Source organism: Pecten maximus, chromosome 9 (assembly GCF_902652985.1).
Source record: "Pecten maximus chromosome 9, xPecMax1.1, whole genome shotgun sequence".
In the NCBI taxonomy this organism is placed as follows: Eukaryota; Metazoa; Mollusca; class Bivalvia; order Pectinida; family Pectinidae; genus Pecten; species Pecten maximus.
The window spans coordinates 16,999,269-17,071,357 of NC_047023.1; the positions used below are offsets into that span (position 1 = coordinate 16,999,269).

Here is a 72,089-nt window from a genome sequence, read left to right on the forward strand (position 1 = left end):
TCCGAGACGACTACTAATACAGACTACAGGAGTATCCGAGACGACCACTAATACAGACTACAGGAGTATCCGAGACGACTACTAATACAGACTACAGGAGTATCCGAGACGACTACTAATACAGACCACAGGAGTATCCGAGACGACTACTAATACAGACTACAGGAGTACCCGAGACGACTACTAATACAGACTACATGAGTATCCGAGACGACCACTAATACAGATTACATGAGTATCCGAGACGACTACTAATACAGACTACAGGAGTATCCGAGACGACCACTAATACAGAATACAGGAGTACCCGAGACGACCACTAATACAGACTACAGGAGTACCCGAGACGACTACTAATACAGACTACATGAGTATCCGAGACGACCACTAATACAGATTACATGAGTATCCGAGACGACTACTAATACAGACTACAGGAGTATCCGAGACGACCAATAATACAGACTACAGGAGTATCCGAGACGACTACTAATACAGACTACAGGAGTATCCGAGACGACCACTAATACAGACTACAGGAGTATCCGAGACGACCACTAATACAGACTACAGGAGTATCCGAGACGATCACTAATACAGACTACAGGAGTATCCGAGACGACTACTAATACAGACTACAGGAGTACCCGAGACGACTACTAATACAGACTACATGAGTATCCGAGACGACCACTAATACAGATTACATGAGTATCCGAGACGACTACTAATACAGACTACAGGAGTATCCGAGACGACCACTAATACAGACTACATGAGTATCCGAGACGACTACTAATACAGAATACAGGAGTATCCGAGACGACCACTAATACAGACTACATGAGTATCCGAGACGACTACTAGTACAGATTACATGAGTATCCGAGACGACTACTAATACAGACTACAGGAGTATCCGAGACGTCTACTAATACAGACTACAGGAGTATCCGAGACGACTACTAATACAGACTACAGGAGTATCCGAGACGACTACTAGTACAGACTACAGGAGTATCCGAGACGACCACTAATACAGACTACAGGAGTATCCGAGACGACTACTAATACAGACTACAGGAGTATCCGAGACGACCACTAATACAGACTACAGGAGTATCCGAGACGACCACTAATACAGACTACAGGAGTATCCGAGACGACTACTAATACAGACTACAGGAGTATCCGAGACGACCACTAATACAGACTACAGGAGTATCCGAGACGACTACTAATACAGACTACAGGAGTATCCGAGACGACCACTAATACAGACTACAGGAGTATCCGAGACGACTACTAGTACAGACTACAGGAGTATCCGAGACGACCACTAATACAGACTACAGGAGTATCCGAGACGACTACTAGTACAGACTACAGGAGTATCCGAGACGACCACTAATACAGACTACAGGAGTATCCGAGACGACTACTAGTACAGACTACAGGAGTATCCGAGACGACTACTAGTACAGACTACAGGAGTATCCGAGACGACTACTAGTACAGACTACAGGAGTATCCGAGACGACTAATGGTACAGACTACAGGATTATCCGAGACGACCACTAATTACAGACTACAGGAGTATCCGAGACGACTACTAATACAGACTACAGGAGTATCCGAGACGACCACTAATACAGACTACAGGAGTATCCGAGACGACTACTAGTACAGACTACAGGAGTATCCGAGACGACTACTAGTACAGACTACAGGAGTATCCGAGACGACTACTAATACAGACTACATGAGTATCAGAGACGACTACTAATACAGACTACAGGAGTATCCAAGACGACTACTAATACAGACTACAGGAGTATCCGAGACGACTACTAATACAGACTACAGGAGTATCCGAGACGACTACTAATACAGACTACAGGAGTATCCGAGACGACTACTAATACAGACTACAGGAGTATCCAAGACGACTACTAATACAGACTACAGGAGTATCCGAGACGACTACTATTACAGACTACAGGAGTATCCGAGACGACCACTAATACAGACTACAGGAGTATCCGAGACGACTACTATTACAGACTACAGGAGTATCCGAGACGACTACTAATACAGACTACAGGAGTATCCAAGACGACTACTAATACAGACTACAGGAGTATCCGAGACGACTACTAATACAGACTACAGGAGTATCCGAGACGACCACTAATACAGACTACAGGAGTATCCGAGACGACCACTAATACAGACTACAGGAGTATCCGAGACGACTACTAATACAGACTACAGGAGTATCCGAGACGACCACTAATACAGACTACAGGAGTATCCGAGACGACTACTAGTACAGACTACAGGAGTATCCGAGACGACTACTAGTACAGACTACAGGAGTATCCGAGACGACTACTAATACAGACTACAGGAGTATCCGAGACGACTACTAATACAGACTACAGGAGTATCCGAGACGACTACTAGTACAGACTACAGGAGTATCCGAGACGACTACTAATACAGACTACAGGAGTATCCGAGACGACTACTAATACAGACTACAGGAGTATCCGAGACGACCACTAATACAGACTACAGGAGTATCCGAGACGACTACTAGTACAGACTACAGGAGTATCCGAGACGACTACTAATACAGACTACAGGAGTATCCGAGACGACTACTAATACAGACTACAGGAGTATCCGAGACGACTACTAATACAGACTACAGGAGTATCCGAGACGTCTACTAATACAGACTACAGGAGTATCCGAGACGACTACTAATACAGACTACAGGAGTATCCGAGACGACTACTAGTACAGACTACAGGAGTATCCGAGACGACCACTAATACAGACTACAGAAGAGTACTTTAGTATGAGAATCATTTTGTTAAGTCAATGTCCATTCCTGTATGCTGTTGTATTATATTCATTACGTCTCTCTCGCGGCAGATGGCTGGTGATATACTTTATTTTGAGGAAGCCATACAATGCTATCCCAGTACTAGTCTTACCGATACAAAAGAATAGACAGTTGTTGACGCCTTTGTAGTTGTTCACCGCGGGGAATATACCTGGTCGACAGGAACCGAAAACCTCCTATCATCAATTGTATTTAAATTAGACACGGTTTATAAATGATGTTACAAACGAATATTCACTCCAAGCTGTTGTCTGTCTCGATCGTTCGAAAGCAATCAAAATGGGAGTTAAAAGCTAATCAGCACTTAATTGGCTCCGATGATGTGTATTAGGAGTACACTGGACCTATCGTCACAGTTTTGATAAGTTGTTATGGCCAAGCTCATCTTTCACGATATAGTTCGGTAGCTTGTCTTTAATCTTCTATATGGTGTATTGTATCCGTTGATTCAGGACAATTAGAGTAATATCATTGTTTCTATCAGGGTATGTTGAGTGGTCGTTTTACTTGTTTTTGCCGATTTTGAGTCAGAAAAAGATGTTTAAGTGACCTATTATAACACGAGTTAGCATTTATTTGGTATCTCCTGAAAGTGGAGTTTATCAGTTAAGGTATCCTTCAGATAAATGTTGGTCCTAATCATCACCACTAAGATAAATGTTGGTCCCAAATATCACCATTAAGATAAATGTTGGTCCCAATCATCACCATTAAGATAAATGTTGACCCTAATGAACACCATTAAGATAAATGTTGGTCCCAAACATCACTATTAAAATAAATGTTGGTCCCAATCATCACCATTAAGATAAATGTTGGCCTTAATCATCAATATTAAGATAAATGTTGGTCCAAAACATCACCATTAAGATAAATGTTGTTCCCAAACATCACCATTAAGATAAATGTTGGTCCTAATCATCAACATTAAGATAAATGTTGGTCCAAAACATCACCATTAAGATAAATGTTGTTCCCAAACATCACCATTAAGATAAATGTTGGCCCTGACACCATTAAGATAAATGTTGGTCCCAATCATCACCATTAAGATAAATGTTGTCCCTGACACCATTAAGATAAATGTTGGTCCCAAACATCACCATTAAACTGCTGTGTAATTACTATATTACGTTATATAAATAATGGGGATCCTTTAACAAAATTACATTGTTCCTCACAAATGATGCATTTCAAGATATGAGCGAAATTAATATCTTACTTGCCACTTTTAACTTGTGAATTTGCCATGCATGTTGCCAGGACTTCATATTTCAAAAGCCAGTGACTTAATATCAAAATAATGGTTCACACTACATTTTAACCCATACTAATGGTAAAAGCCTCAGACATTTTGGTACCGAGCAATTCACATGGCCAGGGACGAGTTATTTAATCAATCCATCCGTTGTCTAATGAATAGGAATTCGAAGAATTCTAAGTATATCAAAATTTAATCATATCGCCCTATGATACTTCCATAGTTCATTTTTACAAAATTATTTGAATAATTACAAAGTCACGATAACATAATTCTAAAATTGTAATTAGCATATGTCTATCTTTAAGTTGATTGAAAGTTTATCAAACACTTGAACCAAGCGCGTCAAGGCGCATGCGTGGGTGAACATTTAACAGCGTGACATTGCTCCCGATCATCCTAATGTTGCCTTCCCTATCATTTTAATGACTCTGTGCACTCTGTTGATCAATTTATTGACACTGAGCGTTGAACCACGAGGTTATATAATCTTCTACGTGGGCACGCGGTTTTTATTTCATATCACTTAGAATTGCTAGGGCATATGGACAACAGCGATGAAATGTGTTTACCTTTATGTAGGGTATAGCATATGGAGTAAACAGTGGTGGTTTATAATAAAGGGACGTCTTAATTGATTTGTTAAAATGCACAAATTACACTGAAGTACAAATACATATTCCCAGTTTTGTTAATCTAATCAAGAAAATATGAGAGCGCGGTACTTTAAAACATAGTTGCTGTTTTATATTTTTAATATATACACAATAAAATAATCCAAAATCTACAGGATTCCAATTATTAAGCATTTCATCTCTTAAAAGATCTCCTATGTGGTCAGTACGTGTCATATACCAAAGCATTGTACTCAATAAAAATACACACACATTATGCATATACAATGTATATAATCTTTCAGGTGGCATCACCATACTACAAATAATCTCTTTTTTTCAAATTGCTTAGCGATGAGATGAGCTCAGATACGATTTTTACGATCAATTTACAAAGAAATGAACACACACAATGGAACACAAGTTGCTTTTGACTGAGACCATTGTCATTGGAGATGCTGCATATTATTTTTTTAATCTAATAACACTAATTCATTAATGTAATAACTAGCTTCACAAGCGACACAAAAACGCGACGCCATTGTGTTTTATGGACATAGTGTCACCAGAGAGTTGAAAAAATCATCCATTCACCTTGAGAAGAAGCATTTAATAACACTAGTTTGGGAACAATGATTTCATTGCCGATAATGCAGAAGGAAAAGCAAAAGCTGATTTTCTGTCAACAGTAATAAACTTAGCTATTAAAAACCAGTCAAAATTTCATTTATAATTCCTTGATTATTGTTTAATGATTTCCTTTTTAATTTTGTGATAAAACGTTTCTTCGTTGCGAACAAAATCTATTCTGCAATAACAAGTTTCAAAATTATCAGCTTCCAATCAGAACTGTTTCATAATTTCATTATGCCTTTTTGTCAATTCCCATAGAAAGTAATGAAATACAAGGTTCATGTTGACTATTGTGTGAAGAATAATAAGTCAATTTAAACAATTTTCTTCATTTCGTGAAATTGGGTTTCAAAATCTTGAGTTATATATCTACAATTTATAGAATGGCTAGTTTTATAACGAAAACAGACGTCAGGACACCGAAGAAAACACTCAAAGCGCATACCTTAAAGCGAGTGTAACTCTAGATTTCAAACTCCATGGTGATTTCTTCTCATAAATAACCAAATGGCTTTTCAATATAGCGATGTACAAGCATATTAAAGTATTCTGTAGATATTTATTCATGAGCTTTTAAAACAACTCTATTAATATTTGTAAAGAATGATACACAACGCAGGGGCGGATCAAGGAACTAATGTGCCGAGGGGCACAGATTGAAGAAAATCTGAAGCCCACTTGCTTCTACTCTGGGCATGGGATCTGATGGCGAAAATACTCGTAACATTCTCCTGACATGTATCAGGGACATACCGTACATACAAAAAAAAAAATGTACTCTATACATGTATATCACTTTTAAGTCCCATTAGTAAATATAAGAATTTAGATGCTTCATCGCAGACAGACGACTTACTATGTTCGATTATATACAATACCAAATGTTACATACCGTACACGATTACCTCAAAGTTTAAACTTTCCAATATACTAAGTCTTGAAAATACAATATTTCAAATTATTAGAGTACTAACAGGTCAGCAAAGGTCTCGTCGTTGTGGCGAGATATCGTAATCATCGTGAACCTATGTGCCTTTATTGCTGAGATTGCCATTTGACGTTTGGACTTTAGAAACAACGGCAAGGAAAGAAAACTTACATTATACATATACTATCATAATGCTCTTGTTCTTACGGACCTTGAGTTTTTATATCAGTATGTATTTTTGTAAACTAAACATCTTAACCAAATTCCATGTAAATCAGTCAATGATTGCTCGTGCAAAACGTGGCTGCGGGCACTTTTATTTTTCGTCATTAATTGTATTATATAATTAAAAACAAATATTACGTCTGATAGTAATTATCAATAATGATTTTACAGTTACGGTCCCTTTAAGCAGCTTGTATCCATGTCGAGAAACAATAAATAACAAACAAATACAATCTGTAATCGACATTGATTCCACACGGTGTTGACTTCAAACCTTACACGAAATCATTCTCACATAAACAACGCACCCGAAGCTGCTCCACCAGGAAATACGCTTGTATTGTACATATCTAGTCGTTTTTGGTGATTATGAAAGATTCAATTTGATGACTGCATTCAAGGTTAAGTTCTAATACATATGTTTAAGGATTCAATGACTTGTTATCTCATTATAGCTTAAGTTCTAATGCTCAGCTCCAGCTCTAACGAATATGTTTGAGTCGATGCATCACCTATTATTTAATTGAAGGAGACTGTACCCAGCCAAAGTTGTTAGAAATTCATCTCTGATATGCTATATTTCATGATAAAATGACGTATATACGAGATCAATAACAAAAACAAACGTTTAGGCAATAAACATGACGTCATATGTTATGCTCATCTTTTTATGTCTCAAGGTCTCACGATGACCTTTTGTATTTGACTGATTTCCCTATAGCAAAAAAAGGTTTAAGCTCATAACATTGCGATTTTTCATTATAACTGATACATTTATGAGCAAGTGAGGCAGTTTCCTGTTATTTTGAGACATCCTTGCCGTGTTATATAAGAATTTCCGTTGATTATCAAACAGGAAAACTTTAAAAACCCATACGGACTAACGCAGAAGCTACCCATACAGACATGGAAAGTGTTGGTTAGGACTAACTCAGAGACAACCCACACAGACATGGAAAGTGTTGGTTAGGACTAACTCAGAGACAACTCACACAGACATGGAAAGTGTTGGTTAGGACTAACTCAGAGACAACCCACACAGACATGGAAAGTGTTGGTTAGGACTAACGTAGAGACAACCCACACAGACATGGAAAGTGTTGGTTAGGACTAACTCAGAGACAACCCACACAGACGTGGGAAGTGTTGGTTAGGACTAACTCAGAGACAACTCACACAGACATGGAAAGTGTTGGTTAGGACTAACTCAGAGACAACTCACACAGGCATGGAAAGTGTTGGTTAGAACTAACACAGAGACACTCCACACAGACATGGAAAGTGTTAGTTAGGACTAACTCAGAGACACTCCACACAGACGTGGGAAGTGTTGGTTAGGACGAACTCAGAGACAACCCACACAGACATGGAAAGTGTTAGTTAGGACTAACTCAGAGACAACCCTCACAGACATGGAAAGTGTTGGTTAGGACTAACACAGAGACAACCCATACAGACATGGAAAGTGTTGGTTAGGACGAACTCAGAGACAACCCACACAGACGTGGGAAGTGTTGGTTAGGACACCACAGAGACAACCCACACAGACATAGAAAGTGTTTGTTATGACTAACGCAAAGACAACCCACACAAATATGGATGGTTACGGTGTTACTCAAACTGCCGGGTGCAGACGTAAACGTATTAGCTATTCATAAGCATCGAAAAAATATTAGCTTTCTGGGGTTCGATATACACGTTATCGTTATGATTGGCGGTAACGGCTATCCAAAAGATGACACAATATGCAATTAATTCGACGATAGCCAATAAAGTGGGAGTGCTTTATCATATAATATCGTGATACATGGCCCTAGACGGTTAGGGTTTACCGGAGAGACAGTCATTAATAGATTACCGGTATATGCTTTTGATATTGTTGCTTTCCGGAAAATCAAAATGTACGTCAGATTTGCATGTTTTAGTAACCTTTTCTTCCTAATGTTCCCCTTGAAATGCCTGTTTGGGTCGCCACTGTACTAGTCTCACTAGGGACCTTTGAATAAAGGTTTCAAAAAACAAAAAAATAAACAAAACAAACATAAAACCTAGGAGTTCTGCCTCTTGTCATGACAAATTAAACTCCTGACAAATGGTACTTGATGATCCCAACTTGATGCTCAGCACTGTAAGGGAGGCACAATGTAGCATAACTGGCCAATCACTGGTGTCGGATTAAGGAACCAGAAGTGATATCTTGCCAATGAGCTTGCGACATGACATCTAAGCGGTATGGCATTTTAATGTATCAAGTACGATGGTCCCACTGAAGTAGGCGTCGTCCTTAAATTTCCCAATGTGCTTGCAGCTAACTGATACTAAATGTTACTTAATCTTGTATGAGGCGACCGACATTAGCTATTTTAGGTGATAATGACTCTTAGGTCATAATATCATCCAGCAATTATACAAATGTGTGAAAATAGCAATTAAGGATCTGCGTGATTTACTTATTCAGTGTGGTTATACAAACCTCACAAAGTATTTCTGTGGGCGTAACTGATTCTAGAGGTAACAGTTGATGTATTTGTGTCATAAAATATCTTTAAAGCATTTTCTATAGAAAAGGAAACATATTTACTATTTCAAACAATCGGTTTTTCTAGAACCTCTGAGAAGGAAGACAAGTTTGAGCATTTATCAGGAACTTGATAATCGATCAGTATTGTTTAAACCTTGACTTGGTTCGTAAAAGCTACGATATAGCAGCTGTTCGTTATAACACATTCTTAACTTCATAAATCAGTCTGATAAACAGTTATTATGTAAACGAGAAACTGAGGTGATCGCAATACAAAATTGAGAAATTGTACAGTGATTTCGAAAACATAAATGCCAATAATAAAACGACTACAAACCTAATGCGTTTGCTAACTTTCAGGATATAAACACTTGCAGAGAAAATTGAATAAAGTTGAAGTATCTTCTTACCTTGTGTTGCAATTCCAGTTGAAATAATATTCTGACGGTAATTCCCAACGCGAGTATAACTTTAGCGTCAGCGGTTTCAGATTTCTATGCGCCAGTGCCAATATCTGACAGCTCTGGTGATCTTTCAGTGATCCCACAGATACAATGATAGATTCAGTATATACAACAGACAACAGTCACTACAGTACATAACCTTGGCACCCCGTAGACATCTCTGTACTAAATAACATGCCCCGGTATGTAAATTCAATCGATATCTATCATTGTTGCTTGATATACATTTGTTAACAATAGTGCATCCTTATGTAACGAAACAATTAACCTAATTGGTAGTTGTCAATGCTGTTTAATATAATAGTATTATAACAATAAAGACAACGGTCTGAATCTAATGGTATCAGGCTGGACAAACATAAGAACACATTAATGTCTCGCTGATATTGTCAGAACAATTTCAACTCAAACAATGGATGTCATGGGTGAAATAATAAATGTCCTCTGATGATGTCAAAATGATCTGTTCCTCTCTTACACATGTTTTCGAATAATTGGATTTGGAACGTTTGCCGTTCCACATCATTAAAATGATAAAGATGAATAGACATTGATTCCTTCTCTCTGACTCGAACGACGATTTCATTTCTTTTTCTCCTGACACCAATTTCCACAAACTAATACCAATACATGTAATATCATTCCCACACCTACAAGATTAAAGTATACTGTATTTTGACCTTAATCGTATTTATTTTTCTAAACCCATCAATACTATACTTACTTTTTTCATAATATTACGTACTCATAGTTCATACGAAATTAATATGTCATTACAAAATAAACTTAGATACATGGTCTGCGGAAATAGAGTACCGAATACAAAATTATTTTACATGCATGTACAATGCATGGAATTACATTCATTTGTAAGTTTTCTTTATGGTTTAAGCTTTAAACATATGTGTGCATAATACAGTAGTGTATGTGTCAATGTGTTGTAATAAAGAATGTACATGTAATATTATGTAAAGTATGTCAACTTGCTAAATAAACGTCCCTTTAATACACGGTCCTCTACAGACGGTTTACGGTTTATAAATGGTTTATGTTTCTCAGGAAGCTGAGAAACGGACCGGCCTGTACTGTCGTGGTTGTGTCCTTGGGCAAGACACTTTACTCTAATGGCTCTGGATAGCATTCGACAGGCCTCGTAAATGTTTTTCAGCGACGTAGTCAATACCTACTACAAAGAGACCCCGCCTCAAAATGACGCTGGCTGTTCATGGGTTGATAAACCCAGCAAATAAACAAATCTATATACTGTATACAGTTCTATGTTTGTGCTACGAATCGACTTTCGCTTAAACGAATGTTGGCCCCAGTTATATTACAGAATGTAAGGGAAATCCTACCTTCTTTGTAGTTAAGAAACCTTACTAAGATTCTGTAATGCTTTCCTATGGAAAAAAATAACTAAGGAAGTCCTTAAGTTCAGGAATATTGATAAAACTGGCCCTCTGTTTGCCTGATGCTCTAAAAGCGTATTAATGGTTAATGAAAGAGAGATTGATTTCATTATGGCATAGAATATGTGTAAAATGTAGTATGTCGGTAGGCCATTTCGGGACGAAAATGAATTATTTTATTTCATTGTCTTTTGCTTTTAACTTGAGAAAAAGAAAGAAAGAAATATAACTCTATATCCTTAAAAGGTCCTATGATAGATACTATTGACGTCCAGATGATACTCGATATATCGGAGTAATACAACCTTAACTCGAGTTCTAAATATATTACGGTTGTATCATTTTGGGCATTTCAACACATTTCTCTGGTAAGTACCATGTATAAAACTGGGCTAGGCAAACTGTCTTTGAGGAAGCCACGTAAACTACTATAAGGAGGGTCCGCCTCACCTTAGCTGTTTACGGGGCGTTACAAACATCGAATAAGCAAATTTTAGAAGTTTCAAACCTTACATTGTTTAATGTCTAACTTGAATGTCAAATCAAGTTATGATGAGATAAATTAGTTAACACTTACTTACCAAAATAACATCTTCTACTGTTTGTTTTGAATTAATATCGTAAAATAAATAAAGGAACATGTATTGAATTTTGTAAAATAAACTTTAGAAACACCAAAACAATGTAGAAGACATCTGGAATTCCCATCGGAATTCGGGATTAATGGGATATAAAACACCCATAAAATGCTATCTCCTGAAGAAAAAAACCCAATCGAATGTAAGACCTATGTTTGAGTACATCTCGTGAGGGTTATCCCTCTCTGAACGGTCATATTTGGCTGTGACACCAGGAAAACGACAGAATATAGGGGAGATAACTCCCCTTTGTGTGATCAAATGAAATCCCACGATAATATGTATTTTCTTCATGGAAAGATCATGTTTTTATTATTCCAAAATCAAATTTTTCATAATCAATCACTGCAAGAAAGGCTCTTTAATTTCACTCATTACAAAATAGCTTTCTGGAAAAGTGTATGTATATTTTCTCCAAAAAATCTAGATATCGTAAAATTAGCATCGAAAGTCATAGTCATTTTAGCAAATGGTGGTGAAAAGATCCCCCCCCCCCCCTCCCCCCAGTACATAGTAATAATTCATTTATAACTGGGTGTTCTGTGGCGTTTAAACTGATGTACCGTTTTTGACACTCTCATTATGTATAATCTAGAAGCAAATGAAGTTGTTAATGTGATTTGATATCAATAGCAATATTTTATCCTGGCAGACATTAAAACCCACGCATATAGAAACGCTTTGATGCAGAAAAGATAAATGTTTCATGGGAATTACGGAATGGAATAGATACAGATAAACTACAATTTATATATTTTCATCTTTCAATATATCGTTTTTTGGTGAGATTGATTCTAGTCTATGCTGTCTCGTTAGTAGCGAAGGCCAGCTACCTTGAAAATTGAAGACATGAAGTTTATTGACAGTAGAATATAGATAACGCTAGTTTCGCCTGATTTTAATAGTGTTGAATGTTCGAAATGCACCATTTAAGTGGAAAATTTACACGCAAACAAAAATCACTTTGCAGTAGTACTTCAGCTACCACCTTTATGTATAGGGTCCCAGTATGTATTCTATGAAAATATATAATAACTGATAATATAAATTGCATCAATTTTAGCTTATCCAAATATTACCTTGAAGTAACAATATTTTACTCAGTTATGTATGGCAAAATCACTTTTATTATTTTTGTTGTATATGTACAAGCCAGTACACATGGCCTCCAATGATAGATTATGTACCTCCTAATAGCCCGAATCGCGAATGCAGACAGCAAATAACCAGACTGATAGGACATAACAAGTTTATAAAAGGTTATATCAATATTTACTAGAATTGACCAGAACAGCCCTTACTTTGATCTGGCTGTACATTTGTATTTAAACAATATTTAGATTCATCGGCAGACAGATTGGCTTGTAAGCTAGTTAAACCACATCAATTCTGCTAGCAGAGTAACTGAAATGTTTTAGCTAAGAAGCACCACATGTAACTGGCCGCCACAGCAATTTAGAGAGTAGAAATGTTATGATGTGAAGTGTTGACAACTATCAGAGATTATATACAACTTCAAATATAATGTACATCCTTGACCATGAGTGGTTAATTAACATACATATTTAAACGTCAATTAAGATATGTACTAAAGTTTATTTTAAACATACTCCATGATGTATTTATATCCTTACATCAACAAGGAAATTAACACAGGTTTAGATCGTGGGTCAATCAAAATTCTATCATACATAAACATGTCATGGTAGGTGTTTGAACATATTTTGTTATTTAGTAATGGTGCAAAGTTTTGGTTTCTTGTGTATTGACTTCAGATCACTTTCCTATGGGGATCACGTGATTCCTAGGGACATACATGTTTTATTCCCTGTGTTTTATCGGCATGTAAGAAGCACAGATCTAGTATGTTTTATTTTCTTTTTTTCTTTTTTTAAGATAAACATGTATGTACACCTGCATTGTCTGAGTTAATACCTTTTCGTTTTACTTTTCGATTTTGTATCCGGTTTGTCTTGAACACGGAAACGACCCGTGTCATTGTATTTCCAGTGTGATATCCTGGTTCGTGCGTTCAACATTGACTCTTAATGAGAGATATAAAATTTTCAGACCTGTTACCAGCTAGTTTGCCCAAATATTCCCCGTGAAATGGTTTATATACGTTTTAATGACTTTGAGGCTGATTAAGGGGAACGATTTCTGAGGATTTTTTTGTTTTTGTCTCATGCACTCATTTAGAGAGACTGCATACCTCCCAATAATAACCAACATAAGTTATTGATAATGTTTTGTGGTCGTGTCGTTTGACTTCGTATTTTAGTAAAGCTTAACTTGTGTACTCTATCAAACCCTATAAATAAAGACGTCCCGTGCTGACAGATTATGGTTTAAGATATCAACAACAATGATTCAGTATCAATACAAATCTTGATCATAAAATAGTTCTTACAATGGCTTCAAACGCTTTGACGACCATGGTAGGTCAGATTATACGAATAGATATCCAGTTGTAGGATTTATATATAATGTGTCACGTGGGTACAGGCACCACATGGAACGCTAACGCTTATGATTCAGACAGATATGACAATATTTCTCATAAATCATATCTAAAAACCATGAAATAAGTAAATAAGGTTTAATCTTTCACACAGGTGTTGGACGAAAATAAAGGTCAGAGGTAATTGATAATTGATTTTTAGACAGTGCATTATCTTATAAACAATTAATTAGATCTTTGGTTAATTTAGTAAAAATGTCAACGCCAGCTAGGGATTATTTGTTATCCACCTGGGTAAAAGATTTAATCGCTATATTTTGAGTTGTCTAATTCATCGCCACGTCCTCGTAGCTGAGTCAGGCAGATATGTGGGATTGGTCTGTTGGCCATTTTTAATAAAGCTGACAAAAAGATTTCGTTCAAATATCATAACTTACGTATACCTCTGAATAAATAACACAGCAAAACTTAATAATGCATTCAACACTGATGACTAACGAATTAAAATGTACATATATGTATATTTGCTGATTTGATAAATTCTTTGGTGGCGATATGGGATATTTTGACAATTTCTAACCATTGTAAATAAATCTGGTTAAGATAAATCATACAAAAAATGTTTATATTAATTATTTGATTTTTAAATATTGTAGATTTAACGCTGTCAGGATTTCTTTGTCCGGAGTAATGCTCAAAGGATATGCATATCTGCCAGTAGATGTAAACACAAACATTTTTAGAAGTGTGCAAAATTATTTAAAATCCAGCGAAAGGTTTTAGTAATACGATATGATATACACCTGTTTTAATTATTTGTAATAATGGTATTCATTGTGATCACATTATGCTATTTCTCAATGTTATTATTGTGTATTGGGGAGAAGGCAATAGTAATAACTTGAGCCAACTCCTTTATGCTTTCGAAGCAAACAAGATATGTTTAAACCAACGGGAGTAGACTTGGTGAGGTTCTAGAGACTTTCTTATCAGTATAAATCGACTGAATTAAAAATATATGTTTGAAATCTTGTGCTAAGTTCGTTCGTGTTTTGCACTTTCCTTTATGTGTGTTTTTCTCTGTTTATGGCAATTTGATTTTCTGTCGCTTTCTTAATTTCAACATGTTTGTCCCTTGTAGCGTTATGGCGCTGTACAATGCAATGCTTTGCTATTTTCACCATTTGACTCTTCATAAGTCACTGAACGTGCGCCTTAATATCGAGTTTTGTTTTAGATACGATACACGATAATGTAAATATTTTTACTTACCTTTTCAATCGTTTGAATACTGACACCAGTCATCATATGTAGTCAGTTTACTTGTGTGGTATGTGTGAGTCCTTTATCCTCATATACATATCTCGTCAATAATACTCAGGTAATATTTTCAGGGTTTTATAGAGTCTGTTTTTACATAAGAAAATTCACATTCTAGACCTCTGTGAACAACTTAATAATGTCCCCGACTATTCTACTGCCGTATTGGTACATACAAACCGTCCCTGTTAAAATACAATAACTATTTTTACCGACTGGCCCACGATAGAATGGTTAGTTAGATAAAGTTCATTTAATGTGAAGTATCTATACAAAATCGGGATCATATTTCTACTTGAAATAAATAAAACAGTTACAAATGTATACTTATCGTAATTGAACAGGTGATTCGGAAATTTGAATTACCTGGTCGGCCTTTAAAAGTGCCACTGTTGTATATCAACTCCATCTTGACGTGATTGGTGTTTAAGTTAAACAATGCTGTAGGTAGAAATCTGTATTTGTAAACTCTGTAAATGTAATTTAAAAACTAAAACAAAACAAAATGTGTAATAGGTTTTTTTGCATCGTGACTTGCATACGAATGAGTATTGTTTGATAAGTGCACACCTTTTATAACATATGTCGATCGGCAGGCGTATATCAGAAATACAATCCTAGCCAAATACACTTATACAAAATCCAGATGAGTTGACCTTTGTCCGATCAGTTTAATCTTCATTATGGTCATTATCTAAATTTACGAAAAAGATACACTCTTCGACCTTTTAACAATAAATAAGATCCCATTTTTGTTACTGTACAGTATATGTCTTTTTAATTACTTCTTAAGCATGCCCTTTAAATAAAACGACGGAAGGTTGATTTGATTAATGGTGTACTTTAATTTTTTTGTCTGTTTTAGTCCGAGATAACATTTCGTACAAAAGAATTAAGAAACAGCAGATATTATTTTATTTGGCCTAAACTCCTTACTAAAATGTCCCGCAGTTAGGGCGCAAGAATTGTACCTGCTACCCCCACAGCATGGTCGTAAGAGGCGACTAAATTTGGGATATGTCTTTCCCTTGTTTTCTTCCGAGTACTGTCTTTCTTGACACAGCCTCATTTAGAGCCATTTGACTGAGCACTCGCTCCTTAAAGGCAGGATTTGAATTGTGTCATCTGGCCGAGACAAACCAGAGTCTCTATAATGGTATTTATTATTACCAGAAACGCTCTGCATATTGGTAGAGGGACGAATAATTCGTCCGTTGTCAGTATAATGTGACTTGTTGGGGTTTCCTGTTGGGGATCATCGGCAGTATACTTCAGTAAGGTAGCACTATAAAGTTGGCATCAACACACGCGCACTCGTCACATGCATACATCCTGCAGACAGGGGAGGCAATATAACCCGATATGCCTCGCTATAATGTGATGAAAATAAGAATGTCATGCGAATAAAAAGGGCAGAAATGTATGGATATATTCATTATGTTCATCACTGGTTAAGTGCGAGTTTAGGTACTTAGAAGATGTATAATAATTGTCAAATTTGTTTACGTAAACTACTCACGTCTTTACGTATTTATATAATTTTTATAAGATATCTGATATATTATATGAGATATCTCATAAAGGATATAATATATCGTATAAAGAAAAGTAAACGAGATATATTGTATAAGATATCTAATATAATATATTAGATATCTTATATATCTTATTACATATATTATAAAGAAAATTATATAAGATATCTTATAAAGAACGATATTTGAATTTGAGATAAGGAACCCTCCTCCACTCGATGAAGAAGCCGAGAAAACCTCATCGAAACCAATGATTTGGTACAGATTTGAAATAGTCATATTCATAATTCGTTATCATTTTATTCAGTTGATTGCAGCAGCCGCCGTCTCGGCCACTCTTTCAGCCATATTTCGCTCGCCAATCAACAAAAAAACGGAATTGACCTAACAGAGGGAGCAGTCATTTGCGGACTTTTATTTTTTTTTTTTCGGTCTCGTCAGAGTATCGTTCTTTATAAGATATCTCATAATTTTTCCTTTACAAGATATCTTATATATCATATTTATTTAATAAAATATCTTACTGTACAAAATGTATATAGTTTATAAGATATCTTATCAAATATATAAGATATCGTATATATTATATATGTTTTATTAATGCATATGATATGCTGTTTATTACATTTTCATAGCAAAATATACCGGATCATCTTTTAACTTTTTCCATTTTCCACTTTTATAGAATGATTAATTTTCGATATTTCACTGCTAAAAGCGTAATAACGAAACCCATCGGTGTCTATAGTTTCTTTTACTCGAGAAGTTTTTATTACGTAATAAAATTGATGGTCCCATTTCCCCAAAACGGGCCCCATCGGTGTCTTTAGTTTCTTTTACTCGAGCAGTTGAGGCAGATTGGATACATTGACAATGTATGTACAACTAAATCGTCACTGGAAAAATTATTAAAGACGTTATTTTTAAAATGAAAAGTAATTTAAAAGTTAAAATAGACAACTGACCATTTTGCAGGCCCAACATCAATATACATGTACATGACGATTGGATCATCCAGTAGCCAGACATTCTGGATACTAATTGGCAGGCTATGTGATGACAGCTTTATCTGGGAGTCATTTGTCAAACTCAGTAACCCTTATGACTGTATCTTATATTCTGATATCTTATAAAGAAAACTTCATGAAATTACAAGATATTTTCATCTTATATTAGATATCTTACATATTACATTAGATAGCTCATAATCTTTAAATGATATATTTTATAAGCATATGAGATATATTATATAAGATATATCTTATATAATTTGGTAAAATACCGGATCAACATTGCTCCACGGATAAATGACAACTTGGCTTGTCATACTTCCTGTTGTTTCATACTCGCTGTAAAGGAGACAACTCTCATTGAAGATATTGAATTACAGTCATACATATATATATATATGTAGTTGGGCTTAAATGTAGACAGTGACTAAGACATTATAGGGTTTAACAAAGAGATGCTTTGCCCGAATGTACTTAATCCTAGTACATGAGACGCTTGATTCAAGTGGATATAATTGCATCTATTGTTAACAAATAGTATTATTTTTGAAGCATGACAACGCTATGTGATGTTTGTAGGTTCAATCGACGAAAGTTTCGTTGACTAATGTATTCGTCAAGTTACAAATAAGTAAGAGTTATTTCCCATGCTCCATCAGATGGATGAATCGAACATGTACTTAGTTTTAAATGAGAGGCTGAGAGGAAAGAAAACTCGGTATATAGCTTTGGTAATCTGTCGATAAGTATTGAACGTCTGAATTGAATTGAAAATAAAATATGAAATTTATGACTGCTTTTGGTATTTAAGTGTGATTTGAAAACCCTTTTATTGAATCAGGCCTCTCGTTAAGAGGCGGATTGCATGGATTATGTAGTCAATATATTGGAGGGTCAAGTGAGATTATGCCGTGGTATGTCGTCCGTCATTCGTCTGAGGTAAACTTTGCAGTCAAACGACGAGAACCAAGACACCAAGAGGCCAAGAGACTTGTATTTGGTCTGCTGCGGTAAAGGGCTTCTAATCTTAAGGACCTTGACCTACATTCAAGGTTATGGTAGTCAAATATTCTAAAATTTGTCAACGACTGTTCAATAAAAGGCCAAGGAACATTATATTGGGCCAGTGGCATGTTGTGGTGAATGGCTGATAAGTTGTTCCAGTTAACCCTTCAAGTTCCAAGTAGTTTGGTATTTTAGGAGTAGGACATTTGAAATTGATCTTTAATTTCAATATTAAGCAAAGGAGGCGTACATTTTTATGTAATAACGAATAAATAATGTTTGTTATTGTTATTTTTCTTTCTCTACTTTAGCAAGAAATGTGTCTCCTTGAAAACAAAAGACTTCACAGCCAATCGTTGTATGTTCACAATTTGGGGACCTTATACTCTATAATTCTATTCTTTGATAGGCCTCATACGAATTTCAACATTGTTTATATACTGTAAAGTTTCTAAATTCCAAGGGCTTGTTATTTTGGGGATGTCCTTCTCATGGTTTCTGGTTTACAGATACGTGTATCTATTACTTAATTTTCCTCTGCTGTGAAATTCTTTTGTGTTTCAAACTTAAAATTTAACGAAGAAAAGGCCAAGAGGCTTCACAATATAAAAATTCGTCAACAGTTACAGACCCAGAGTAATTAATTTTCATTTCGATGTCAGAGAATTATTTAAATGTATCTTAATATATGCCCATGATCTTGTATACCAGATTTTGTCACTTCCTAACATGTTTTAAAGACCAAGAGTCATGTTTACGAATGAAGTCGACTAATCTATAAAGGGGGTAGTTCCGGTTTGTAATGCGATGTGTCAATGACATGGAATGTCGAGTGTGTAACACAGTCAGTAGTTATAAACAGCCAGCCTTAGATTTCAGAGGCAATGTACTGGCCCTGTCTCCAGAATGTTAAAATTATCAATTGAATTGAGCTTTATGGCTTTGGTCTCAAGGATTTGTCTTATTCTTGTTATTTTAGTAATACAGACATGTAACACGACAGCGTATTTTCTGCAAAATGACATTAGTTTTTTACACATCACTCAACAAACAACGATTATGAATTGATGAATATTTTCACAACAATGTTTAATTGATTACAACATGTAAGAAGTTGAAACTCTCTCTGAAACAAGTGATTAAACTAAATTTATATATAAGTATATAATACGTGAAAAACATACAGGTAGGTATGAATAACATTAAAACAAGACACATGTATAGAAATGTTTTGATGAATTAAGTGTGAATATCAACTAAAAAAAGCCAAGAATAGTATCAATGTGAATCAAGTATTTCCTATCTACCTTTTTTTTCTAATTAACTTTTGCAGTTATTACTACTTACTAATCAGCTTCAGGCTAAATGGTTATCACACATCATCAAATATGTATATATCGAGTAATACAACTGTCCGTTTATAAATGTTAGAAGCAAAAATACGAAAAGGCATAGGTATATCGACGATTGAGGAAAATGTAATAATAAACACATTGCGATTGTTTTTCACTCAAAAGCACGACGCTTCAAAATATTTCCAAATCGCTTTAGTGAAGACAACTTTAATTTGATATATTTAATCACAATAGGTAATGCAGTCAGTGACTGATACTATAGAGAGTCCCTGCCCGAATGCGCCTAATTAAACCACATCCTAAACATGAGATACTTACTATGTACACATATAAAACACTAGCCTCCTTTTCACAACCTCTTCAATTTCATCCTGTTTCCGTCACTACAGCCAAAGTCAAACACAAAGTAGGCTATGTTTGATGTAGTCTGTGTTTTAACTGAATTGGGCCTATTTCTTTACCCTCATAACATGAATCGGACACGGCTGTGTGGACAATCCAACAAATATTTACAAGAGACGGACTAAAGACAAAGACATGTTGAGAAGGTAACATTCATATGTTGTATATAGCATGTCATTCAGTATATATATATGCCTGACATTGTACATACATGCAGATGTTAGCTGTATCCTAATGCGTGTTTTTTTATTGGGGGGGGGGGGGGGGGGGGGTAGGGGGAGGGGGAGAGATGAACATTTTGATCTACTATCTCCACCGACACTCTTCCTTTTTTTTTTTTTTTTAGAATATATTTCTTATTTACCAAGCAGAATTTTACAGGATTGGCAGGGTTAGGAACCCTGCAGTCATTCCTCTGAGAGCATGTAGAAGTTTCTTTCTCATCTTACACTCATCGCTTTCTGTTTTTCTTTCATAAATCATTCAACATGTCTCTCTTTTCTTATCACACATCAACAATTCAAACATTTAAAGTTTATACCTTTGATTTGTAATTTATATCACATACAGTCAACGATAGACATATATAAAAGAAGAAAAAACAACCAATAATCATATAATGTTAAGAGATAGTTAAGATTTTTTTTGTAAATAATCTAAATGTTCCAATTGTCTTTATTATAGAAATAAAAATGACATATTTGTACATATTATGACAAGAGAACCATGACATTTATTTATATTATTTCATCTATTTTAATTATCAAAGAAATGTAATCATAAATGGTTATCATATTCTTATATTTTTTTTCAAAATCGAAATTGTGTCATGATTTTGATTTTCTGTTGATTAATTCTAATTTAAGATTCATTTAACATGTCATCCGGATCAATATCTTTTATTACTGCTCAAATGTTTTTAAAATGTTTTTTTTTTAACTCTTTTAACATTTCAACTCGCTCTGTTGTCCGATGGTTTTTACTAATTCATCAATAATTTTATATGTAAAAATGGCTTTACTCAAGCCTTTATAAGTACATTGTTGCCTTTTCACCCTCCTCTATCCACTGACCCCTAGATCTTATCAGATGCCCTTTCATTTTTGCTTGTTATCATTTCCAAATCTTGCCTTCTTAAATGTAACAGATTGAACTTTCCAACTATCCATCAGCTTAAGTTCTTTCTATAATTTCGACCAACTCTTTCTCTTTTTGTTTTACAGGTTTTTTTATTTATAAATTGCAAATGAAATGGTTGCGTTTCTAATCTCCATTAAGAAAACTTATAAGAACGTATGGTTATCAACAGAAAATAGAATGACTTTAACATATATATCATCTAGATTTTTGTCATTAATTAACTATTGTGACTTTAACTTTCTTAGCATACTCATTGTTATATAGTAGACTGAAGTTACATTTTCATTAACCCTTACCTGTGATCGAGTTACTCATTTTTAACACTTATGTAATTATTGAAGTGTGGGATCTACAGTATAAGAAAATATCAAGATTAAAAAACGATACATTATTGATTTGTTACGAAAAAAGATGACTGATTGAAATATATTTTATTGTTATTAAACTAAAGTTTTGGACATGAATAATAGCAAATAAAGTTATCTCTTTAAACAGTACATAATATTAAAGATTACACATTGTTCACGTGATAACAATGTAATATAACAATGACAAATACAGGAAGCCGGAACAAAAATGAGTGTAGAAAGAGGAGGGGGGTTGAGGTGACACTTAGTTTGTGTACAGTACATGTACTATATCGTTATATATTATTCTATATCAATATGTATCATTAGATGTTTTTATTCTGGATCAGGGTCCGTTTGTTAGTAAATTGGATAATGCCATCTTAAGACCATTCTATTCATTAATTGTTCTGTTAAATTTATTCATTAATTGTTCATTAATTGTTCTGTTAATTAATGATTTTGCAGGCTACTTGTCCTGGTTGTGGTAATGACATTGGCAACAGAATCATCAATATCCAACAGTGATAGTAAGACAAATTATCTATCATTTCTGTTCAATAATGTTCTTACATTTAATATCATGTGATATTCATTATGTTTTTGACTATTTTCATATTTTTGATATCATCACATTTAGAAGTCTAATTATATTGATCTGAACATTCAAATGCATATCTAACATTTCATTTATTGGATTTTTTTCAGTTAAATTAATTAGTGCGAAACCAACGAAAAAAGTGACGTTCTACTGCACAAAACGGAGCAATGATGAGGTGAGACCTAGGGACCTAACGATGAGTTCGTCTTGTTATTAAGGTGTTATGCAATACACAATCTTACCTTCAAACCATATGGGAGCATGGCAATTAGTCTTTATTCCACAAGTCTGGAGATAAATACATGTGCATTTAAATGTATGTGGTGGAGATGAAGCCATCACTTTTTAAAGTCGGTATAAGGTAGTTGAGTCCGAGAGAGTTTTATCAGAAAAACCATGGCACAACGCGTCGCGTTTCATGTAAGTACAACTTTACAGTTCTTGTATAGACACGGGATGCTTTACCGAGAAAAGCTGCATACATTAGCCCAAACTTGTGGGCTGAGCTGTTAAAAAGAGCCGATCGACAGCAGGGATAGTCTGTATGAAATCTTCACTGCCCATATTAGCAAGCGTTGTTAAATGGTCCATACCATTTGTTGCCATTACACCACTTACAGGTCCGTCCGATTCTCTTCTGTCAATTTACAGGTAGCTATATAGTGTAATGTGTAATAATTGCATGTACTATCACGGTGGCATTGATGACACTATGTGTCCACAGTACTATTACGAATTGCAGTTAAATGCTTGATTTCAAATTATAGGGATAATATCAATATATGTTAATATCATGTTACAATTATATCCATTTATTTATATCAATTTACTTATATCCATGTATGTATTTTATCCTAAAGCAAATGTCTGCTCTACATAAATTCTGTTGTTGTTTTTTTAAATCAGGTTATGTTATGGAAAATTAAAACAAAATCTTCAACAACTGTCGAACAAACTAATTGTGACGATCTGGAATCGACGCAAATCGACATGAGAAAGAGATGTGTGGAGGAAAGTTATGGATTTGACCTCGTTATAACGAAGGTTAGTGAGGACGATGAGGGGATCTATGAGTGTACTGCAGCATTACAAAACGATGTCCTCAAAGTGTATGACTTCAGAATTGAAAGTAAGTTGGTTTTTTTCTTCACTTTCTGTATATAATATAAGCTACTTGTCATGTTTTAATTCTTTTTAATAGTGACACGATTCAGAATACACATATTTATTTCATTTTTGCCTGTGAATTATAGAAACAAATTTAAACTGATAAGACTTTTATTTTCATTCAGTGATAAGCAATAATAATATAAGAATTTTAGAGTGAAAACATAAGTTTTGCCGGAACAACTTCCTATTAGTCGCTTCCGCATCAGCGCAGTAATACAAATGTATGTATATCCAACGATATTGATTACATAAAAAGTGGATAACATATTGTGTTTAAGGAATTAATGAACACGAACTGGAGTTTATAAATGTCGTTTGTTATTTTTGATATATTTATGTATGTGGAATTAGCGGTTGTCATTTCGACGGATTGGCCTAGCTACTTTGTAGGCATGTGAAGAAAATTTAAAGCATTCTTAGGCCTCCTTTGAAATGTAGTAAAAAGAATAATCAAAAGTTTTCCGTTTATTATCCAATATTTTTCACGGGTAAAGAAGGGTTTTTTTTTCATAAGCTATTGAATATCCTCTATAAGACGCTATAATATCCTCTTAAAGCTTACTTGAAATCTTCAAAATTATTAAATCTATTCAGATATATTATTAATATTGGGTCTTTTGCACCTCCTTATCCAGATTTCTTTTGATCTTATTCAATTTTTATTGGATTTTAGAAGAAGCCTCTATTCCCGAGGAAGCATACACAAAAGATGTCACAATCCGGGAAGGTGACACTGCCAAACTGTGGTGTAATGCAACCGGTTATCCCATTCCATCAGTACAATGGCAAATCGTAGAAACAGATTCAAATGGAAGAGAGTCAATCCACGATGTAGGTAAGTTCACTGTTCTTCGGTTTTAGAATGTAGGATGTAGATAACTTGCAATTTAGGCTAACGAAGGTAAAAGCATTTTTGTATGTACGGCATTTCAGTGTAAATGCTATCCGAATGTTATGTATATCTAACCAGTACTGATTTAAAATGGCATCGATAGCGTTGATTAGGTTTAGCCCTATCACAATGGTTTCCTTTTGATATTGCCCCAATACCACTTAATCCGAATTTCAGTGATTGTTCTAATCTTATTTTTTATACGCACGTCAAATTTGACGGGAGTATTATGGTATTGGGTCGTCCGTCTGTCCGTCCGACTGGTGCAAACTTTTGTATGTCCTGAGATCTCCTCCTACAATCATCGACCGATCTCTTTAAGAATTGGTTTGCATTATAATCATGACATATTGTTGCATTTTTCTGAAAAAAATTTGACTTGTGTAGCAGAAGATATTGCCCTGTGTTAATTTCATAATTATAATTCGCCTTTTGACATTTTGACAGTTCGACTATTTTTGAAAAGTTGTCGCTCTTTATTTCAGTATTTGAGTTTGGCCTAAGATGCTATTTTTTTCGAATGAATTCTTTGAAACTTTGAAACGTTTGTAGGAGGAACGTGTAATCATATGCAATCATGAATTGATCAACAATGCAAATACAGTTGATTATCGCGAACGATTACTTTTAATGTATGGTAACAAAATTATGACGAAAAACAATCAATAACAAAGAGAGAGATAATATCGTTATCAAAGTTTCTAGTGTGTTTACATCTGTAATGATTAGCTTTCTTTATTTATACCGGTTAATGAATTTTATTGTTTTACCAAGGAATCCAAGGAAAGTTGTTACAGATCCAGAACGTATCTAGACACTGCAGTACATCGTATAGATGTGTTGCTTCCAACAAATCCTACAGAAAACAAGTCACCCGGAATATCAAGATTCGTGTAGACTGTAAGTGTACCGCCTTATAAAGTTAACATTACTTAAACGTCAAACATAGTCAGTGTCAGAGTAAGATTATTCCAGGTGTGTTTTTGTGTATCATCTGATAACCTGTTCACATACGAGTTTTGAAAACCATGAGAAGGGGCAAACTCGCTAGTAATGTATAAACTTGTGTTGTCTTCTGTTTATGTCCCCTAGACAACCGTCCTCATATTACCCTATATCGTATAGATGTGTTGCTTCCCACAAATCCTACAGAAAACAAGTCACCCGGAATATCAAGATTCGTGTAGACTGTAAGTGTACCGCCTTATAAAGTTAACATTACTTAAACGTCAAACATAGTCAGTGTCAGAGTAAGATTATTCCAGGTGTTTATGTCCCCTAGACACCCGTCCTCATATTACCCTAACTGTTTATGTCCCCTAGACACCCGTCCTCATATTACCCTAACTATTTATGCCCCCTAGACACCCGTCCTCATACTACCCTAACTGTTTATGTCCCCTAGACAACCGTCCTCATACTACCCTAACTGTTTATGTCCCCTAGACAACCGTCCTCATACTACCCTAACTGTTTATGTCCCCTAGACAACCGTCCTCATATTACCCTAACTGTTTATGTCCCCTAGACACCCGTCCTCATATTACCCTAAGTGTTTATGTCCCCTAGACAACCGTCCTCATATTACCCTTACTGTTTATGTCCCCTAGACAACCGTCCTCATACTACCCTAACTGTTTAGGTCCCCTATATATCAGTCCTCATATGACGCTGACTCGTTATGTCCCTCCTGGACACCCGTCCTCATATGACGCTGACTCGTTATGTCCCTCCTGGACATCCGTCCTCGTATGACCCTGGCTGTTGAGACACCCATCCAAACAAGATCATTACTTTATATGTCCCACTATGCATCCACCCAAATATGACCTTGACTATTTATGTCTGTCCTAGACACACATCCACATATACACGTTGCTCTTTTTGTCCTCCTGTGTTCATGTCCTCATATGACCCTGGCGGTATATATTTTTTTTATGTCCCGAATGTTGCGAAAAAGGAGGTAGGATACATGAAACCGATCAACAGGAAACAGTATTTTTTTCCGGCTCCTTAGTATTTCAAGGTTTTCAAGAATATATATGAAACAGGAAAAATAAACTTCCAGTATGTCCTTTTACAGAAACAGGATATCAAACGGATGTGTAATATTTTATATATCGTAATACAATGTATATCGTATAAACTTATGGGTATATAGTATTTTAGTTCCTCTCTGAGATACTTCTTTACTTTACAAACAACCAGCTAACACATCATTCATAAAAGTCCCTGTATCATTTTGTATGATACATTATATACATATCATCATATAAATTACAGATCCCTTGACCTATTTAATATGATGCATTAATTTCTGGATCTTTTGTCCTATTTTTGAATGATTTATATGTGTCTGTGTAAATATGAAGATCCGTCGATCAGTTGATTTATGTTACACATATATATACGCTTTTAAAATCTTAACTGTTTTTGAATGATATATTGTATAACTATATAATCGGGTAGATGATTAAAATCTATTACCTACCACCTGTAAGTAAGAGAGATATGGTTGTCTTAGTCGATGGCTGAAATTATTCAATACAAACCCTTCCGAGGCTGGGATGTTAGAGTATATTACTCCGACACTATTCAGATAGTCCTGTCTCGCTCCTTTACGGGTAACTGACTTTTCCTTCACATGTTTGTCGGAATAAAAAACAATCTAACTCCGTTTGTATTGTGCAAGTATTCCATTTCGGGCCTCATATATAGAGTTTACACATCGTGTTGTTGTTGGATTTGGAATTTATCTCACTCGAGTTAGTACGTTAAAGCTCGTGTTTTTGTAAATTCTGAAAAATAACTAAGGAGAGTAAAAGCAATTACATATATAGAAAAAGCTATTCTGAGGATGAGTGGACCTGTTTTGTGTCAACTTGTTTCCTTTCACAATATCAGGCGTGGTGTAAGGATGTGGCCTGATTTAAAATTTCGCTAATTTATATGCAAAACTGGCAAATTAGGAAATGTACGGAAATATTACAATTTATTACAAATCATAAAAAATAATTAGTAGGTTTATTCTTTAAAAGCAAAAACAATGATAACATCTTTACATGTTTTGAAGAATATAACAAAACAAGTGGGAACTACTTCTTGCACGTTATCATTTCCAGGACATCGTGAAGCGACCTTCAAGTGTTAGCCAATCAAATTCCACTGATCTTTTGAAATAGTCCCGGTAAAAGGTCACCGTGTCAGCCAATCAAAACATATTTAGAGTTTATACACGTGTGGTATAATCTGAATGTTATTCAACAGTTGTAATTATTATTACATGCCTTGGGAGTTGAATAACACCCAGCAATTTATTATATAATGTGAATGAGTTTACTTTACTGTACGCATGCAACTGCACACCTGAAATGTATACTGCAATATTGCAATAAAACAAGTATAACATAGGTGTCTATTCTATTGTCCAGAATTAATATTCACGAGGTACTGGTAATCGACCTATGTTCTATTGCACGAGACCGAAGGGCGATTACCAGTACCGAGGGTAAGATATTCTGGACAAAGTCCATACATGTATATGCAAAAATATACTTGAATTTTTTTATGAGGAACATTAGAATTAGAAAACAGCATTAAAGTGAATACTATCATCATGTATTGAGTAATTTTGAAATGATACAGTACACACATAGAAGTTTTACTTTCACACCCCAGCATTTGCAATATGCTTCTCCTTCTTGACGACACGTTTTTCATTATGTTTGTGTTTAGTTGGCGCCATGGCAGATCTTGATATTTACAATGGGGCAAACTGTGGGACCACAATGGACGATCTCGGGGAGAAAATCCACGTCAACAGTACAGGAAGCCATTATGTTGAGAGAAAAGTAGGAGGGAAGGTTTCGCTCGTGTGTAGTGGTTCAGGCTCGCCCAATGCTACTATAGAATGGCTGAGATATCATCAAGGTAACCTCGTCAAGATATCATCGCTTGGACATGGAGATAAGATTGATAATACCAACCTCCCTGGGGCATTCGCGACCGCGGTCTGTCCGTCGTTATTCAAGGACGAGCGGAGGTTCAGATTGACCTTTCATACTTTTGATGAGAAATTCACGAAATATGTGTGCCGGGCGTTAAACGAGTACGGTGACGATGAAATGACGATAACAATAAAGAAATCAACATGAGAAATTTAAAGCATCGCCATTAATATTTACTAAATATTTCCTTTCTCTGCACTATTCATTAGAAATGGTAATTTACTATAAAAAAGGAATTGATAAATTAACATTTTAACATACTTTCGTAGTTTTAAATGATAAAAAAGAAAGATATATCTTACAAACATTTCGTCATGTTGTGGTCGAAATTTGAAGACTATTTACATTTTATTTCATTTCACATTCAATCCGCCCAATGAGACTAGTTAAATCTGTTCACTTAATTTCCCGTTGAAGATTGTTTGTCGCGTGCTCGTTTTCCAACCAGCGAACCACTATTTTTGCTGGAGTGCGAATGTTTTGTTTTAAATTGGGTTGATGTTTTATACTGCCTAATTCTTGAATGTACTTTCTTTTTGTAATTGTAGCATTTGCCGTATAGTCATGATCAAACGTTATAGACGTAACACTGTTATTCGGGGGGGCATTCGGGGGGGGGGGGGGGGGGGGGGGGCAGAGTGGTTAAGGTGTACCGACACGTTAACACAAGCCCTCCACCACTGGGTTGCGAGTTCGAAACCTACGTGGGGCAGTTGCCAGGTACTGACCATAGCCCGGTGGCGTTTCTCCGGGTACTCCGGCTTTCCTCCAACTCCAAAACCTGGCACGTCCTTAAATAATCCTGGCTGTAAATAGAACGAACGTGAAACAAAAACAAAAACCCAAACCAAACAGTGTGGTATTCTGGTCCGCATGTGCATGAAAGCCACCATCACCGCCTAAGTTAAGTCTTCACTTGACGTTGGTTGAGTACTACTGTCACATTGGTACGATGGTCCATCTCAGGCTTTCATATGAGCGTTTTCAAGGTCGGTTTTCATGTAGCATTCGGTAACTTCAGTAACTCATTAATTTCATCCAGCGGCTTGTTTTGCTCGGGTCACAGGGCAATTGTTTAAATGTTTTGAGAAATATGACCTTACAAATTGCTTAATGTAAATATAACGGTTGATTGTTAATTATGTTGCTTGCATAAAATATGATGTGAACCTCGTGCACATATTACATGACATGCGTGTTTAGCAGTTCACTTCAGCTTCACAAGGTTCATCAGCTATACAAACAACAAAATTCAATTATTGATTATCAACATAATTTCTAATTTGCTTACCCTTTGCAAACGATAACAATTGATTGTGTCAAAGCTGGTGGATGGTTCATACTGAAATTTACACTATATCTGATGGTTTGGTCAAGATGCAGTACATGAGGTTCCTATCTATGACATTCATTTAATACGATACAACTAATACCAAATTAATGATAACAGAACATTCCCAAATAAACTGTATTCATATTTTATAAATGTGAGTCATTTGCGTTTTGCGATTGTTCATCGATTTCCTTTTTCTAAAAGCATACAACATATCTCTGGTATACTAGTATATAATCTTATTAAATGAATAATAAGATAAGGTTTTTGTACCCGAAAGTCTTTAATCTGCACCAAGGAAGCTGAATTGTATCATAAAGATTTAACTTGAGACTTAATCCTGAATTTTGTGGTGGATATGCTTAAACATGTTTTTCACAGCAAATAAATAGACTAGATGTGATCTCAATATATATATCTATTTGACATAAGATATCAATAAGTCGCCTGACTAAACTGACATACAGAAAAGGGTTGACTAGATTAAAGGTGTTAAATCAATATTATATAACCCTGGTGTCATTTCTTATACTGCAAAATAAAATTCTTCCAAGTGCCGTTTATACAGACCGTAATAAGAGGTGTGATGTTGAAGAAAATCCGTATTGGATTGATAAAAATTAAGTTATCCGCACAGGATTTGTGTATTGAATGAGGACTTTATGCAATATATAGAAAGTGCGAATGCATACGTAGAATTTGTTATCCTCATCATGCTATATTTAAGACGCATGTTTTTACCTGGGTTGCACGTGTTAAAGCAATGCTATACAGCCTTTGTGTTATTTCTTATTATAATAAAAAAATTATTTCAACGTACCGTTTACACAGACACAGTATAAGTGAAGATTTTTCACAACAGTTTTTTACCAAGTGCATACCGAAGAAAAAACGTATTGTATTGATAAAAATGAGCTTATCCGTACATAATTTGTATATTGAATCAGGACGTTATGCAAATATAGAAAGGTGCGAACGTTTATTTAAGCTTTTCATCCTCATCATGATAATGAAGACGAATTTCAGTTTATCTTTGTGTGTCCAGTTTATCATGATATTAGAACGAATTGTATAAAAATCTGAACTAGTCCAGCTTTTAAGCATTACAAATATAAGAGTTAAATCTGTTGAATAAGTGTGTTTACATGTACGATGTAAATATTTTGACAAAATCATTAATGTAATGTAATGTTGTCCGATCTCTATTAATTACAGTGTCTCATTTACTACGTGTAGTATGTATTATTTTATGCTGATGGGCTGTAAAGCGTAATGTAATAAGACAATTTGAAGTTAAAGTTATGAAGCCATTTCAATAAATTGCTTTAAATATGACACTAGTCTTCTGGTTTTAATGCCTACTCTTCTACCGGTGAAGCAGGAACAAAGATAGTCCGAGTTTGAACCGCTACAAGATACAAAACTATACACTTGTCAACCATTGCTTATCTAAACCTCTGAACGAAAAACTTATTCCAATTAAATTTTACCATGCAACTAATTATCGCTCGTTTTTCTCATCAGCAGGATAAAGCTAGTATTTAATTTTTTTTCTTATATAGTACACCAATGGAATGAAAGCGTTAAATATTTTAAACAAAAAGAATTTAAGCGTTATATTTGTTCGGAGACGATGTCTACGTATATTTCCTCGGGCTTCAATCATCAATTGCTTCCATGGCCTAGTTTTATCAATATTCCTAAACTTAAGTAAACTCCGTAAAATGTCTATTACAAAGTTAAATGAGATATGAAACGCTAAATAAATGCTATCTCCCGAGAATAAGATTTTCTATCAAACGTCAGACCTACTATTGAGTACAGCTTGTTAGAATTATTCCCCCTGTGAGCTCTGATCCATACTAGAGGTATCCCCTTTGTGTAATCAAAAGAAAAAATAATTAGATCATGTTTTTGTTCTTCTATAATCTCATGTTTGTCATAAACCTTCACTGCGAAAAAGTTACATTATTTAGTTCAGGATAACTTCTTTTTTATTAACACTGTTCTAAAAGTATATTCTTAATTGTACGTTAAGTGTCTCAGCTAAAATAGGAGTTTCCTCTAACCGCTTTTCGTTTACACAGAATTGTGACATTTCTTAATCCTGATTTTGAAAAAATTGCTTTTTGAAAAAATGGATGTTTTTCCCAAAAAGTCTAGATATTGAGAAAATTACAATTAAAAGGCATAGTTTTTTTTTGTTTTTTTTTTGTTTGTTTGTTTGTTTTTTGTTTTTTTTTCTTTTTTTCTTTTTTCTTTTTTTTAAAGCAAATGGCGGCGTAAAGACATTGATTTCCATGACAATCGGCTCATTATTTCCTGACCGTATCCTATCTTCTTAAGGAAGGTTCCTTAACAAGCAGTGTTTCCTTAAATTCTGTAATGCTTTTCTATTGAAACTTTTAAGTGAAGGGATCTTATAAAGAAATGATATTGAAACCGAGCTCATGAAGGAAAAGTATCTTTAAATATAGTTTGCATCATTTAAACATATTTGGGGAAAAATAGAATTCTTTTTTTGGCCGGATGATACCTTCATGAAAATTGTCCGAATCCATACATTTGAGACAGTTTGACAAAGATTATTTGCACTATTGTCTGAAAATATTCCATCATTTATTATTTGGATTGTGATAATTCCTCTCTGATTGTTTTTCTTTCAACGACGTTTGTGGCATTTTACACATGTACCTTTATGGCAGGAAACCACTGCCATATCAGTTATATCGTACGTCACCCTTGTGTATAGACATATAAACCATGCAACAAGTGACAAGTCTCTGTTATATCTATCACATCGGCAAACGCAACAGAACGCTGACTTTTAAAATGTTTATTGTGACTGTTAGCGCAATCTCCCAAAAAGGAAAGCAACTCAATTTCAAATCACGTTAATTGTTAAGCTTACATGCTTACGGACAATCGCTTACCGGTATGTACTTTATGTAATCGATACAATAATTCGATCTGCCAACATAAAATTTCTCTGAAAAGATTAACGCGAAAGTTACTGGTCTATCATAGTCTAATTTTACTCGCTTGACATCTCGTAAATTCGCAAACGAAAATGAATTTGTAAACATAGCTTCAACCCTGCCTTTGGTGAATGCGTTAGCTTTCAGATAATAGCATCATAATCGTATACTTGACAATAACCTAAATAAATCATTTTAAGTTCACATAGTTTAACAAGAATATACTTATATAATTTTGCTATGTTTATCTCCGACTTTAATCAATGGTTTTCCCGGTAGAGAACAGCACTGTAGTTTCAAAATAATGCACACTGAAAACCTTTGAGCGCACTGAGGTTTTTATATCTCCAATTATATATTGTTAGTGGCCGAAGAATAACCTAGATTGGCATCCCTTCTTCATAACCAATCATGTAACCCGTGAGCAGCCATTGTCATTTGTTTTTGGGACTTTATTTGGAGCAATCAAACTGGGAATTAGTAATGCAATGTATGTCCCCCGCTGAAAATAGTGACAATGACTGACCTTGATCCAAAAACCCTGAAACTCCAACGCTCCATTCATTGTGTGACGTTTGATTAAATTCCTTCTAAGGAATATAGCCGTAAGAGTGCTGACAAGCTTTGGCGTTACGTACATACGGACTGACTGAGAGGGAATTATTGTCCCACCACCCACAAAATCCCCCACCCACCACCCCCAACCACACTCTTTGGATATAACTGTTTAGACTCCATGTTTGCAGAGGTTAGATTTTGTATGCAGTGAAAGTTGTATTGCTATACAACAAAATCAATATAGAACCGTTGGCAATTCGTACACCGTGTCTCCACTATAAATAAACAGGTAAACTACTGTTTTCCGACATCTTTATTAAATCGACACCAAAAATGACGGTGACCTAAAATACAACAAATAAAGTACCGACTACTTGCTCGCTACAAATTAGTAATATTATCATTTGTATTAATTTAGTCTGAAGAAATGAGAATCACAAAAGCATCCAGTAGTGTAAATACTGATCTAGAATATAAACATATTACTCAGCTAACTTTATATAATGACTACGCGGACGACCCTGTAGATGTAATTATGAATATGAAACTATACAACATATATTTGAATATACATAATATCATGACTCCCAAGATACACCTAGTTCAAATTATATCACATTACGTATGCAGAAAGATCATGGCAAATATAATAAAACAAATCTAAAATGTAAATTGTGTAACCCAGATATTAATATAGCCTTTCTTCAAAGTACAACTGGTTACATATGTCAAACTAAACTGATGTGTTATCTCACTCAGAACAGAAATACTTCTAAATGTCACTTACTTATGTCCTTATCGCTAAGTGGGTGGTATGAGTTGGTTGATTCGTGGCTGTATAAGTGTAACTGCAAAACTTATATAATAAGTACATAATACTACCTTTGCACTGATCTAATATCATACTAGCACTTTTGACTGGACTGGATAGGTATTATGAAGTATGGTGTATTCAAATTGCATGTACAAAGTACATATATTACATCAGGGGAACCAACACCACAAACTGCGTAAAATAGCACTATATATTATACATCTATTAAAAACAACAATTATTCTTTTATTTATTATAGTGGGAAGTTGTTGATAAGTTATCATGCATATTGTATGGGTCGATTTTTTATACATACAATATGTAGTGAATCTATGGTACATATGTATTACGCTATGTATGATTAAGTATCTGTTAACTTTCATCATCTGTATGCTTATAATATTCTGCATAAAATATGTCGAGATTATGACTTGATAATAAAAAAAAAAAGATTCCAAAAAATCGGATATATCTCTCTTAACTGTATGGTTGGATATTTACACTAGAACGCATGTATCTATGTGTATGTGCATGTATGTGAGTGATTGACTTAAACAGATCGTGGACATCCTTTAGTCCAATGTCCGAATCCAATGTCAATACCAACTACAAATAAATATAAAAAGCAAACATGACTATGATGCCAGTCAATCATCATACAGTTCCGTAGCGAATGCCAAATGTCCCTTTCCCATAGCCATTGCGTTCGCTATTTGTAGTGTTTGAGAGTCCTGGCGGAAGGGTCAGATGATGTTGACCACTTCGGCATCCAAAAGTACGGAATAATGTGACTTTGCCCAGGGTAAAACTTGTCAAAGATTTGTCGGTAGTACAGGGCTTCCTTACTTTGTGGAGGATTTTGGGGGTACTGCTGAATGCATTGATCTAATTCCGAGTCATCAACCTGCCAAAAATTAAAATAAAGATGTAAGTTTACTAGTCAACTCTCTTTAGCTTATTTGCATACGCCTTGAAGTGACGGAATAAGACAATGGCACACATGCTGTTTAATTAATACATTTGCGTCGTCAGAGAGTCAAACGAAGGCTTGATTTGTTTTTGCATTGGTTAACGGCCCATCGCTAATTGGAGTCATTCTTAACCAAACAACACTAGACAAATACGTTCATTATCATTGCATAAAAACACATTAAAATATATGCAGTAATCATTATAAACTAATTGTTTGATCTATTCTTTTTTCTAAATGCAAGGCGTAAGGTCATACAGTATATCAGCTATTCTGCTGACAGATTGCTCGCATGAGGACAAGAAAGCGACCAATGAAGGTTACACTTCCAAAGTCCTGGCTGTAGCGATGACATAACGTCCTTTAACAAATAAAAGTCTGCATACACCAGGTCACTGAGAAAGTTTGATATGGGATCGATATTCGAGTATGTCTGGGAACAACGATATGAGAGTAAAGTTGGGTAAAAGAGTAGCAAAAAAAGGGATACTTCAGATTTAGTCAATTCAAAGTAGCACTTAATGAAGATGGAATGTTTTATGATCGACATCATTACAGTTGTGTGATCGCACAACGTTCCAAAAACATCGTGCGCACATCGTGCAGACATCGGGCGCACAAATGTGCGATGTGGATGTGCGATACAAACCGCACAACTGTGCGATGTAAACCGCACAGCTAACGATAGGTTTATAAATATTACGAAATAACTTATTATACGAAAAGATATACGAAAAAATTAAAATTATGATATAAGATGGTCGCTTTTATATATACGTGCTGCATAACAATTGTTTGCATTCATGGAACATGTATGACCTGTTAATTTTTGTCATTTAAGTACCGTCATTTTGTCTCGCAAGTATTCGTGATGTTTTCGACGGCCTGGTGATACATCTACATGTACGTACGTGTACCAGAATGGTAGACGGACACCACTACGATTATTTATCTTACTTTATACATAAATTACATACATTATGTATTTTTAAACACAACAGAAATGTTTCTCTTCAAAACAAGTCGTTTTATCTGTTGTTAAGTTCTACATGTATTAAATAATCTCGCTGAATACACATTTCTTCGACTCTCCAAGGCCTAGAGGTGTCCTTGACGACGTCCGAGCAAATTATATAAAGTTCTTTAAAAATAATTTAGATAACTTATTTAATTAAACATCGGTATTTAGTTTCATTCCTAATAATTATTGCATATATTTTAACAAAAATATGGTAATTAGCTGTCTCGTAAAATGTTAATCGTTGTATATCTTTTACAATATTAATCGTTCCACACGTTTAGATAATTAGATAACGTATTCCTCATTTTATAACTACCACGATACATATCGCACATGTACCGTTCCAATCGCCCATCGTGCGCACATTTTCCTGCACGATCCGTATCGCACATATCGCACATCGTGCAGACATCGTGCGCACATCGCACATCGTGGAACGTTATGCGATCACATAACTGTATCTCATTTAGAAATATCCACTTATACAAGTGATGCTAAGTCTGACATGTTCGGTGCTTGTTAATATGTCTAATCGTTCCGTTGTCACAATCCTACTTTCTTTTTTAGAATGTAACTAAGCCCAAATTCGACCTAGATTTGTATGGCGGGTGTCGTCGTAACCTAGATTTGTATGGCGGGTTTGACCTAGATTTGTATGGCGGGTTTTACCTAGATTTATATGACGGGTGTCGTCGTAACCTAGATTTGTATGGCGGGTGTCGTCGTGACCTAGATTTGTATGGCGGGTGTCGTCGTGACCTAGATTTATATGGCGGGTTTGACCTAGATTGGTATGGCGGGTTTCCTCGATGAAGCAGTGGACACTTACTTTCCGGAACACCTGATCCTATACTTGTACTTTTTTAAAAGTTTTCCACGCAAATCTATATCGTTAGTTGATATTTTGTTCTCGTTTTATGGAATTTTGGCGGTATTCTCCTTTGTTCCTGTTTATCCTTTATGGAATAAAGCTTCAGATAAGCTGATACTCAAAATCATTCAAGATAATTTGGTCATTTTTAAGTGCATATAGTTGGGCCAAATCACTCGAGACTTGTAGCCACTGAAACATCGAAAAATACTTCTACAACCAAAAGTCTTGATACGAGCATGATATCTACAGTCCCAAAAAGCGAATCATGCTGTACATTAGGATCATTCGCGTGTTTGGAATATAAAATTAGAATCTAGTGAAACACTGATTTTCTGTATTAATGCACGCTTAAACAAAATATATCAATGAATGTAGTCGTTACAGCGGTGACATGGATGTTAAAAAAAGTAGAAAGTTGGACCTTGACCCTCGTGTAATGTGCGGAATTACGGACGGACACAACGAAAAGCTATAGTCCTCCAAGTTCCGGCGGGGGGCTAAACAATATCGACCTACCTTTGTATGTTATTTGCTATAAGTTATTTCAGTACAAATGACAAACCATTCATTTTCGTCTGGACGGACAATGCGTTACGTATATCAAATATATATTGTTGTGTGCCTAAATCTATTGAACTTACCTTTTCTTCAATGAAGTCTTGTATCATTTCATATAAAGACTTTGTTGTCGCGGTCAGACCATCACTGAATCCTTCCTTGTGTCTCCATAAAATCTCCATTGGTATTAGATCAGTCTTATCAAAGACTGATCGCAATAGATGTTTCTCCAAACCATTTTTGGGGGCCTGCATGCCAGGGTCTAGAGAGAGGTAATAACTGCTGAACGTGTGATCGAGGTATGGCACCCGTATCTCAAGTCTGCAAGAAGACGGAAATGGGTGACGGTGTTGTTTTATTACCGGCAGAACAAAATATGGTTAACAATCAGTATTTGCTCATAATTCTTAGTTACTGATGATTTTGTCAGATTTTTCATTATCAATAATACAAATTTACTCACCCAAAAGCTGCCGACATTCTGTCAACCCTTTGAACGTCAAACATGCTGATATCTTTACAGAGGCGTCTACTCTCATCGAGCCCTTCTTCAACAGATGGTGCTTTATGGAAATAGATGTACCCTTGGGCGATTTCGTCAGCTCCCTCTCCAGACAAAATCACCGCGGTATCCGTCTTTTCTTTAACGTATTTACATAGCAGGTACATAGCTGTAAATCAAATGAAAGAAGCATTTAAAAAAGAAACCATTTTAATTGAGATGGTATCATGAATATACCGGTATGAATGCATATTTATATGTGCCATTAGTAAACCAAATAGGAGTAGATGAGACTGAATATTTACATTTACAGTTTTGTCAATCTAGGAATGGCCTATAAGTGTCCCCTTGGTTATCAATCACAATCACGTTTAATTAATCAACCACAAATTGATGTTTATTTCATAAAAAAAACATTTTATAACCAATATCTCTGTGAAAGTCATGTAAGTTGTGAATATAAATTGTACATGCTTCCTCGTTGCATCATTCGTATTTAGGAACCCCGTTCGAAATCCTCTATATTTTGCTTCTGATTTTCGCCATCGTCGTGTAGTCTTTTAATGACCCGATTATATTAAGATGGCGTAAAAATATCAAACTAAAGCATTTTCGATATTCATTAGTTTATACTGTTTGAAGTCCTATCAACAATGGGGAAAATGGACTCCCCTGTGTGCAAGCTACGTGTGTGGTGAATGTGTGTATGTGTGTAATGGATACTGTGGCGTGCTCGTGTTTTCCTCCTTGACATATCGCGATTTGATGTTAGTTACGATGTGTACTGCCGAATAGCGCTAGCTGTATGTACATCCGGTCACAACATTGTGATGACAAACAAACTGATTGTGTCTCACTTCTAACACGGCGAGCTTAGTCAGATGCAGGGAAGGCTATCTTTAGATGAACAAAGTTGTTGATAGGACGTTAAACGATACAAAACCAAACCTAGTGTGTCGTATCGGGCAAGGGACATGACACAAAGCAAAGTACAGTGGCGAATATTTAACCCAAAATGTTAAGGAGTGATCTATCAGGGAGAACAAATTCATTTAAAAAGGCTAGACAAAATATAGTTTAAAAGTCGCCTTTTTCGAGTCGCTGACATCATACCAAGTCAGTGTCAGCACATAACTTCATCTATGCCGTGTCGCTTACTAATAATTATGTATAACAATTATCTTCACTTGCACAACCTTTATAGGCCTGTTCTACGTCATACCAATTGATGCACGGATTGTGATGACGTCATAACTCTCCGAACAGTAAATGACATTCTCAATAACCGAGATCGCCTCCTCTTGAGTAAACGTGATCTCATGGTGTTCTGTTCCCAAGTGATTCGCAACCTGTATATAGCAAGAGTGGTATTATAACACCAATTAGTGCGAACAAGCTATATGCTATCATTTTTTTTCTATATCATGTATCATGTAAATTCACCACAGTAGTGGATATCACTTTGACAGAGTAATTCAAGAAGTTTATTGAAATACACTACTGATCCGCTTGGATGCTGCTACCAAAGCTTTTGTGGTATGGGAATCATATTCTATTCTTAGAATTATTGATGACATAAGCTCCAATTAAAGACGCTGGCCTGTTATGTCGGCCATTTCAATTTTTCAACTGTTAATGCACAAGTGATTCATAAAGAAGTAGGGACCAAGTGGAAATATCCTGCGGACACTTCTCAGGAAATAAAATTTAAAAAGGCTTGTTGGTACAAGTACGTTGCCCCCCAATTTGCCTTCTTATTCATGTTGAGATGCATACAATGTATATATCATTGAAATACCATTTATCAAAATAAAGAAAGCAATCCCAACGTTAACGATGTACCAAAACACTCCTAATTGTTGTCTTCTACAAATATCGTAATGAACATTAACAGCTATAGATAACTCGAGGATTATCCTAATTTAGCAATAAACTCAAAAAAAAAGTTGATTTGTAAAACCTGTTCCATCCTGTATAACCGCCCCAAACGCATAGCCCTACTCAGTCGACCTCGTTTGGTCACTGTAGCGAGGAATGAGGGGGATGTTAGTCAATCTGTTCTGGTCTCTGCAGGGAAGTTTGATAGTCGATCAATTTCACCCTGGCAGTGGTCTCTGCGGGGTTCGTCAATTCACTATGATATGTGCATTGTCCCATAAAAGCACCAAAGAAATGTCCGATCTTATTTGCCACCTAAATAAATGCCAATGCAAATTGTTAAACTATACTAAAAATAAGAAAATATTACATACCTTCCTTGCGGCGACAAGATCGGGACTATCCTTCATGCCTACAGAGAAAGTCTGTATCCGATAAGGCATCCTTCGCTCTTTTGCTAAATTTACCAGTAACGCGGTTATCAAGCTGGAATCTAGGCCACCTGAAAGCCGTATGATAAATACAGTGTATATGATTCATATTTGTTAAAGCATTCATTCCAACACTAAAACAGTACATTTTTACCAGTGAAATTTAGTAAATTATCATTTTGTTAAAAAAAACGTCTGTTTTTGAGCAATCAAAATAGTGTTTTCTATGCACCGCATTGATATCAGCCGATTATTGCGGTCAGATATAATTGTCGCGAATGTAGATAAACAGGCTATTTTGTTGCACTGCTGCAATATACATTGAAGTCTTTGATAAAATGATCATTTGATAACAGTAATGCAAGCAAAACCTATCGATAGATGTCGAAAACGCTGAAATTGCAAGGATATGATTCTTGCGCTTAGATTTGTTCTTCGTTATTTTCGTCTTTAGAAATGAAAAAAAAATAAAAACCTGAATTGCTTTCGTTTAATTTAACAGTTTATTTCAATCGTTTAAATGAAAATACTGATATTTTTCACTCGTGTCAATATCCTCTATATATTTTATGTACATATGTATGGGAGTGTTTTCTAACACGCTTATTCAGAGTATTTCATGTAATATATGAATCATTATGTGTATGATAAGTGCTATTCTACAGTCTGTCCTAAAGGAAGGGCTAAGAATGGTTCCTGCTGCCTCAATTCTGCTGACCAAACATCATGCATGTTAGAGTACAAATCTTGCTGTCAGTATAATATGGCCGGGTGGCGTCCCGTTATCAGTATATTGCCAAATGCAATGTCCTGCTGTCATAAAATGTGGCCTGATGTGGCGTACTGTTGTCAGTATGACATGACTGGAAGGGATGTCCTGTTGTCAATTTAATTGAGCCTGATGTGGTCTTGTCAGTATAATGTGGCCGCCTGTGGTGCCCTTGTATATATAATGGGACCGAATGTGGTGTTCTGTTGTCTGTTTAGTGTGGTTGGATGTGGTGTCCTCTTGTATGTATAATATGGCCGGATTCGGTGTCCTGTTTCATTATAACTTGACCGGATGTGGTGTCCTGTTTTCCGTATAATGTGGCCAAGTGTGGTGTCCTATTTGATGGTTTTGGTAGTATAACTAAGTGAAATAACACTTTGATGTGTTCTGTTGTCTGTATAGTGTGGTTGGATGTGGTGTCATCTTGTATGTATAATGTGGCCGGATTCGGTGTCCTGTTTATTATAACCTGACCGGGTGTGGTGTCCTGTTTCATTATAACCTGACCGGATGTGGTGTCCTGTTTTCCGTATAATGTGGCCAAGAGTTTTATTGAGATCACATATATCTTCCCACCATTTTTTAAGTCTCAGAGAAACTTAATTAGCTGTATTAATCTTGATTTATAGCTGTATAAAGGAGCATTTTCGAGTGTTATTGTCCATTATATATTAGTACTTGGCCATGTGTAGTTGACGGGTATCTTATGATAAAGGAAAAGACGCTTACCACCCGGAATACCTGGTTTATTTGTAGTGTATCAGAGGTCTATATGGCACTATCAAACAGTCCTTGTGTTGTTTCCGTCACTTTACTTACCTTATCATATTGATAGAACTTTAACAGATAAATAAAACTAACCTACCTATTTTGAAAGCACTTAATTTTTTCGTATCATCAATAGGCGATTTGTCAAAGGTTATGTCGACATCATCTTGACAATTGAAACAGGGAACATTTTCGTAAGATGATTACATAGTGTTCAATTCCAATTGTATTCCTTCATATATACAGAAAAAGTGTTTAAACAATTCAATTATCTTCTGTTAATAATAATTAAATATAAATTTCTTGTGCGAACCTGAAAGCAGACATCCGATGCGTCGTTCGGACATCATTCTTTTGTTGACTGCCTTCTTTAAAAGATCCCTGATGTTGGACAAATAGTCTTCTAAAAGTTAAATGCATGTTTTGAGAAAATTGTGCTTACACTTTGTGAACGCCGTGTATGTTTTGAAACGAAGGTAAGAGAATGATATTATTATATCATTGCTTAGTTTGTTAAACTCTCATATTAATTCCGACAAAACTATCCAAGCGGATTCTATAGTTCTTGCGGACAAACGTTAAGTTCAGCTGTATATGCTATTCTAATCAAATTTCATTCAGGGGTCAAAGGCTAGAGCGAAAAAAATGACGTTTTCATTTTCAAAATTCATACAAATTAATTATTGAAGTAAAGGTAACAGCTGCAGATTATAATAAAGAAGTGTCACGTTTCAAAGTCAAAATTGAAAAGAGTAGGTCATAGATTATCATCTGGCCTATTTCAGATACTTAAAAACTATAGAAAACTTCAATTTATCAAGACCCTAATAACTTCCTGACGAGCTATTATGGTCAAATTAATTTCTATCAACGACTGGCGAATTTGAGTTCAAACGACATGTTGTTCTCTACCAATCGAGCGACGTCATATATTAATCGAAAGTCTTCAGTTATTGATAACGTCACAATAAAGTAGTTACACGTGTACGAAGAAACAATTACCTTTTGGTGTAAAGATGGATGCATATAACGGGACGTCACCTATTTGATGAAATCGTATGGCGTTCTCAAATGACACGCGGCTGTCAGTATCGATGCTGTAGGTTTCCACGTTTCCAGGCAAAACATGTTGTATTCTAACTTTGGAATCTTCTCCAACGAAATCCATTAACCCTGCAATTAAAACAAAGTAAAGTGTTTTTTTTATTTGATTAAGCAATATAACAAAACCGCCATAGGTGCTAAATCGTCGGATAAGAATGATCATGATCAACTGAAAAACAAGAGAAGGCTATTTCAAATTTTCATAAGGTATTAAAAGATACACACTTAAGTCTACTAACATATACCAAAACATTGAATTTTTTTGTCATTGAATAAATGATTGGTTGCATCCCGGAGAAATTTTACAGATTTTCTACGGATTTTCCTCCTCATATGTACATTGGTAGTGAATAACCATTTTTTTTCCTTTTTGGATTTGTGCTTTCACAGGCAACCAACATGAAAAACTGTATCCTCACAAAACGCACACACAACGCACACATACGCGAGTGAAAGAAAGGAGATCAGCGTCGGCACCCTCAGAAAACGGCAATATATTGTATTCATGATTGTGTACAATGATTACATTTCGCTTGAAGAATGCCCTTGTGTATTTCCCTACCTTTGACTTCAGAGCAAACAGTCAACTTGGCATCCACAAAACCACGGAAAAGAGGCTTGACTCCGAATGTGTCTCTTCCGAGGTAGATATTCCTCCTGGCCGTATCAAGGAGACAGAAGGCAAACACTCCGTCCAAGTGTCTGGCCGCGAACTCAATCCCGCCATGTGCATAGAGATGGATAATTGACTCTCCGTCACAGTTGGTTGTATTTTCATATTTAAACTCCTCCTGTAGCTAAGAAACAAGAAGAATAAGAGACATTTAATGAGATAATCGTTTTCCCAAGCAATTGTTGTTCGTATGCGCCCATTAGATGTTGATATTCAGTTTTCTTCTACTGATATTTTGTATATCGGGTATCTGAATTAGTGGAGATGTGATAAGGCTGCTAAGACAGCACTTGCATTACTACCAAAATATCTTAATGGTAACACAAATTATATTTAAACGACGATATACTTACAGCCGTAAGTATGGTATGAGTGATTATTTCTTTTTTCCAATTGATAATATTCCATTTTTAGATAATAACATACATACTTCCCACCTATTGTGCCATGAGACATTTGGAAGAAGACGTATACAATTGTATTTAGAAAAGAAAGGAAAGAGAATGTCTCAAATGTTATCGCCTCTCACAACCATGGAATGAGGACAACAGGTAAAATTCTTACGTCTTAATCCCCAGAGGGCAGACATTGCCTCACTTAGGACTTATGCCCCTACCAGGAAGGCTTTGGGTTCCGTTTCCTAGCCGAGACATGCCAAGGCATATGAAATGGTCGTTGCTTCTGCTGCCTAACGCTCAATTTTTGGGGAAGGACGACTTGGTTACTTTGTTGTCTGTTTAATGTGACCGGGTGAGCTGTCTGTTTCAGTGAAGTAGCACTAAAACCGATATTGAATCCACACTATCACAGGAAGACAAACACGACCATACTGCATCCTCCAAAAACACCAGCACTACACGCATGCATCTTGCACATAGTGGAGACCGTCTTTAAATGGTCATAGCCGTTCTTAGGACGTTAAACAATACAAAAAAACATTGATTCAGAAAGAAACGCAATGTTACGCACCGATATGTGTATCACTATATATTACGCCTATGATACTATATTACTATATTATTATATTATATTGTATTGTACTGTGTTATAGATACATAAGGTGTATATAATATGATATAGTATAATATAGTAATTTTACACATTCATTTTTTGTTACATTTTCAAACTCAAAAATGCATAAGTATGCATGTCCTCAAAGATCCCTCCATCCTCATTGGTTACATGTGTCATCAGTTGAGTATGCTAAGTCTGTTGTATATATGTGACGTATAGCGTATGTTAAACATTTTGATTGATAGTAATTTTTCTGACAATTTATAATATACTAGTAATATCTTACATTTATATATATATATAATTTTCGCTTAAGTATTGACAGGCACGACCTGTGCATAAATGCACATGGACTTTTTGTCAATGCCTGCCAATGACTGATTCTTGTAGATATAGTTCATATTAAATATTTTATGATCAAATATTATGTATACGTCATGTATATACATGTATAATCAAAATATATGAATGGTGTGTGAATGTTTATGTTTGAGTTACCTCCCTTTAATGTTAGTTATACATGTATTTTTTTCATTTCATAGTAAATTTATATATTAAATGTTATTTTTATACAATCCACTTGCCACCTTAGGAGAGAATTTATATAGACTTGGCCTGTTATTTCATCCCTTTGACTAATACCATCAAATGTCAATAAAATTTGTTGAAAGGAAATATCACGCCTATCACAGAGTTGTGAGACAATTATTATAATTAAGTTAAACTATTTGTATCACCGGTCGTTTCACCCAAAACCCTGCTTGTCGGTATCAATTTTATTAGAACGGATTCCCTAATTCTATGAATTCCAAGAATATGAATTTCTTGTTCCTGAAAGTGAATTTTCAACTCTCACTATCTTTAATGGAATTGGTTGGTAATATAAATGATATATGCATTGCGTAAATGTGGATAGAAGGTCACCTTACAATTATTATCTCTTGATAAGTGGACTTTCCTTTAAGCCGAGTGATTGGATGGCCGGTTGGAGAGCGAGTTGGAGTCTAAGTAACATATATCAGGTGCTTCATGGTTGGTATCGCTGCTGGATCGTTTGTATCCAGTTTAAATGATTCTCCTGGTAAACGGAGATGATTATACGGCCATGTATTATACATAAGCTGATGTTATGTTGAAATGCAATAATATATCGGAACGATGTTTCACATCATTTAGTTTTCATATACAAAATTGGTTCCCGTCACCAAAATGATGTTTGTGTATCCAAACAGAACGAATACAAAATTAGATATGTTTGTCCTACTGGACCCCTCTGCCAATGTCCATGTGATTAAGTCCCCATCGCCCAAGGATGCTGAAGACCAAATTTGAATAAAATTCTGCAATTTCCTACAATGTCAGTGGGCCCTGTGTATTGCTCACCTGGCTACTTCACTGATGATGTCAAAGCAGTTTAAGTTATACATTTTCCATTTTTGGATCTGTTTCTCAATATTGTGGATTGAAATAAACAATTCATTTTAACTTATATTTAGCTTTTTATTTCCAGAAAAGATTATAGAAAAAATTACTTAAATAGTACTTAAGATGTGTAGACAATTGACTTCCTTTATAGGCGCCCGACCCTTTTATTTACGATGGCCGACAAGAGCCTGGCAAGATGAAATGAAAAAAACTGTAACACTTTTTTTCGTGGTACAGTTTTTTCACATCTTTTTGTACTAGGTACGGCACAGAAAGATATGAAAGCAGAGTTGAAATGAGTCAGTCGCTTTTGCATCTTTTTGTACCAAAAAGCGGCCGAAAACATCCACGGTACAGAAACCTATGAAACGGCCAGACATAAAGGTTACTGAGTTTGACAAATGACTCCCTGATAGAGTTGTCATCACATAGCCTGCCAATTAATATCCCATCCCGGCATGTCTGGCTACTGGCTGATCCAATCGTCATGCATATTGATGTGGGGCCGGCAAAATGATCAGTTGTCTAATCTAACTTTTAAATGACTTTTCAATTTAAAAATAACGTCCTTAATACTTTTTCCAGTGACGAATTATCTGTACTTACATTGTCAATGTATCCAATCTGCCTCAAATTCTCGAGTAAAAGAAACTTTAAACACCGATGGGGTCCGTTTTGGGGAAATGGGACCATCAATTTTATAACGATTTTAGCAGTGAAATATCGGAAATTAATCATTCTATAAAAGTGATATTTTTCACTAGTGACAAAATTTACTTTTTCTGACTTGTATAATATAAACACTGCATACAAACGACAATGGAAAAAATAAAAGCTGGCCCGGTACATTTTGCTATAAAAATGTAACAAACAGAATATCTAACAGCATCTTCAATAACACCAAATGTATTGCACGAGTGTGGCTAAAATTTTGATATTTTTCACGAGTGCGCAAATATCGAAATATAAGCCCACTCATAAAATATAGTTGGTTTTACTGAACACACTGTTAGATATCCTCTATGTATACATCGAGGAATATATATATTTCCCTCGGTACAATTACGACAGGAAATTCAAATCTATATCTTCGGATCACCAACAAATAGTGTATATGATACATTGTGCTATCAAATAGATATATAACTTAGCAACACAAATGACGAAGGAAGACAACTTTATGACTCGTGGCCTGACCGGGCCTCGAACTCACGATCTACGGCACCCAATCGCCTAGCCAGAAATACCCGCAGCCTATACCGCTGCGCCACATCGGCGTTCTTAAAAAAGAACGTTTCAATTGTGCAGTGGTGGTCGGCCCGATACCCTGACCTGATCGGTGTCTTCCCACTCAGCCAACATATCCTATTTTAACATTGGGGGTAGGAACAATAGAGAACAATAGGCACTAATTACAGATAAGTTATAGCCTGTTTTGGAGAAGTAATTGATTCTCAGGTTACCTGTGTTACCTGTATTACCTGTGCTACATGCTGTTAACAATTTGTAGATAATGTATACTAAATATCTATATATAACGAATACTTTTATATTATTAAAAAAATTAAAATAAAATAACTCAAATTTTCATAAATTAGTGAAAATAATTCGTTTTCTATATCTTTCGTTGTTACAAATTTCACACTTTATCATAATTATTATGTTTTATAAATAAAACAGAAAATGCATTTGTTCAATTTTAACCTTTACATTGAAAGGTCACATTATCAATAAGTTTAAGTCAACGTTACCTGTTTCATTGTGATATATAACAGGTATATATAATGTACTTGAAACGATTAAAAACAAAATACTTTAAATCACATTTTAATAGTTCAAGTAAAATAAATCATGTATGATAATGAAACTGATTGAATAATAAAGCACAAATCAGTATACTCCTAGAAATCACGGATAAAGTTCACAATATCACCAAAGTCAATTAATCATATCGGCGGTTCTCATATATGCAGTCTTCACATACGAAATTATTCACGTAATAAATAGTTCAATCTTATTATTACAAAGAAATACTAGTCTATATAATTGTCACTTCCTTTAACACGAGTATAATGGTAATCATAACCCTTGCAAGTTCAAGTTGCTTTATGAAATTGAATGTTAAATTACACTTGTATATAATGTTTAGAATACACAAGTTCAATTTCTCAAAGTATATCATAATCACTTGGGTCCCTTTATGAAATTGAATGTTAATGTTCAGGAAACACAAGTATATGATCAAGGGTATATAATTGTCATTATCCTGGATTTAATACTCCAAGTGGATAAGATGTTAAGCTGCATCAGCATATGCTGTCACATCCATCGTGTTGTTTCGTAGTCTCATCTTGAGAGTCTGCAGAGTCCCCATTCCAGTTGGCGATATTTCCTCTTCTTTGCGAATGGCTTACCTCCAGCTTGATACTCTACCATTCTCCAAGAAATCAACCCTAATCTGGGCATTTGCCATTGCAATCTATAATCTATTTTCAGTAACGTCAAGTACAGTAAGTGTTCAGAGAAAAATAACTTAACTAATGGATCTGGTAAAATGATTGGACCAAGGTGTATACTGTTTATTGTAATTTTGAGGGAATAACAATTGGTTGTTTTTGTGTTGGTTACATACACATACTCTTATAAACAGTTTTGACTACATATCATTGAAGTTTATGCCGTTCACTCTTTATGTGATTTTAACAAAATGCACCTTTATTTTTGTTGAAACAATAATTCAATTTGCAAGAATTAGTTGCTTATTATAAAATAGTAATCATATCTAATTGAAAGGGGAAAAAGAACAAGAAAAGAAATGATTGAAAGTACACTGTATATCATTGTTACCTGTATATGGTGCATTTTTAATTATGAAAGATTTTTCCATTATTTCATTTTTGAAGTGTTGTGTACTATCATTATTAATATAAGTAATAAATCATCAGTAGATGTATTCTGTTATTAACACGTACACATGAATGTATATTTTTAAAGGTATTCTTAAACATTTTCTTCACTTTTATTGTTAGTCACCTTTGAGTCCCATGTATACGTATACTGAAACAGACTATACCTACATTTTCCACATGTAAACTCAGATAATGTTTATATAGCAAAAACAGCATGTTGGCTGAGTGGAAATGAACCACATGACCATTGTGGAAGTCGTCTATAAGATGATATGAATACCTGGATCGCAATGTATTTACATACATGGATACGAATTGTACATATATTATATATTTCTCTCGGTACAATTACGACAGGAAATTCAAATCTATATCTTCGGATCACCAACACATAGTGTATATGATACATTGTGATATTGAATAGATATATAACTTAGCAACACAAATGACGAAGGAAGACAACTTTATGACTCGTGCCCTGACCGGGCCTCGAACTCACGATCTACGGCACCCAATCGCCTAGCCAGAAATACCCGCACCCACTCGAGGAATATATATATATATATAAATTGTAAGACCATAAGAGACATACTATAATGTTGTTTCAATCGTTTAATTATTTATCTCTAAAATGGAAATGACGACATTATTCAGGTTTAATTTAATATTTTGTAGCCCCAAGGTACACCCAATACTTACACTATAGTTTCGACTCGATTTGTTTCCTCAGAAATAATTAATACACTTTGCGGCTTGTTGTGACGGTGTTATTCGGGATCAGCCCTGGTCATGGTGTTGGATAACGACATTCCAATGTTCTGTTGGTACAGGTTTTTGTTTTTTTTTTTTTTTACATCTTTTCGTACTACAGATGGTACAGAAAGATATGAAAAAACTGTAACGTTTCATTTCATGGTACACTTTTTTCATTTCTTGTTGTATCAAAGATGGTACAAAAAATAAATGAAAAAAGTGTAATGCGGTACAAAACCTTTCAAATTATTTTGCCGGCTAATACAGGCTATTGGTACATAAACATGTGAATGTAAAGCTGTGTTTTTCCTAGGTTGTTTATAATCTTTCTGTATAGCACAAAATTATTTGAATTTTCACATCTTTTTGTACCATGGTACACTTTTCTATTGTACAAAAAACTGTACCATTGAAAAATAAATGTTATGGTTTTCTCATTTCATTTTGCCAGGTTCTTGTCGGCCATCGTATTTATTAGATTTTTCTAACGATTCAGATTGCGACAAAAACGTCACAAGTGTAATTATTTTTACATGGGAGTTTCGTTTTTTAATGACATCTCAGAGTGATGAGAATAAAACATTTAAAAAGGCGATGAACATCTGACCTTTTTAATATCAATTTTGAATTATGGTTTCGTTATGACAATGTATCGGTTGTTATTCTTTGTTGTTTTTTGATAGTTTTGTTTCCAAGTAGAGGAATTTTAGGGGCATTAAAAGGTCCAGTCGACAAGCAAGGTGCAGTTTATAGACAGGGTCCACTTGACAGGCAAAATCCAATTGACAGACAGGGTTCATTTGACAGGCAAGGTCAAATTGACAGACAGTGTCGACTCAACAGACAAAGTCCACTTATGACAGGCAGGGTATACTTAACAGGCAAAGTCCAGTTTGCAGACAAGGTCCACTTAACATGTAAAGACCATATCATTAGTACAATATCCACTCAATTCGATCAGATGAGTCTAAGGGTAAGAGTTGTTGAGAAAATGTCTGGTGAATCCCGCCACCATTACAACCTTGCGATCTTCGAGCACCCATGCCTTCTCCATGTGATAACGCACGCAGTTTAAGTTCCCTGCTAGAGCTGCCTCGAGATGGAGGCCTAACCAACGATAGGATCGATGTTAAATTTCTAAAGCAGATAGGACACTTCTGCCGTCTATGTTACTCTTGGTAGAGAGGGAATGCTACGCTTAACACTCGTATAAATAGCACTTTAGTCGTATACGGGACTGTATATCTATGACAAAAAACTATTTATCCATTACCAATGGTGGTCATCTGGTATGATCTAATCCCAGGGAGATTAAAAAACAATCACGTGACCTTATCTATCCCAAACCTTGTGTGGATATTGTTAACAACATAACTTTCTACGACCCGATACGAATATAGATAGTGGTCATCTATTAAGGTGATGACATCCGTTTATACCGACCTGTGTTATCTATATATATATATGGAAAGGGTGTTGCTTACTGCCACAGGGGAGGCCGTCTTTAAAGGACAATTAGCTGTTAATAGGACGTTATAAATACAAAACCAAATCATTGGTTCTGAAAGAGACGGAATGCTACGGATGGTGTATCGCTATATATTACATTCATCATTAAGTGGCCTGATATAAATACAATTTAGTTGAACAGGTTTCCAATTACAGTGAAACAAAATACAGTATTTAACCTCTATATAATGTCACCCGTCTATGAACCCTACAAACCGGCTTGTCGACATCAATTTTACTAGAACGGACTTTCACACACCAAATAATCCACTGTAACGCCACACTCCCATTTGTCATGAATGTCTTGTGAACAAATGTGCCAATATCACTTTGAGCCTCCCTTCTCTGGTGATTGAACTTACCTTCCTGTGATTATAGATTTCTCCGTTGTATATTAGCCAAATATGGGGATAACGAGATACCCTCATTGGTTGCATACCATGCTTTACATCCATTATTGCCAGTCGATAAAACCCTAGAAAGCATGATGGGAATTGGTAGATGGTTTCAAATCGAAAAGCGTCGGGTCCCCGGTGAGCTATTTTATGTGCAGATTTGCAATTTGCGAGGACGTCCTGAGCTCCACCAAACATCGCCCATATCCCACACATATTGTCGTTATAGCTGCTGGTGTGAGGTGGTCGACTGTAAAAATGTTGTGTTATCTGAATGATGACCTCTCTCCACATAAAAAATAGATAAGCGAATATCTTTCGGTGAAAGGTCATAAAATGTCGACACATTGCAGTGCTTGACTACAAGAATGGGGACCCGGTTTTTATAGTCCGTCATACAGGCGATAGATGATTATAGGTGACCTTACTAGCTTACGCTTTCTAATCATCTGAAAAGGGTGGTCCATATAAATATAACTTATTCCTACTTAGGAAGCGTGTTGACCAGCCTCAGTGCATCTAATGCACTTAACCGTTAATCGTTAAACACTTCTTATAGGGATACATTTATATACAACCTACAAGAGAAAGTTCTTACAACAGCATTATCGGTCTAAATATTCTTTTCAGAATCGTAACACTGCAACATACAAACTTATTTTACTTCATATTCGCCCAATTTTGCTGTAGCCTAAACTAAGTTTGCGGTGAAAGCACACTTTCGGACAAACCCGTAAATTTATAATCTCGAGCCCATTCTTTGTTTTTAACAAATGTGAAAGCATTATACATGTATACTAATTTATTATGAATATATCAATTATAGGATGCATTTATTTTTTCATTTATTATTTTTTGTTATTATTATTATTTTCTGGATAGCATAAATCATGGCCAGGCTATCCTACTGTGGTCTGCTACCTTACAGAACAGATATCCTAAATAGCGAAAATGGCATGAATGGGAAATATGAAAACCTAAACATACTGCTATTTGAATATTTACTTGATTTTAAGATAAATGGAGCTCATCTTGCCCGAGAGCTTTGATTGGCTAAGTAACGTATAGTTTGATATTGTTAAGGATCCTATATAATTTTGATGTTGGATTCATGTACAAAAACTTATCTTTATACATGCGAAAAGTAATGTACAAGTAATTCATATGTGTGTGTTGAGATTGGCGCCCTCCATCGTTATATATATATTGGTTCACTGAAAGTTGAAGATCGAGAATGTTTCACTACAAGTATAAGCATGTAACTATATGACCGTAATTATCAATCATATGTTGTAACAATAAATGTTTCAACAAATGAAAACATGAAACCATACTGTACATCCATTAAGGACACATTTACAAAACCTTGGGAATAGTGTATTTTATCGAAGGCACGGTGGTCTAGTGTTAGGACGCAGGGCTAGGTGACCGACTGATCGCTAGTTCTAGTCCCAGACGGGCGATGTGTTGTAACCTTGAACAAGATACTTTAGTCCGTTATGTTCCAGTAAACTCGGCTGTCAATGAGTACATGGTAATGTAAGCTGTTAGTGTCGAAATGACAGCTCCGTAGGTTATGCCCCATAGAGTTGAGAAAGACATGTGGTGGTTGTTAAAGGCCAATAACCATGGATATTCATTTGTGAGACACTTTGAGGCATCTATGTTGCTGTGTTATGGCGGTATATAAAACTACAAATTATTAAATTATTATTCTTATTTTCGTACATAATACCCATTGTATTATGTGTTATATACACAACAAAATCATATTGGGATAAAGTTAATATTACATACAAGAAACATTTCAATACGAAGACGCATGGCAACATTTCCTGGTATTGGCGATCAAAATAAGTCGCTAACACAAAAATTCGATGTCTTCTATTTATGGAACATTGAAGAGACCATAACAGAACTCCTACCACCACGGCAACACTTGGGATCTTTATACGTTCCTTTCCTTCAACGATGCTCTGTCTTTGTGTTTTTGTCCTCCGTGGGTGTCTGGTGCTCTAGTTTTCTGTGTTTTTTACTTCGATATGTGTCTTTCTTATACCCGTCTTGATATTACCCTGGCTGGATTTTTTTAATTTACGATTTTCGTAGTCATATAATGACGATGAGGTTATCATTCTGCTGTCTGGTACAATGACGGGATCGAATCCCATATGTTGTTTATTATTAATATGATAAAAGATCCTAATTCAGAACACAGTAAACACAAATGTATATTCAACTTCATTTGATCAAAATTAAAGTACGGACTTTCATCCAGGAAATGTTCTTAACCATGTTATCGATCTAACGGTCACTTTAATACATTTTACCTACTTTTCTCTTCACTTTCTGTCTTCCCTACTGTGACTAGTCATTTGACTGTTGTAGCCTTGAACATCGAAAAATGTTCTTATTATCAAGTCTAAAGGTGATTATTTCAAGAAAAACTTGTAAATTGAAAGTTTTTGCACGATTTAGAAATTGACGGGAAAACATGTTTGCGAGGTAGTAGGTATACTGTACTGTGTTATTTCTGTTGTTGATGTGATTTTACATACCCTCATAAGAACATGCTGTTTAGAACGTGATCCAAACTAGATATTTTCTTTCTATATTTGATCATTTGACGCCTTTGACTTGAAAGAAAGTCAAGACTAATGAAAAGAAAGAAGAAGTCATGGCCATTTGTATATGATATCGATGTGCCAAATAGAAATGAAATGCATTTTTGTTTTGCAAAATTATGAATTTTGGCGGGATATTGAACATCTTTCAAAGTGCCATTTCTTCGCCATTGTTTCTTGCCCGATTAAAATATTTTAAATTGAATGCATTGATTTTTTTTTCTATTTTGACCTTTATTTGATCTCGTACTTGGACCTCAATAGTGACAAATTTTCTGATAACATTCATTGGAGAAAAGTTCGCCCCGACCCCGAGCATGAACTATTAGACGCACTTAATGTGCAAGGAAACGAACAAATTTACTAAAAACCTGTTTTGAAATAATTTTTATTGAATTACTTTTCATTTGACCTCTTTGACCTTGAATGAAGAGCAAGGCCAACGATGAGCATAACTATGCAACCACTTTTACGTGCTCTCGATTTGCTAAATAGCTTATCTTTCTGTGTATATATAAAAGAGCAGAACATTTTTAGTGCAATTTTGGGTGATGTTTCAGTTCTAAAGTGCCATATCTCAGTCATTTTAACATAATGACCGTAAAACTTAAACATTCTGTCATATGAAGTGGATCATGCTCCGTTGAATGCGATAACAGAACTGCTTCTTTGTGTTTGAAATTTATGTGTTTGATCTACTTTTGACAATCTAGCGAGGTCTTAACACATTCTCCGATAACATTGTCATGGCGAAATTATAGCCCCAACCATGAACTGTATGAAACACTGAACATTATATTCATAGATCTGTGGCCTGGACTTTTGTAAGTCCTACTTTTTAACACCAATTTGCTCAACATACCGCACACTCTATACTGCATCAATTACCCAGGGCACTAAGGTTATACAGGGAAACCACTGCACGCATGGCCAGGCACCTATTTTCAAAATAAATATGCACTGTTGTCACACTATCAGATAAAGAGAATTTTTTATAAAGAAAAATTATTTCCAAAGAACAAATTCAAAAAAGAATATAAATGAGTGTCCTTATTTTAGCTTGGCTCAATTATTATAAATCAGGTTAATATCAAGATTATCAAATATTTCAACTTGCATTAGCTGACCTAGACTTATAATGTATTATATTAACTCTTAGACTATATCAATACTTCAAACCCCTGTGCGAAGACTATTTCAATACTTCAAACCCCTGTGCTTAGGTCGATTCAGCAGGACCCGGCTTCATCAATGTTAAAATTGTCCATAGAAAAGGAAAGTATTACAGAATTTAAGAAAAAATTTGTTTGGGGAACTGTCATTAAATTATCTATGGAATATTGATGAAATTGGTCCCAAATACATTTAAATCGAAACGACACGGAGACTAGCCGTAAGGATGGAGAGGATATCATTTTAAACTCAAAGATGTTTCCTTATCCGGTTCTTTAAGCATATAATGATCAACAAAAAATTAAAACAGTATTTTCGTGAATATACCTATACTATTGCATGTATGTTTACCTGGAGTAAATTTCCACTCTGTTACCTTCGAAGTAAACATGTATTATTGCATACAATGAAGGTTTATGATACTGGAATAATGCAAACATTCATATGCATACAAGCGACTATTGTAAATAAATGAAGCGGTATAAGGCACTTGACTATATATATATAATTTTGTTTGTTCGTACTTTTTTATAATGGTACAATGTGTATAACAGAGACAGCAGGTTACCGGTAACAAGAAGCTACCTGTACTGGCCATGTTAAAAAGCTACATGTATTTAAATAAGTTCACCGCTTCCTTACAAGGACTCGACCAGTACGGGTAATAATACACTATTCGTGTCTGTACTGGTGTAGCTATTCAGGAGGATAGGAACAGTTTAAAGATAATATTTTCAGTCATAAAATCCAAAGGTTAAATTACCTCCCTTTTTCCATTACAGGAAAGTTTAGTTGTGAAGTTATCTCCCTTGAGTTAATAACAATGACGTAACTAATCTGCTCTCAGGTGCGTTTGGTTACAGCCATGTTTTACAAAGATACAGAGTGTGTCGTAACAAGGAGGTATATATATATATATATAAGGGTCAAAGAAGTAATATGAACAGTATAATCCAGATAACACTGGATCCTCACATAAATGTATGGAGGATACGAATTACTTGTAATGATTATATGGGGCAAAGAAGTAATTCAAACAGTGTAAACAATAAGGTTTGTTAAATTTTCGAGGCAATCCGCCCCTTTATCAAAACACAAAAAATCACAAATACAATCACATAATATATATAAGAAGTACTGGAAATACAATAAAATACAATAAGAATGTTTTAGTAACTGGAGAAACCACAATGAACCTTCGGCAAACGTGGGCCGAAGGGTTCATTGTGGTTTCTCCAGTTACTAAAACATTCTTATTGTATTTTATTGTATTTCCAGTACTTCTTATATATATTATGTGATTGTATTTGTGATTTTTTGTGTTTTGATAAAGGGGCGGATTGCCTCGAAAATTTAACAAACCTTATTGTTTACACTGTTTGAATTACTTCTTTGCCCCATATATATATATATATATATATATACAGTAGATAATAATCACAATTTCGGTTATTGTGTATCAAATCTTGGTACCAATTTGTTTGAAATAAAAACTAAAGATTAAATTACATATGTATATGTGTATGTTTAACACATCTGTTCATAACATACATGTAATATACAAGAGCTCCTCTTTGATTTCCAGCAATATTTTAAAAGATACAAATATCAAAGGAGTACAGGGTTGTTAACGTATTTAAACTTACGATAAATATCACCAATTAAAGAAAGATTTTTTAGAAAATTGATAGACATTTGGGGCTAAGAACGGGTCTATAATAAGAAGACCTAGCTGACGTTAAGCTAGCATAACTAGTTATCCAATACACAGTAGATCGGCTGATAATGAAGGGGCCGCAATGTACGCTGGGGAAGATGACTGTACCCCGCTTCTAACTCCACCCGGCTTCTCATACCGTCCTATTTCCACCTCACTCCAACCCCACCACCATCACTGCATCTTAACTCCCGTCCGAACCCCACACAACCATCCGCACTCCACCCCGCCTCTCACTCCATCCACATATCATTCAAACCCCACCATCAACGAACCCCTCCCCCCACCAAAACAATCCCGACTTTCGATCCCACTCCCACTCCACCCTGACTCCCACCTCCACTCAACCACCTTACTCCACCCCAACTCCAACGACCACTCAAATAAACACACTCCACCCTTAGGACTTCCACCACCACTTCAACCCACAATCCACCCTCATGACTCCCACCACCACTCAACCATCAATCCCAACACCTCCAACCATTCTCACCTCTACCCAAAACCAACTCATGTTCCATCCCCACCTCACATCCTACACATCCTACAACCCGATTTCCATCCCATCCTAACTAAACCACCAACACTCCATTCCTTCTTCCATCCAAGCACTACTCCATCCTACAACCAACTCTCAACCCCGACTCCCATCCCTACTCCATCCCTACTCCACCACCAACTCTCAACCCCGACTCCCATCCCTACTCCATCCCTACTCCATCCCTACTCCACTACCAACTCTCAACCCCGACTCCCATCCCTACTCCATCCCTACTCCATCCCTACTCCATCCCTACTCCACCACCAACTCTCAACCCCGAATCCCATCCCTACTCCATCCCTACTCCACCACCGACACTCAACCCCGACTCCCATCCCTACTCCATCCCTACTCCACCACCGACACTCAACCCCGACTCCCATCCCTACTCCATCCCTACTCCACCACCAACTCCACCACCAACACTCAACCCCGACTCTCATCCCTACTCCATCCCAACTCCATCCCAACTCCATCCCTACTTCATCCCTACTTCATCCCTACTCCATCCCTACTCCATCCCTACTCCACCACCAACACTCCAACCCGACTCCCATCCCTACTCCATCCCTACTCCACCACCGACACTCAACCCCGACTCCCATCCCTACTCCATCCCTACTCCACCACCAACTCTCAACCCCGACTCCCATCCCTACTCAACCCCGACTCCAATCCCAACTCCACCACCAACTCTCAACCCCGACTCCAATCCCTACTCCACCACCAACACTCAACCCCGACTCCCATCCCTACTCCATCCCTATTCCACCACCAACACTCAACCCCGACTCCCATCCCTACTCCATCCCAACTCCACCACCAACACTCAACCCCGACTCCCATCCCTACTCCATCCCTACGCCATCCCTACCCCACACCAACACTCTATTCCGGCCCCCATCCCATCCCCACCGCTAATATCCCACCTCTACTAACATCATCACCTTAATTACCTCACACGTGAGGGTACACAGGCGCTCGTGCGAAATATATTGGTAGTGTAGTCCTTCTAGGTCGTGACAAATTTTCATTTAATATTGTTGATAATATCGTTACGGAAAGTAGTATAGTTTCGTAGTTTGGTACAAATGTAGAAAACATTCGAGATAGTCTCATAACGCTGAATGTACTCGACTTCTGTTTGGGAAAAAGTAGCGATGTTTCAGGATGTATTATCAAAAAAAGATGTTTATGCAATGGTACAGTATGTGTTAATAGCTAGTATCAGGTGACGTAGCTGTGATCTGTATCATGACATGCATTTTCTTGTCATTATCCTGTTAAAATGACATCCTCTCTTTATCACAAATACACATCGGATTATCACAAATATATATACACATGCACACCGACAGTAATAAAGTCATGGATCTCGGAAAGAAACGCTCTTGAATTCCGGATGCTAACATCGCCGACAACGTACAGCGTCTCACTAAATTGGAAAAAATGACACCCAGGGGCAAAATGGATTGGAAGAATGAGCTTCAATTAAGTCGATGTTTGCGAAATTGATATAAACGAGACTTACTGATAAAACGCTATACATTTTTGTATTTCGATTTTATTTCATAATATCTTCAGACAGTACCTGAAGTAGAATAAAAGTTGAAATTTCTATTCCGCTGTTGTATGACATGTGTCAACAACAGAGCCCCCAGGCAATTGTAAATAATCTTAAAACAAACAGATTAAACTAATGATCGACTTATGAAGTAACGGTCCATATATGTTACATATACGTTAAGATATTTATACATAACTGTCAACAGAGTTAAATCCCGTGAAGTGTTTTCAAGCTTGGTGATTGAAAATCAATTAAGTATACGCATTACCACAGTGATTTGACACAACATTCCAAAATCACCGTATATATATGTACTAACGATTGTGGATTCGGACAAGTTCAAGATCCCTGTGAGCATTGTGTCATGTTTTCACTCGCAAGGACATAAGCAGATTAAAAAATGACCCGGCCCGAACTTGACCTCGTTGAATATATATACGAACAATTCTCTATATATATTGTTATAGGTTTAAAACGCCTGGCCGCTTTAGACCGTAACACGAAATGACCTTCTTGTCCTTAGACAATTGTGATCCAAAGGTCTTAACCCCCGCTGAGCGGACCACAATAAATATCGACTTGAATTAGGGATTATGTAGTTCATTATAGCGAGTTTAGACGTCCAAACATAAACAGGTTCTCATCAATACGACGACCTTCTGACCGACTCTATACAACACACATAAATACCTTTCTCCTGTTTTATATCAATTCATCCACTTTAATCTCAATTTAATTTCTTTAACACAGGTATATGATACGACTCTCTCCGTTCTTGATACTGACCTAAGTCCCACTGGCCCAAACAGACAAAATGATGTCGTGATTTGACATGAATATGTATTACCTCGCTTCTATAACACTTTACTGAATAAAGAAGTTTGACTCCATGACTTTAAATAAATCGAGATGTTTTTGTCTTGCTCTCGAGGTTCTCCGGATATAATTTACGCATTTCTCTGCATTATAATTCAGTATAATGAGCAGTTTCTATTCCCAGAGCGCTTTAGCTGTATGTAGCATGGCGGTCTACTGGAGACAAGATAGACAGCGGTAACATTTATCTATGTATCCGCCAACTACAATGTATATATTAAAGCATTGAACGGCTTTCAGTTGGCATTCATATTGACTATGAATGCCAACTGAAAGCCGTTCAATGCTTATATTTACCATCTGCGATTTTTTTATTTGTCGTGCGATTTTTTTTTGAAATTTTCAAATTCAAATTTCAGTTGGCAGTTCATAAGCTGGTGAACTCGCAACTGAATTGGTAGGGTTATATAGTGGCAGTGCCATACAATGGTAAATATAGACAAATGAATTAAGACAGCTATTCTCCTAGAGTATTGTTCCAGTATTATAATCATGTTTTTGTCTAACCGGATACATATGGCTTTGTAATAGAACAGGTAATCATAGAAAAATTCATTTCTCGTGTAAAGAGTTACGCTGCTATAATTGCAGACCTTATTGTTTAACAATGGGCCAAACCACAAGGACTGTGAATTCGTATACACTGTCAGAATGGCCTGTCACGTTAACCTTTCCGTGAATAAAGAGTAGTCGATCCCATCTGTATGTAGGTACGGGTATGTCATCTTAGGTCTGTGATGTTCGGATGCATATAAAATTATATATAACGCACGTGCTCACACAAGTTATGGAGAAACTAAGCTAGCATAAAATCATAACTATTATGTTAATGTGGTATTTGTTTACAAATGCTTCACAGAATACAAGTGAGGAGAAAACAGTGAACAGTGATATGTCTGTCAATAGATAACTAAAATAAATGAAAACTTCATTAATTTTATACACGTACTGACCAAGTATCTGTCCACACGTTCAATGTGCCTATACAAACAAGTAAAATAAAAGCAAATAACATACTCAGTTGTTATTGTGTTAACAAGTACAAAATACATGTTTATTTTCAAGTACATCAATTACAAAACAACTAATTACCCTAATAAGGGGGAAAGAACGCCCGTTGGGATTCGAACCCGTGACATCCTCGCCTGTACATCAATAACGTACCAACTCAGCCCTGAAGACTGATTGCTCATCAGTCGACAATATAAACCATCGTGTACAATGTATGATTATCGATAAGTACATCACGACAGATCATTCTGGTCTGATTATGTGGGCGAATAATACATTTCACCGACACAGGAAGTCCTCCATTATGTTACATCTGTGTACACTTTGTACTTTATCTAGTCGGGAGAATTCATTAAACTGGTACCATTTTTAAATGGCGTCGGTAAGTCAAGAACTGCGTGTAGAACCGATGTCGTCGTCTAAAACAGTCACGGTGTCAGGACCACAGGAAACTCGGGCTTACCATTGGTATGCCCTACCTACAGGTCAAATTATCAAGGACAGAAGAGAATGTGAAAAAAGGTCGTACATAATCGATAATGTATCTGGGATCAAGGAGGCCATTCAACCAAATGAACTTGAGCAAATGTACACGCATGCGTAAGCCTGTGTTTCTAAGTGTAAGGTTCACTTTTAAGATATGCAGCTAGGACCTGCCTTTCTGACCTTCTGTGTACGAGAATAGAAATTAAATACCATACAATAACATCTAATATGCAAGCTAGTGTCATTGGCCTCCGAACACCGAGGGTTGCATGCTATCACTACCGGAACTCGCCTTGTCTGTAAACATACCTAATATTGACAGACGAGGCGAGTACTTCGACACGGACAAAGAAAAAAAGAAACGTAGTTCCTGGTTGATTGGCGTATTGAAAGATTCGGAGGTTAGATACTTTAGAGAAAAATGTCAGAATATTGGGAGTCCAATGTCTAGCTTTACAATATTAAAATATCTTGACCAAATGCACGTGACCTAAAACAATGTGGGAAGTTACAGACATCAACTGGTGTCTCTAATAGAAGGTTCAGAAAACACATTAAAAGAATACATCCATCAATTAAAGTTGATTGTTAACAGTTGGTAGTATTATAATTGGTCGCTGTCGTAGCCATATTGTGAGGCATTTCACATGGATATAAATAGTCTATTTACTTTGATTGGCTCGCTAGTGTTATCTATACGCAGTGATTGGTTACCTGTTGTCCGTGATGTCATCATTCGTAGAGGTACATTTGGGGAAATTATTTGCAAAGAAAATGTGATTGATAAAACCAGAGAGATACGAATGTTCATACAGGACTGTTGCACATTATTCTGCTATTCCACGCACGGTGGCACTCTTGTCGGAGACACTCCGCAGTGACCAATTATATCTCTCAGTAATAAATTAACAGCATAAATACGCAAGCTTCAACATTCCATCTATCTTACACTTTTCTATAATTGCTTGCTTATAAATGATGTTGTTGGTAGTCCTCTTAGCTTTTTGGTAAGCTAATATTTGTTGTGATATAAGACAAGTACATTTATGCAAGTAAGTTTGGTCTCATTGAACGTAAGCTGTTCTAGCTAGGGGATAACTCTTCTTAATCTCTTTTTGTTAGACAAAAAAAAACTTTCAGTCAAATCTGTCAAGGTTAGGAGTCTATTGTTAGTTTTTTTTGTTTAACGTCCTATTAACAGCCAGGGTCATTTAAGGACGTGCCAGGTTTTGGAGGTGGAGGAAAGCAGGAGTACCCGGAGAAAAACCACCGGCCTAAGGTCAGTACCTGTCAACTGCCCCACGTAGGTTTCGAACTCGCATCCCATAGGTGGAGGGCTAGTGATAAAGTGTCGGGACACCTTAACCACTCGGCCACCGCAGCCCCAAGGAGTCAAATCTAGATTATCTTGCTAATGGCAACACCCAGGGGAAATGTTCGGCAATCTTCGGAGCTTCCAAAGATTGCCGCTTTTTTTTTATTTTTTTTTTTTTATTTATTTATTTATTTATTTTGTCTAGGTACTGTTTATCGTTATTACGGACTATGCACAGAAATAAAGTGAATATGGCAGAATACATTCGAGGTTTATTTTCGGATTTATTGACGGATTTGGCCGAGTTGTTGCTATTACATGTATGCGTGGGAGTGTTAACATTCATAGTGTCATAGTCCTAATATATTTAGATTCGACCAGTGAGATGCCGAGAGATGCAAGTCATTTGGGATAAAACCATATAATATTGATAATTTAAGACGTTAATAATATTTAATAATCAATTATTTTAGATTCATGTCATGCTGGTCTGTACATTTTATTTTGATATAGAGCTGTCCCCACCCCCATTTTATAAGGAAGTATTTATTTATGCATGAGGTCATATCTGTTCTGCATGATGGAAACTTCCCAAACCCAAACTAACCTTTCCATGGACTAGTGGGGTAGAGCGAGAACGTTAATAGATTGGTCAGCCAACCAGTAGCCATTTAGCTAGCCTCTGTCGACCAATCGCTAAGGGCGTTGACATTTCTTTGTGTGAAGTAGAGTCAGTACCATAATGCATGTATGTAGAACTTTGTTTGACAGCTGAAAATAATTCAATTCTGTTTTTTTATTTTCCACCCTCAGATCCCGCCTTATCGTTGTTATATCAATGATTGCATATATTTTACATTGTTATATTCTTACCAGTTTGCCGTAATACATATGTGATCATTGTTATTTTCATTGGTTTATGATAGAATCCGTAAGTGGATGTCAGACCACTGACCCTCTCGGACCCCGTGACAATTAGAACGCGTCTGGCTTTATATCGATGAGTCAATCACAGCAAACTCTCAAAACGTGCGAGATGAATGCATGTAGTTACTGCCTGCTCACTGTAGGCTATAAAGGAAAAACATGTGACATAATTTCAAGGTTTGAAATACGATATGTCATTATGACAGGAAAATTGTGTATTGCACGAAAACCTTTTCTAAACCTTCATTGTAATTGTTATCACGCATGTGTCATTTACATATCAGGTATACAATATTTACAGACCGGAACGTCGACCTGTTAACAAAACCGTCTGTATTTGATTTTGATTTAAACATTTTTTATTGTATCTTAATATATACATGGGAATTGGGCACAAGTTATCAAACTTATATTAAGCCCTTTCCCTATATAGATACATATATTAGAGAGAGAGAGAGAGAGAGAGAGAGAGAGAGAGAGAGAGAGAGAGAGAGAGAGAGAGAGATTCTAGTTAAATGAATATAAATGAAGATATAAATAAAAAAAATATTAATTATGACTATAGATTATCAAATGAATAAACAATTTAAGTAAACTATTCCAAATAAACTATTCCGATGCCGATAGCAGAAGTTCACACTGCGCTCACTTTTTAAAACACTCTGCTGTTTCTAAAGTTCATCACATCCTGTGTCATGGTTAGCTCTCTCCATTCGCTTCCTATGCCTCCTGGAAATTCGATTCTCTTTTGCCATCGGCATCGGAATAGATACATGTATGATAAACACACATAAATTTACACAGATATATATAGAGAGATAAGGGGAATTAAAATATTTACGAATCAAGAATGTATTTCTGGGTGTTTTTGCATATTGTAACATTATCCTCTATAGATAAATCACTACTTCCATACAATAATAGCTGCAGATCTAGCGGTATGAAATTGTTCAGATTCTGATACAATTCGATTCTCTGTTCAACATAATTATTACAGACGAAGAAGAAATGATATGTATCCTCAATAGGATGACCAAATTGACAGTGACTATAATTAATCAGATGAGATCGGAAAAGGTCATTATTTAAAGTACTACAACTATTTCTTAATCGTGCATGCAATATATTAGATTTTCTATTTCTAACAGAGTAATAATAAGGTACTTTTGATATATTAGTGATAGACTTTTTAAATATTGAGTATGAGTTACTTTGCCTAGTTTCTAAATCGAATTGGTTCCAAAGTCGAATAGTAGCCGGGAAAAACGAAATATTGGTCAAATGAAGTCGGAAATTTGGTAAAGAGTAGTTATTGGCGTCTCGGAGGTTATAGTGAGAGTTTTCATATACTAAAGGAGGCAGTAGAGTGGATAAATAGTTTGGTGTTAGTTGATTTGTGACTTTATAGAAAAGTTGCAGTTTTCTCCTAGTACGACGAGTAGCAAGTGGTTCTAAACCACTTTCAGAATATAACGAAAGTCTGCTAGCAAAAGATGGTAATCCAGTAATTATTCTTGCTATTTCTAAGTTAAGTTTTTCCAATTTGTCTGCATCACCGAGAGAACACCCGTCCCAAACCTCGCAACAGTATTCAAATAATGGCAGAAAATAAGACTTGTAAATTTTAATTAAAGTTTGTCTGTTTAAAAGATATTTGAGCTTACGGAGGATACTTACCTGTTTTGATACCTTTTTACAAATGTTGTCAATATGAGTTGACCATCTACAATTTGCATCTAAAGTAACTCCTAGGTGTTTATGGTAATCAACAAATTCTACATCTACATTATTAAAGCTTATATCTACAACATGTTCATGTTCATTGTTTGAAATAAGTAAAGCTTCCGTTTTCAGAGGGTTGAATTTCACCAGCCATGTTTCTGCCCAATTTTGAATTTTAACTAAGTCATTATTTATTTTCGTTTCAATTTCCAAAAGAAGATAATAAGGAGGTATCATCAGCAAATAATTTGGAAAGACTTTCAAGGTTATCTGATATGTCATTTATATATAGGATAAAAAGAAGAGCACCCAATACTGACCCTTGTGGAGCGCCAGCATTAGTAGTTCTTACGGAAGATTTACTAATTCCTACGAAAACTTGTTGTTTCCGGTTACTGATATAATTATTTAACCATTTTAAAAGTTTTCCATTTATTCCATAATTGGCTAATTTTACATTTAGTCCATTGTGCCACACACGATCTAACGCTTTGGAGAAAAAACTAGACACGTTGGTTGCTTTTTTTCAAAATTTTCACAAACAGTATGATTTTCTATCATTTGATGAACGGCAGAGTGACCAGGTTGGAAACCTGACTGATATTTATATATAAGTGAGTTTTCAAGTAAATAATTATTCAAAAATTTCACAACTAAGCGTTCAAAAAACTTTACCATTAGTACTGAGTAATGATATAGGTCTATAATTTGAAGAAACATGTTTATCCCCATTCTTAAATAATGGCATAACTATTGCTAATTTCCAATGTTCTGGAAAGACACCAGTATCCAACGAGTATCTAGAAATTAATGATAAAGGATAAGCTACAGATACTGCAGTATTTTTTAACATACTGTGACTAATCCCATCATGACCTACAGCTTTGTATATAGATAAAGATTTAAGAATGTCGATTATGTCATTGAGTTCAAATTGTATGTCTGATATAGTAGCGTCCGTCCTAAGTTCGACCCCTGGCTCGACGATGTTTGTATCGTCAATAGTAGAAACAAAGTAATCATTTAGTATATTAGCTTTATCTACATCTGTCATTACAAGATCCCCGTTATTATTTACAAGGGGTGGTATAGTATTAAGTTTCAGTAGATTTTATTAATCTGCGGACAACTTTCCAAAAATGTCTAGGATCCGTCTGTATGCTATACATGTATATTGTTACGTATGGGTAAGTTACGGGTGGAGGCCACTTATGTAAGTGTGATGATAAGCATTTTTTATTATCCAAATGCAATTTTTAAAGGGACTAAACATACATGTACGTATTTAACACTTCAAAACCGACAAAACGTGATTTACTGCTTTAAAATGTTTTAAATATATACACTTTCTGTTAATGCTGAATTTTAAAAATTAGCATTAATTACTATTTAAAAATTTCCAAAAATACGAAATGCGATCCAACACTAATTCGTATTACTATCATTCGTAAACTTACAATGTGTCAGATTACTCATGCGCAATGGAGGAATTTACATACATACATGTATTATGATAAAGACCGAGGATAAGAGTACAATGAAAAATGGACACGAGGTCGATGTGGCAGGGATATGGTATCAGCTGAAGGAAAATTACAAAAGATACTTGCTTCGTCTGTCAATACACCCGATATGTATAATTATATACATGTATTAACAGGCGACACGAGTACGTATACCTGTAGGGGCCGCGGTGGTCCCGACACTTTAACACTAGCCCTCCACCTCTGGGTTGCGAGGTCGAAACCTACGTGAGACAGTTGCCAGGTACTGACTGTAGGCCGGTGGTTTTTCTCCGGGTACTCCGGCTTTCTTCCACCTCCAAAAACCTGGCACGTCCTTAAATGACCCTGGCTGTTAATAAGTCGTTAAACAAAAGCAAACCAAACGTACAAATGTATAAATGTGTGTATATATGATGGCTAAGTTGGCGTTACCCAGCAGAGGTACATTGGGATATGTTCAAATCCCCAAGAGGTCATCCCTACTTTTTATTATGTTATGATGTTGCTAGTTTATTTGTAATTTTGTTTTTCACATTTTGTTTCCTTTTAAACGGTGTTCAACGAGATACACCATTACCGAAAACAATACTTATAGAAATAATAATCAACATTCATGTGATAAACTTAGAGTACAGGATTGTTTAGACCGGGAACAGTCCCATAAGGACGTAATTTGGAGAGTTGTATAAGGTGACGCGCTAGGGCCGTGGAAGCGGACAGTCAATGGCTTAGACTTGTTGTTTCTATGTTCCTATCACCAGTTACGCCTATTGCTTTGTCCATCTCCTAACTTCAACAGTATATACATGTTGTTGAAATTGATGTTTCACTGTACATACTTATTGAACTATTGCACAATGAAAACTGTTTTTATTGAACAACCTCTTTCTCCGAATTCACCTCAGTGTTTGCTTTTTACGCTGTGCAAAGTCGTAGAAGAAGCGTTAAAATGAAAAAGATTCCTATTCTAAACACTCATGATTCATTACAACAGTAATATAAATGCAAGTACAATTTGTCCCACATTTCAGTAGGGCCATCTGCATTGTCAACAATAGATCCCTCCGGAGTTTGTATCCATGTAGCAAGAAAACACAAAACTATAAAAATGAAATTACGTTTGTTGAAATACAGTTTTAAAGTACAAAGGTATGGGTTTCCAGCAATGTTAATTTTCATACGGGGTCGGCCTCACGTTTTTTTTTTTTTTTTTTTACACTTATAGACCACTCACCGATACATTGCTTTGTGCCAACAAAGTTGGTTCCACTGACTATACATTTAACCCAAATTAATCATCGATGATACACGCGCTTCTTAACTAATTATAAACAGATAAAAGTAGTTATTTTTTTTATTTTAATGTATTAGGAAATTTTGAACCATAAACTATATGCTAAAACACTAAAAGAGTAAGTATACCGTTGACGATATTTATAAGCATTTTGTGAAAAAAAAAGGTCAAAGTTTTGTTAACAAATGACATTTTGAATGTCTTTCATATTAGTAGTCGATTCAAAATTATATAGGGTATAGAGAGCTTTATCACATATCCTAATCCTGCCCAAAGATCACATCTTTACCATTTGTGCAAAGTGTTGATTTTTTTTTTTTTTTTTTTGTGTCACCCCAAACACTCCAAACTTTAATGCAAACATGTGCCTTTGTTAAGGTTCAACATACCCTGAATACTTAATACATTACTTTCTGGGTAATCTCAAAAAACAAAAAATATGGGTATATTACATATCACTGATTTTGTTTTGCTGTGTTCTTCAATAAAATTCAAACTTTCAACATTGATAAACAAAATCATAAACAGAAAATTATTCACCTTCAATCAAGGATTATTAGGAAATATGTTTGTCAATCACTTACTCTCCAAATTGTAATCAGAAGTAATAAATAGCTGAATAAACTTACAATGAAGAGTATACTAACCTTTTGTTAATAAAGAATAGTCCCTGGCTTTGTCTCTGTGCAGTCTTCCCAAGTGATTTCTTGCCACTGTGCTCCGAGATGCTCAGCATAGCAACGTGAGTACTACGACCACCGATTGCAATGATTGAACACCTTGACACCATCGGGCTTACTCCTAATCGACATCCATGTTGGAAGCATATTCTTTTACTTTTGACAGCTACACGGTCCAAGATGGTAAGGATGTCGGTTCTCATCTTGGAAAGCTTGGATAAATCCAGGACTCTCCTCGCGACTTTTCCTAGTCTTGTAAAGAGGATCCTTCACTCCAGTAAATTGACTGTTCCATCAAGATGTCCATTTCGTCCTCCGGTTTCACTGTAATAACAACATCAAACTTAATCTGCTTGGCCTTACAGAAGTCTTTGATGCAGTTTGTGTGCTTCCCATATATGAGGCCTACGCTGTCACGGATATCATGGGCCAATAGTTTTGTAGCTTTATCTTAATCTTAAAGCAGACCTCATCCGAATGGCACATCGAACAGCTGTCTCGATTCGAATACTAATTGCTTCGGTTAAATTTCCTTTCCCTTCGTAGGCCGGAATGTCATCTACAAGTCTTCTAAGTCGCTTCGCAAACATTTGCACACATAGAACATCCAAGTTTTCAACATAACAGCCCCAAACAGGTACCTTTTCCTGGATGTTTGCAAAAACTGACGAATCGCCATCACCAGTCATTTTGATGTACCTGATCCCATAATCATTCCCCTTGAGAATCCCTCCACAACGATATCGAATTCTATACTCTGACTAGAATCTATCCAACTGTTAAAACATTCATGGTCTTTGGGTTTACATCCCTCTGATTCCGCTCTACTATATATGATACAATGTTTATTTCTGATTCCAATATGAAGTAACGTCTGGGTTTCTGCACCAATTATAACCGTTACCCCCACCAAGAGCATTATATGAATGCTTATGAGATCTTTTCGACCATCCACCATCGCATATCATATTTACAGCTGGAATCCCTACAAGTGGCAATTTAATTGTTAAACTACAAGAAATGTGTGCAAAACATCAATGCCTCTGCAAACTGTAATCAGAAGTAATAAATAGCTGAATAAACTTACAATACTTACTTTTTGTTGATAAAGAAAAGTCTCTGGCTTGGTCCCCATGCAGTCTTCCCAAGTGATTTCTTGCCACTGTGCTCCGAGATGCTCAGCATAGCAACGTGTGTACTACGACCACCGATTGCAATGATTGAACCCCTTGCCACCGTTGAACTTACTCCTAATCCTCATCCAGCACTCTACTAGGTTAGAAGCATTTTTACCAATAAGTCTTGGACTTTTGACAGCTACACGGTCCAAGAGGACTAGGATGTCGGTTCTCATCTTGGAACATGGAACATTTTGATCAATTCAGGACCAAGTCCGATTCTCCTTGCGACTTTTCCTGGGTTTATAAAGAGGATACTTCACTCCAGTAAATGGGCTGTTCCATTAAGATGTTCGTTTCGTCCTCCGGTTCCACTGTTATAACAGCATCAGCCTTAGGCTGCTTGGCCTTGCTGCAGTGTGTGTGCTTCCCATATATGCGGCCTACGCTGTCACGGATATCATTGGCCAATAGTTTTATGGCTTTGCCTTTCTCGGTTAAAGAAGACCTCATCCAAATGGCACATCGAACAGCTGTCACGATTCGAATTCTAACAGCTTTTGTTAAATTTCCGTTCCCTGAGTCGCTTCGCAAACATTTGCACATATGATTAGAACATCCAAGTTTTTAACATAACAGCCCCAAACAGGTACCTTTTTCCTGGATGTTTGCAAAAACTGACGAATCGCCATCACCAGTCATTCTGATGTACCTGATCCCATAATCATTCCCCTTGAGAACCCCTCCACAATGATATCGGATTCCATACTCTGACTAGAATCTGTCAAATTCTTAAAGCACTCGCGGTATTTAGGTTTACAAAGTCCAGGATATGGCTGCCAACAGAGGCTTAGGCGGCCCTCTTGGATATTCGATGCTTCAAAAACAGTGAAAGGTGCACAACTAGATACAGTGTACCATGCTTATTACATATCAATGATATTTGTTAGAAAACTAGTTACATGTATATAGAAGTAGAACGAGACAGACACGGATAACACTAAATTTCCTCATACCATAGCATGGGGACGGCATAAAAAAATAATGTTTTGATTGAGTATGACGACAATTTTGTTTGTCCAATCATGGAAAAGATACACAACCAGACATAATACTTAAATAGTAGGTCTGCAAAGTTAAATGATGATATAATATAATAAAAAAATATATTGAAGCAGGATATGTGTATTTCCTGGCAGCAAGGCATACATATTATAATTGCAAGCATAAATCAATATGGTTATAACGGTACCCTAAGACAGTAAATACATTTCTGATAAATATCAATAAAACAAGTGTCAACATTAAAAGAAGGAATGACCGGTACCACTTATCTGGTTATTTCTACCATTACATCAAATTATCATCGTTTACAAGTTTCTTCTGGAACTCCAGCTGTAAATATGACATGTCCTTATTAAAATGATCCTGGCGGCTAATAG

At 35.8% G+C, this 72,089-nt stretch overlaps 3 protein-coding genes across 4 annotated transcripts; 2 read left to right on the top strand and 1 right to left on the bottom strand.

Moving 5' to 3' along the window:
- The first annotated feature begins 20,640 nt into the window (after positions 1 to 20,640).
- On the top strand, positions 20,641 to 29,003 carry LOC117334360 (lachesin-like). 2 transcript variants are annotated; one of them, XM_033893937.1, is made up of 7 exons: positions 20,641 to 20,841; positions 22,642 to 22,712; positions 22,891 to 22,958; positions 23,690 to 23,912; positions 24,627 to 24,788; positions 25,620 to 25,745; positions 28,581 to 29,003. In XM_033893937.1, exons 1-7 carry the CDS (start codon positions 20,831 to 20,833, stop codon positions 28,997 to 28,999), a joined length of 1,080 nt encoding a protein of 359 aa, XP_033749828.1. In that variant the 5' UTR covers positions 20,641 to 20,830; the 3' UTR covers positions 29,000 to 29,003. The 2 variants fall into 2 exon arrangements, with proteins under 2 accessions (XP_033749828.1, XP_033749829.1); XM_033893938.1 differs by having other exon boundaries at positions 20,642 to 20,841; positions 22,651 to 22,712.
- A 6,241-nt stretch (positions 29,004 to 35,244) lies between these two features.
- On the bottom strand, positions 35,245 to 52,151 carry LOC117333905 (asparagine synthetase [glutamine-hydrolyzing]-like). Its single transcript, XM_033893323.1, has 8 exons — positions 52,059 to 52,151; positions 43,976 to 44,210; positions 43,312 to 43,482; positions 40,713 to 40,840; positions 39,683 to 39,809; positions 38,422 to 38,629; positions 38,042 to 38,279; positions 35,245 to 35,439 (listed from the first exon to the last, which is right to left on the bottom strand). The coding sequence occupies exons 1-8, from the start codon at positions 52,149 to 52,151 to the stop codon at positions 35,245 to 35,247; spliced, it is 1,395 nt and encodes a 464-aa protein (XP_033749214.1).
- A 960-nt stretch (positions 52,152 to 53,111) lies between these two features.
- LOC117333907 (leucine-rich repeat extensin-like protein 3) lies at positions 53,112 to 59,084 on the top strand. The gene is made up of 2 exons (XM_033893324.1): positions 53,112 to 53,153; positions 58,215 to 59,084. The coding sequence occupies exons 1-2, from the start codon at positions 53,112 to 53,114 to the stop codon at positions 59,082 to 59,084; spliced, it is 912 nt and encodes a 303-aa protein (XP_033749215.1).
- Positions 59,085 to 72,089: the final 13,005 nt, after the last annotated feature.

Coding starts and splice junctions, on each gene's coding strand:
- LOC117334360 (XM_033893937.1), top strand. Junction 23,913..24,626: donor GTATGACTTCAGAATTGAAA/GTAAGTTGGTTT, acceptor ATTGGATTTTAG/AAGAAGCCTCTATTCCCGAG. Junction 24,789..25,619: donor AGAGTCAATCCACGATGTAG/GTAAGTTCACTG, acceptor TGTTTTACCAAG/GAATCCAAGGAAAGTTGTTA.
- LOC117333905 (XM_033893323.1), bottom strand. CDS start 52,151: ATGGATGTAAAGCATGGTATGCAACCAATGAGGGTATCTCGTTATCCC. Junction 40,841..43,311: donor ATCCATCTTTACACCAAAAG/GTAATTGTTTCT, acceptor TACGGCTTTCAG/GTGGCCTAGATTCCAGCTTG. Junction 38,630..39,682: donor CACAATCCGTGCATCAATTG/GTATGACGTAGA, acceptor TTTGATTTACAG/CTATGTACCTGCTATGTAAA.
- LOC117333907 (XM_033893324.1), top strand. CDS start 53,112: ATGGAGCTCATCTTGCCCGAGAGCTTTGATTGGCTAAGTAAC. Junction 53,154..58,214: donor GCTTTGATTGGCTAAGTAAC/GTATAGTTTGAT, acceptor CTTCCATCCAAG/CACTACTCCATCCTACAACC.